This window comes from Narcine bancroftii, chromosome 3 (assembly GCF_036971445.1).
Source record: "Narcine bancroftii isolate sNarBan1 chromosome 3, sNarBan1.hap1, whole genome shotgun sequence".
NCBI classification, from domain to species: Eukaryota; Metazoa; Chordata; class Chondrichthyes; order Torpediniformes; family Narcinidae; genus Narcine; species Narcine bancroftii.
In genome coordinates this window covers 120676340-120748428 of record NC_091471.1, presented here as the reverse complement: position 1 = coordinate 120748428, position 72089 = coordinate 120676340, and the positions used below count along the sequence as shown (strand labels likewise).

Here is a 72089-nt window from a genome sequence, read left to right as displayed (position 1 = left end):
TATAAAAAAATCCAAGGAAAACCTCAAGAAAGAAATAAAGAGGCAAGAGAAGACATCAGGTTGTTTTGGCAGAAAATGTGAAGGAAAATCCTAAGGGTTTCTACAGGCAAATTAACAGCAAAATTGGTCCCCTTGAATATCAGAATGGTCTTTTTGTATGGAGCCAAAAGAGATGGAGAAGATCTTAAATGTTTTTTTGTCATATACACTCAGGAAATGAGCATTGAATTATGAGAAGTAAGGAAAATAAGCAGTGAGGCCATGAAACCTATACAGATTAAAGAGGAGGCAGTGCTTGCTATCTTAAAGCAAATAAAGCTGGATAAATCCCCATGGCCCGACAAGATATTCCCTTCAACCTTGATGGAAGCTAGAATAGACATTGCATAGGCTTTGGAAATAAATATTTAAAATTCCCTTAGCCATTAGTGTAGTGCCAGAGGATTGGAGAGTAGCTCACATTTTTCCATTGTTGAAATAAGGTTCCAAAAATAACCTTGGAAATTATACACCAATGAATTTGACATCATTAGTAGGTAACTTATTGGAAGGTGTTCTAAGAAATTGGATAAACAATTTTTGGATAGTCAGAAATTGATAGTCAACATACCTTTGTGCATGTTAGGTCATGTTTAACCAATCTTATAGAGTTTTTCGAGGAAGTTTCCAGCAATGTTGATGGAGGAAAAGCTATGGATGTTGTCTACATGGACTTTAGGAAGGCCTTTGACAAGGTCCTACAAGGTAGGTCAGTCAGGAAAATTCAGACACTAGGTATTCATGGTGAAATAGTGAACTGGATTCACATTGGCTGGATGGGTGAAGCCAGAGTGTGGTGGTGGCTGATTGCTTCTCAGACTGAATGCCTATGCCTCGTGGTGAGCCTTAGGGATCGGTGCTGGGACCATTGTTGTTTGTCATCTATATCAATGATTTGGTTGTTAATGTGGTAAATTGAATCAGCGAGTTTGCACATGACATTAAGATTGGAGGCATTGTGGAGAGTGAAGGAGGTTTTCAAAACTTGCAGAGGGATCTGGACCAGTTGGAAAAATGAGGTGAAATTTAATGCAGACAATTGTGAGATGTTACATTTTGGAAGGACAAACCAAGAAATTACATACATGGTAAATGGTAGGGCACTAAGGAGTTTGGTAGAACAAAGGGATTGGGGAATCATAATTCCCTGAAAGTGGTGTTACAGGTGGATATGGTTATAAAGAGAACCTTTGGTATATTGGGCTTCATAAATTAAAGTACTGAGTAGAGGAGTTGGGACATTATGGTAAAATTGTATAAGACATCGATGAGGCCAAATTTGGAGTATTGTGTGCAGTTTTGGTTACCTAACTGCAGGAAAGATATCAATAAGATAGAAAGTATTCAGAAGAGATTTACTAGGATGTTGTCCAGACATCAAGAACTGAGTTACAGGGAAAGGTTAAGCAGGTTAAGACTATTCTCTGGAGCGTAGAAGAATGAGGGGAGATGTGATAGACATATTTAAAATTATGAGGGGGATAAACATAATAAATGTAGATATGCTTTTTCCACCGAGGGTAAGTGAGATACAAAGCCGGGAACATGGGTTAAAATTGAAAGGGGAAAAGTTCAGGGGGAACTTAAAGAGGAAATTCTTCACACGCAGAGTGGTGTGAGTGTGGAACAAGCTGTCAGCTGAAGTTGTAAATGTGGGATCAATTTTCACATTGAAGAAGAAATTGGACAGGTACATGGATGGAAGAGGTATGGAGGACTATGGACTGGGTGCAAGTCAGTGAGACTAGGCCAAATAAAAATGGTTCAGCACTGACTAGAAGGGCTGAAGGGCCTGTTTCTGTGCTATAAAGTTCAATGATTCCATGATTCTAAGGCAACCATGCAGGCAGGTAGGATCTCTAAGTTTTGCTCCTGTAAAATGTTATCAGCTTGAGAACCAGTAGCCTTGTCTCCCTCACACTCTTTACGAAGCAGAGCCACTGCATTGTCTTCCCAACTAATGAGGAAGTGCAGTGGTCCATTCTCTAGACATTCACTGGCATACAAAGACCTTTCTGGATGTCTCTTTCATACTTAAATACATTCCTGTCCAAAGGGAATCAATTGAGAACAAAGCTCATCTGGAAGGTCTTGGGACAAAGATGCTGGAGAGTGGCTGGGTTTCATCAGAATGAGTACTGGATCTCATCAAACATACTTGACCCATTTGGCATTGGTGTAATGTAGGAACTAAAGACAAGGGTGTGTGAATGTAAGTTAGGAGCTAGGATTAATAGTTGGAGGGATAGCTTGCTACTTGGGGAAAAAGGTTGGGTGTGTAATCTATGTTTGAGAATTTTAAGTGGTTGCTGATTGGCAAATGTCACCTTGGTTAGGAGATCACTGGATGTTTCAGGTGAGGGTTGTAATTTTGGAGGTGTTGTCGGTCCAGAGTTTCTGAAGGAGGACTAAATAGTCACTCCATTTTAATGGGTTCAAAGTACATTCTGGATCTGCTCAACCAGTTGTACTGTAAATTATGCTGAAGGAGGCCACATGGATAATGTGAAAGAATTCTCCATGAGTATCCTGGTGACAGCATGCACATATGAATAAAATTATGGAAGTGCTGTCCAGCAGGCATTTCACTCTGTGGGATTGTGGGCATTTTGAGTTTGAAAGTTCAGTTTAAATTCATCTGTTGGTTCATAAATGGACTGCACTGCACAATTCAATTTCTCAGAAATTGGCTTTTTAATATCAACCTAAACAATTTTTCATTCACTATTTCCATTTCTGATTTTAAAATAGATGTCCATCACCAATTAGCTTCAATTAAGGTGGAAGAGGAAACCGATGACAGAAACATTGCTGGCTTATTAGTAAAAATAATAATTAGTTTTTGTGAATAATCAAGGTGTTAATACAGTATATCAAATCATTGATTTTACCATTGATTGGATTCAATTAGGATTAATTCTTAACAAACTTTAAATGGAATAATTCAGAACATAATCAATGCTTCAGGATATTCTTAACTTGAATAGTAATAAAGATTCGATCCTGTCAATTAGAGAAACAAGAGTATAAATGAATGAATAAATAGATCCTGTTGGCAAATTGTATGAATGACTGCACATTAGTCTCCATTAAATATTAACTGATGAAGACATTTGTAAATGCCGATCAAGCAGTAATGTTTCCACTCACTTGTTCTCATTTTCAGTGCAATTCATGTAAAATTGGCCTAACCAGCAGAAAAAAAAACTAAGGGATATCAACCTAAAATTCTGGTTTAAACATTTATTGTGTTGGAAACTAGATTTAGACGCAGACCTATTTACATTTCTGGACTGAACTAACAAGTATGACAAATTACAACATTATATAGGAAAGTTTAAAAGTTCTATAATGGAGAAACAAGAGACAACAGATGTTGGAATAGAAAAAATAGAAAATGTACATTAAAGTAACTCATTGTTCTTTTTAATTTCAAAAGTCATACTTAAGTTATATGAGACTGAAAAATTATAATCTTATTTTAGCTGTTTAATTAAAACAAGGAATAAAACTTCATCTGGCATGTCACTTTAGTATATTAAGAAATATTTCTGCAAGAAATAAATAATTATTAATTACCACAATATAGGTTTAGGTCAGTGGTTAGTAAGGGATTACTTAAGGTGGTAAGTGAGTGGGAAAAAAAAAAAGTTGAGAACCATTGATTTAGGTTATATGTTCAAGAGGTAGAATTGAGATGATTTAATTGTCTGGGAGTTAGAACTGCCAAATTTAACCAAATACACTGCCTATTAAGCCAACTGATGAAATTGCCAATGGAAACATTGAACCAGGTCATCCTTCATCCACCAGCAGCCACTGCATTGTCTTTTTTCAAGGCATGGCAAGCTGGTCAAGGTGGATAAACTAATATCTTGCTCTTCACTCTCACCCCACCCTGGCAGGTTTCCATCAAGGTAGAGCAGGCTCCAGTTTGCATGAAGGACTCGGGCAGTGTATTGTGCCAACACTGCAGCAAAAATGGCTGCAATAAGGGCAAGATTGGGCAGCTTTACAGAAAAGATAGTTTGTGCCATTCAAGTCCAGAGTGATCAATAGCACAGTATGCCTCAATGGAACAAAAAAAAACTCTGTGTAATGCATGTTGCAAGAACACAGATAGATAATGTGGTGGAATGCAGTATTGCAGCCATGACCTCGCTGGACTGGGCAGACTGGCCCACCTTCTGTCCCTGTAGCTCCTCCCCATAAGATCCCTAATAAAGGCTGATAGCCCTAATCTCTTCCCTCCATACCTGCCTTGAATGCGAGCCAGTAGCATGTAGCAGCATGTTGAGGTTTTCTGGTTAATTAAACTTTTGACTCCTTGCTTCGTGTCTGTGGGTGGTCATTGATCATGCCACAGAAAGAAAGAGAGAGATATGGTGATATGCTGTTTTTGTTTTTGCTTACCCTGTTATTTTTTTTTGTTGTTCATGAAGATAATATATTCACCACACAGTCATAAAATATTCTCCATGTCTGGAGTACTGCCACAGAACTTCTATCAATATGAATGGTCGAAAATTATTAGCTTGTTGAAAGCGTCGAGAAAGAGCTGAAAGACTTGTTTGTTTATATTAGGAATTTCAGCTTAATATACAATCTGTTCAGCTGAGCAAAATACAGGTACTGAAAAGCTCTTTTTTAAAAAAAATTCTTTCATCTGACATAAATTAATGGTGAACATGCAATTCCACTGAGAAAATGCTTTTCTATGTTCAACAAATTTGAAGATAAGTGACCCCATTATGACAATTGAAATTTTTTGCAACACCTTAATTCTAATTGAGAATATGATTTGGAACGTTAAAAATTGTATCAAACAGCTGATACACTATTGGGGGAATATAGGGGAAAAATGTCTTTGCTCTGTCCAGAAGCGAAAGCAGAATGTAAAATTTGGTATTGTGTCAAAAGAGAAGCTTCAGTTAGAATTGCTTCGAGTCAGAATGAATTTACTTTTGCTTTGCAGTGAGAATTTCTAATCACAAAACGACTACAGTCAGAGAGGGAATCCTGGTCGATCACCAGAGCCAGTGATTCAATGGATCATCAACAGATTCCACCTCGACATTTATGACATCATGCAAGGTTCAGTTCACTGTCGAATGCATGGAGAGAAAGAGAATGTATCCTACTGTCAGCTGCTATATTAAGATTGATACAATTTCTCAGGCTCAAGGTAATTCAATAAAAAGTTCTGTATCTTTGCAATTAACTGAAAATTTACTCTTTCCATTATTTTTATTGTTTTATATATATATAAGAAAACCAACAAGGTCGGGTCAGATACAGCAATGAGCTCTCTGAACCCTTCTCCATTAACAATGGCGTGAAGCAAGACTGTGTTCTCGCACCAACCCTCTTTTCAATCTTCTTCAGCATGATGCTGAACCAAGCCATGAAAGACCCCAACAATGAAGACGCTGTTTACATCCGGTACCGCACGGATGGCAGTCTCTTCAATCTGAGGCGCCTGCAAGCTCACACCAAGACACAAGAGAAACTTGTTCGTGAACTACTCTTTGCAGACGATGCCGCTTTAGTTGCCCATTTAGAGCCAGCTCTTCAGCGCTTGACGTCCTGCTTTGCGGAAACTGCCAAAATGTTTGGCCTGGAAGTCAGCCTGAAGAAAACTGAGGTCCTCCATCAGCCAGCTCCCCACCATGACTACCAGCCCCCCCACATCTCCATCGGGCACACAAAACTCAAAACGGTCAACCAGTTTACCTATCTCGGCTGCACCATTTCATCAGATGCAAGGATCGACAATGAGATAGACAACAGACTCGCCAAGGCAAATAGCGCCTTTGGAAGACTACACAAAAGAGTCTGGAAAAACAACCAACTGAAAAACCTTACAAAGATAAGCGTATACAAAGCCGTTGTCATACCCACACTCCTGTTCGGCTCCGAATCATGGGTCCTCTACCGGCACCACCTACGGCTCCTAGAACGCTTCCACTAGCATTGTCTCCGCTCCATCCTCAACATCCATTGGAGCGCTTTCATCCTTAACGTCAAAGTACTCAAGATGGCAGAGGTCGACAGCATCGAGTCCACGCTGCTGAAGATCCAGCTGCGCTGGATGGGTCACGTCTCCAGAATGGAGGACCATCGCCTTCCCAAGATCGTGTTATATGGCGAGCTCTCCACTGGCCACCGTGACAGAGGTGCACCAAAGAAAAGGTACAAGGACTGCCTAAAGAAATCTCTTGGTGCCTGCCACATTGACCACCGCCAGTGGGCTGATAACGCCTCAAACCGTGCATCTTGGCGCCTCACAGTTTGGCGGGCAGCAACCTCCTTTGAAGAAGATCGCAGAGCCCACCTCACTGACAAAAGGCAAAGGAGGAAAAACCCAACACCCAACCCCAACCCACCAATTTTCCCCTGCAGCCGCTGCAACCGTGTCTGCCTGTCCCGCATCGGACTTGTCAGCCACAAACGAGCCTGCAGCTGACGTGGACTTTTACCCCCTCCATAAATCTTCGTCCGCGAAGCCAAGCGAAAGAGTATATATATATATATGATGTGTGTGTGTGTGTGTGTGTGTGTGTGTGTGTGTGTGTGTGTGTGTGTGGGTGTGTGTGTGTGTGGGTGTGTGTGTGTGTGTGTGTATGTGTGTGTATCTATCCTCATATATAGGTAATAACAACAAGAAAAATCTAACAAAATAAATATATATTTGTAGCGGCTACTACGGTAGAGCTGCTAAAGAAATACAAACACATGCCAGAGTAGTCAATTCAAGACTGGTTTATTAAAGCTTTACAATCGGCTTTTATTCCCTGCTTGTCCTGGGCTCCACAGGAAAAGGTGGGACCTTGTTAAGGGACGGCTGCTGATCCACGGGAGCAGCAGGTTTAAATTGAGACTTGTTAACATCCCGTGCCTTTCAGCAGGAGACCCAGCTGATCAACGTGCCGTCCCTCGGCACTCAGTACCGCTCGCTTGCCAGCCCTTAGGTAAGTCTGTGCACTGCACTTGTGGTGGCAGTTTGCATTACCGTGCCGAGTGCCCGCTCAGCCTGCTACACAGCCATTACATCACCCTCTCCTGAATCGTCACTGTATTTTAGAATGCCAGTCTTTGGCGGATGCCCACGTCATCTGGGCTGAGGGCACTGAATGAGTGTAGTAGGGTCTGTATGGGGAGGCTTAAATCGGTCTATGCTGAATAGTTGTGGATGTCTTCCAATGTCCACGATATACACAACTCTGCCTCTCTTAATGACGCAGAATGGTCCTTCCTATGGTTTTTGTAACGGTGCCCCTGGGACCTGTCTACGAACGAATACAAAGTCAGAGTTCAGGAGTGATGGGGGAACGTTGTCTAGGGTTGCTGTGCCAGTCGGTAGAAGTCGGCTTGCTGTTAGCAATACTATTGCAAAGTTGTTGAAGGACATCCAGGTCAGAGTTGGCTGTGAAATAAACATCTCCTGGAACTGTAAGGGCCACACCATATACCAACTCTGCAGATGATGCAGACAAGTCTTCTTTTGGAGCCATGCATACCCCCAGCAGAACCCAAGGTAGCTCATCAACCCAATTGGGGCTGGTGAGTCAGGCCTTAAGCGTAGATTTAAGCTGACGGTGGAAACACTGCACCAGGCCATTGGACTGTGGATGGTATGCCGTGGTGTAGTGCAGCTGTGTACCACAAAAACTTGCAAGGGTAGACCATAATGCTGAAGTGAACTGTGGCCTGTGGTCCGAAGTTATGTGCGTAGGCACACCGAATCTAGCGATCCAATTCTGGATGAACGCTCTAGCACATGTTTCAGTATCACTGGCTGGTAATGGAATGGCCTCTGGTCAGTGCATGAAGCGTTCTACCACTGTTAGAATACACTTCATGCTCTGTGACACTGGGAATGGTCTGACCAGGTCCACATGTACGTGCTCGAACCTCCTGCAGATTGGCAGGAGATGGACATTCGTGCCCATTAAGTGATGTCTTTCTTCAGTCCATGCTGTATGATCTTGACTGTTGTCCTGATGGATGGATGTGACAAACTGCAAATGTCGTCAAAAAGACGTCACCTTCATGACAATGGGATCAATGGTCTAGGATAATCTAATGATAACCAAAGGAGTTCTGGTCCACCATGCTGCGGTGCCACGTGCTGAATGTCCAATCCAGTAATGGCTGTACTGTATGCCTGCATATCAGGATCCATGGCCTGCACTGTATTGTTGATTCCACCTTGAATATGGTACACACTTGGTCTAGACAACATATCCGTGACTAGATTGCCTTTTCCTTAAATGTGGCATATGTCCTCAGTGAATTCTGAAATGTAGGACAAATGGTGTTGCTGTCATTTTGCTAAAGGCTAAAATGAGTGGATTATGGTCTGTAAATGCAGTGAAATGCCGACCTTCCAAGATATAACTGAAGTGTCATGTGGCTAGATAAAATGCCAACAGTTTCCAATCAAAGGTGCTATATTTCACTTCTGCTGGTCTTAAATGGTGACTGAAGAAGGCAAGGGGCTGATAATGGCCATTGATGTACTGTTCAAGAACTTCACCCACAGCTGTACCTAAGGCATCGGTGTCAAAGTAGCTTCAGGGTTGAGATATGCAAGCATTGCTGCTTTGGCCAATGCTTCTTTGGCGGACATAACGTGACCTCTGCCTCTGAGGTCCAGTTCATGTTCTTGTGTATGGTGGAGACAATGTTAAACAGTGGTTGCAGGATGTCAGCATCTCCAAGAATAAACCTGTGATAAAAGTTTATCATTCCCAAAAACTTCTGTAGACCTTTGATGGTGGTAGGTTTGGAAAATGCACGGACTGCATCTACCTTGTTTGATAATGGGAATATGCCGTCTGCTGTGATTTTGTGCCCTAAGAACTCCATGGTTGATCTGCCAAATTGACATTTGTTGGGGCTGATTGTTAGACCAAAGCCTTGGAGCCGTTGGAAAAGGTGGCGCAAATGCAGGCAGTGATCTTGCTCATTTCGACTTGCTACAAGGATGTCGTCCTAGTAAATTTATGAAAAGTCCAAATCCCTGCCTAGAGCATCCATAAGCCGCTGGAAAGTTTGCGCTGCGTTCTTTAATCCAAACGGCATCCTAAGAAATCCAAAAAGTCCAAACGGGGTAATAATTGCCATTTTGGGAATATCACCCTCATGAATCGATATCTGATGATATTCCTTTACCAGATCAACCTTGGAGAATATGTGGCAATGATGGTAGATGGGTGGTGAAATCTTGTATGTGAGGAATTGGGTACCCGTCCGGTGTAGTGACATCATTAAGCCTACGGTAATCGCCGCAGGGTCTCCATCCACCTGTCTTCTTGGGTACCATGTGCAATGGTGATGCCCAAGGACCGTTGGAGCATCGAATGATACCCAGCTCTTCCATTGCCGTAAACTCTGCCTTTGCTTGCAGCAGTTTATCAGGTGTAAGATGACGAGCCTTCACATGAATAAGTGGGCCTGAAGTGTCTATGTAATGAGACACACCATGGGCTGTTTTTGAGGCATTGAAATTAGGAGTGCGAATACAAGGAAATTTGTTGAGCAGGGCAGCATAGGCAGTCTTGTGCAGTGTATGCACCCTAAGCTGGGAATCTCTCCCTTTGATGCATACCAGTGGGTATGTCTGAAAGGTGGTGACATGAACCAATTTCCTCCATTTCACGTCTATCAGTAAGTCATGGGATCGTAAAAAGTCCACACCCAAAATAGGTTGAGCAACAGCAGCTAAAATGCAATTCCAATGGAACGTAGTCCCTCCTATTCCTATTGAGATCTGTTTCATGCCAAAGCTGGGAATGATAGTTCCATTCGCCACTCAAAGAGCCAGGTGTTGTTGTTTGTGTGTTCTTACAAAATAGGTCGGCAGGAGTAAACTAAGCTCAGCACCTGTGTCTACAAGAAACTCACACTTACCCGCGTCATCTTGAAGATACAATAGGCCCGTATTTGCGTCAGCTGCCGAGGCCACTACTGGCAGCCGGCTCTTTTCATTTCCCACCTTTTTCCTGTAATAGATGCATGGCTGGATGCATTTATGTGGATTTTCCCCCCAACGGTGATGGTAAAATCACCACTCCTGACGTATGTCAGCATGTTCCTCCTTCTTTGGTTGGACAGTAGATACAGGAGGTTTGTAAGATGCGGGAGATGTATCTGCTGAAAAAACAGGCTGTATTTGAGCAGATTCTTGTGTAGGAGTATGATAGAGCCTGTCAGCCTCTCGTGCTATGTCATGGGGACGGCGGAAATCCTTGTTAGCAATGGGTATAGCGACGTGAGCTGGCAGCTTTGATAGGAATAATGTTTCAAAAAGCAGGCAATGAGAATGACATCCAGCATCTTATTCATTAGTTCTGATGGAGTCCTGTCACCCAGGTCTTCTACGTTCAAAAGCCACATGCCGCACTCATGCCTTGTCAATTCCAATGTATCCAGAAGAAACTGACGAACCTGGTGTGCTGGTTCTCCACCAGAGAATTGGCAATAAATTTGCTAACTCAAGATGCAGTAGCATCGTCCAACACACCAACGACATGCCAGAACTTTGTGTCCTCCGCCATTATGCCCCGAAGATGAAACGGGTTCCAGCCTGAATAAGCCAAACCCGAGGATGATGTGTCCAAAAAGGAGGAAAATGAAGTCCAACTGTGTTAACTGCTGCTGTGGCAGCGGCTGCAGCTGCAGCTGTAGCTGCATCCATTATGACTGGAGATTCAAGTTTCAGTTGAATCTTGAAGTAGGGGTCACCAATTGTAGCGGCTACTACGGTAGAGCTACTAAAGAAATACAAACACATGCCAGAGTAGTCAACTCAAGACTGGTTTATTGAAGCTTTACAAGCAACTTTTATTCCCTGCCTATCCTGGGCTCCACAGGAAAAAGTGGGACCTTGTTAAGGGACGGTTGCTGGTCCACGGGAGCTGCAGGTTTAAATTGAGACTTGTTAATGTTCCGTGCCTTTCAGCAAGGGACCCCGCTGATCAATGTGCCGTCCCTCAGCACTCAGTACCACTAGCATGCCAGCTTTTAGGTAAGTCCGTGCACGGCACTGATGGTGGCGGTTCGCATTACTGCACTGAGTGCCCGCTAGGCTCGCTACACAGCCTCTACATATTAATAAATAGCTATAAACAATCTATGAAAGAAACAAAAAATGAATATAAATCAAAAACTATTCTAATAATTTAACCCTTCCCTTGTGAAGTTATGATTAAACATGTATGTTTCATTAATGCATGAAAGAAAGGACACCCAAGTCATAAAATTGGATCCAATAACCTTATAAATTCCAAAAAAAAAATTAAAATGAGAAAATTAAGGTTCATTACATTAGTAGAGCATCTATTTTTTTTTCCAGAGTCAAGCAAGCCATCACATCAGATCACCATTGAGTATGTGTAGGAGGGTCAGCATTCTTCCATCTCTTCTGGCAATAATAAGAGCAAAATCAACTACAAATTTAAATCAGCTGACTTACTAACTTCATTTCGGGCAAGAAAAGGATTAGGAGCCAAATTAATATTAAGAATTAAAGTCAAGATACCCAATATTCCAGTAATTGAAAAGCAAGGAACATTACCAAAACATATAAAATAATGTACCTTCTTCAGTCTTACATCTATCACATTTTGACCAGAAATTAGAATAAAATTTAGCCAATTGAAGTTTGGAAAATTAAGCTCGATGTACTACTTTGAATTGTAATAATGAATGTAGGGTGCATAGAGAAGATGAATTAATTAATTTCAAGATAGAATTCCTATGTAGCATCAGAAAATTCTTGTTTAAAATCTTGGTCCTATCGTTTCTTAGTCTTGTCCAAGGAATTACCACAAGACATCAATATGGAGAACTGATAACAACTTTTTAGTATTCAGTTTAAGATTATAAGTCTTTTCTATCATCTTTAATTCCAATTCTTGAGGGAATTTTAAAACTAAGGAATTTAAAAAGCTCCTAATCTGTAAATACCTAAAACAAATGATGTTAAGTTATTTTAAATTTAAAAGATAATTGTTCAAAAGTGGCCAAATTTTGGTCAATGAAGAGATCTTGAAAAGATTGAATGCAGAAATCTGACCATTGACAAAAGCCAAAATCTTGTACCAAAGGTTAAACAAAAGGGAATTAGCTAAAAGATGACTGATTAGTGAAAATCTATGGCATCCAAAATGTTTTCTACATTGAAACCAAGCCCTCAATGTATATTTGACAACAAAATTATCAACTATCAGTTAACTTAGAAGCAGAAAAGAGCTCTAAATATCGAAACGAGGGAATATTTCTTGGTAGAATCAATTTCCAAATTAATCCAACTAGCCACATCCTGTTGGTTCTTATGAAAAATCCAAAAATTAATATATCTAATATTAGCTGCCCAATAATATAATCCAAAATTAGGCAACACTAATCCGCCTTTCTTTTTAAGATTTTGACGGAAAGTTTTATTAAGACGAGGGTGTTTATTTCTCCAAATGAAAAGATAGTAGAATCGAGTGAATTAAAAAAAGGTTTTGGGAACAGACAGGTACAGCTTGAAAAATATATAGGAAGCGAAGCACAAAATTCATCTTAATAAACATTAATACATCCAATTAGAGAAATTGAAAGAGGAGACCATTGAACTAAGGATTTCTTCTCATAGTTCATTAAAGTAAGAAATTTCTCCTTAAACAAATTGTTGAAATTCTTAGTAATAGTAACAACCAAATAATAATTAACTTGATTCTTAACAATTTTGAAAAGAACAACAAAATCGAGTGAGCTTGAGGATTTTAAGGCAAGCAACTCACTATTTTTGGAGATTTAATTTATATTTAGAAAATTAACCAAATTGAAGAAGAAGTGATAAAATAGCTGGAATCAAATGATCAGGGTCTGATATATATAATAAAAGGTAATATGCATGAAACAAAACCTTATGAACTGTCCCATCCCTTGTAATACCGGTATTAGAAATGTCATAGGATTGCCGAAAGGCCAGTGCTACTTGTTCTAATATGTAATGGGCTTAAAGGGCAAACGTCGAGTTCCATGGTGGAGCTTAAATTATTTGAATTTCATTGAGAAGGTAAAAATTGAAGCAGTAGGAGACAAGTATATTAACTTAATCCAAATAACAAATTTGGGGCCAAAATTAAATTTCTCTAATACATCAAATAAATAATACCACACTCAAAATTCCAGATTGGGGGACTTCTGCGGAGTAATTTAATGTCTGGCCTATAGTGGTCATAGATAAGCAGAAAAGGACTACAACATTATTGCATCTGAGACAATTGTTATTGAAATAAACATGATTAATTTATTAAAAATAGATATTTTAAAGCACAATTTATATAATAATGCATTAAAATACAGGAAAATCATTTAAAACCTCAAAATAAAGTAGACAAATTAAATGTACCACAGAATCGGTGAACCCTTTCAAATGAATGCTGTAGCTTTTCTCACAAGAAAGCCCTTACATAAATCTGACGAAGTGGAACAAGTTCCTAGGACATTGTGGGAAGCTAGGGAAGAAATTGCTGGCAGAGATAGTTGGATCACCTTTAGTCATGGGATTGAAAGACTGGAGGGTGGCTAAGGCTATGCCTTTACTTAAGAAGGTCTGAAGGACAGGCAATGAGCCTGACATTGGGCTGGAAAAGTTACTGGCTGGAGAGGATTCTGAGTGATAGAGTCAACCAACATTTAGATAGGCAAGGACTGATTAGATAGAGACAGTATGACTTTGTACATGGAAGATCACTCTTACAAATTTGACTGAATTTTATGAAGAAGTAACAAAGTAGATTGATAAAAAGGATCAAGTAGAAATTTGTCTACATGGATTTTAGCAAGCTCTTTGAAAAGGGCCATATGTTGGGCTTGTCCAGAAGGTTAGATCACATGGGATCCCGTGTGAGTGAGCAATTTGGATTCAAAATTGAACAGGTGGAAAAAGCCAGAAGGGTTGTTAATAAAATAGTTGGGTGGGGGGAGGTCAGTGGTGCTGCAGGGATTGGTCCGAGGACCATTATTATTTGCCACAATTTGGATGTTATTGGAGTTAACTTGGTCACTAAGTTTGCAGATGAAAATTGGTGTTATAGTGGGCAGTGAGGAAAGCTATTTAGGAATACAACATGATCTAGATAAACTGGGGAATTGGGCCAAGTAATGGCAGATGTAATTTAACTTGATTTTATTCAGTTTATTGCTTGCAAAGTTCTGTACAGTTTGCAATAATCAAGTGCAACATATTCTACCTTGGTTTATTTTCAATTAAGACATTGTCTGTGTTTGGTTTTCCATTCCCAAGATTAACTTTGCCATCAATGAAAATGAACTCAAAAGTAAAGTTGAGTAGATTGCACAACATTGCTATACTGTTTGAATGAAAACAACCACGAAAAAACTCTTATCCCGAAGTGAAAAGAGCGTTTAACAAAGCCAAGTAACCAACATAAATTCAGTACACGTTTTCAATGACTAATTTTTACGAATTATGGATGTAAATCATCGACATTTCTGTTTTATCCCTTTGTTAATAGTAGAATTATTATGTTGAAGGGATTTCCAAAATATTGAATTAAGATGGGCTAAGATTTTAGTTTCAATGCAATTGTTGATTATGTTGCAATCTACATTTAAAATCACTTTTCCTTTTGGATGCTGATCAAACTTAAATGCAATTTAATGAATGTAAAAACCTACTGTTCAGACAGTTCTTTAAACATTTTCTAATATAATTAAACATAGTGGTTTGGTGCATTTGAATTAATGCAGCTGAAATTTTGTTATCACAAAGAAAAAACCAAGTGGGGTTTTAAAAATTTTCTCAATTCAGTACTTGCAAATTAATTTCAAAAGCATACCATGTTATTTGTTGGTTGTGTGGAGTCATTTTGCAGCAATGAGAAATAATTCAAAAGCTTTTAAAGCTTATCCATTAATGACCCTTTCACCAAAAAGAACCAACCATATTTTGGAAGCCGTACTTCATGCAACAAGCACTTGAGCAAGAGTTTTTAATGATGATTCATTTGATCTGAAAGCATTGTTGCTTTTGAATGTGTGTAGTGGCATAAAGTTCAACCATAAGGCTTTCTCAGCCACTTAGAAAGAATTGCATAGGCTTGTTTTGAGAACCACATAAAGTTATCCTTAAAATCTTGTAATCTCCTACATAGGATTTGACAATTCAATCACAGCAGAAAAAAAGGGTAATGTAGCTCAAATAATTCATTTATGAATAATCTTCAACTGAGTTTAACTCAGAATCATTATGGCAGGACCCGACACTGATGTACCAATTAACATTCAATGAATCTTCAACCAGCATTTGTTGATCACCTTCAAATTATTGTGCACAGAAAAGGCAAACCATGGTGTGTTATGCCAGAGAAGCTTTACTGGGTCTGTTTGTGCCGTTTTCATTATTGTATTCCCAACTGTAAATTGATAAATATTAATTTCCTTATTTGACTGGACCTCTGTGAACATTTGCTGTGATGTGCTGAAGTCCAAGAACACAATCAGTGATAATATTGCCAAAAATCTGACCATTTCCCCTCAGCTTGAAACAAAAATAAAAGCCAAGTGATGCTGTGCTACAATCGTACCTTGGTCAGCTTTTCTGCCAAATCACTACAGATTGAACTAACACGCATGAGAAAACTAAACTAAAAGGTTTTCAAGATATACATACATTTTTTACAACTTCTTTAAACTTAGTGTGGGAAAGAGGGAATATGGCTCCACATTTGTTATAGTTAATTTTTAGTGCCGGAGGGGCAGGTTAGGAGCAATTAACACTACGTAAAGAGGAACAAAAATAGACAATGCTGAGCTACCTTCTACTGAAGAAACACAGACAGTTAATGGCATTTTCAAAATCACCTCAAAAACTGGTTGGATATGGTATTTCCATTCAATAACAACGCTGCACTCCACTTACACCTACACCCATCAGTTCCATTTATGTACAATTGCAGGTATGCACCACCATTAGGACAATGTCTGACTGCAACATCCATCATCCACAATCCCATAAGGTTATAATGGAGTTCAGAAATACTGATCAGAGAATGGAACAGGCAGCTCAATGATCCTGGCTTCCATTGCTTTAGATGTATAGAACGGGATGGGGGGTGAGGAGGGATGAAAGGGGGAGGAGTAGCATTGCTCGTCAGGTAAAATATCACAGCTGTGCAGATCAGAGTACTTGTCTACTGTGGCTATATGGGTGAAGCTGAGGAATGGGAATGGTATGGCCACACTCATGGGGTGGTATTATAGACTGCCTGATAGTTCTTGAGAATTTGAGGAGCAGATCTGTAGAGTGACAGCAGATAGTTGAGGGAAATATAAGGACATAAGTGTAGGAGATTTTAAGTTTCCACATATTGACACTGTATGGGAGTTTACTTTACAGTAAAAGGGCTGGTTGGCTTGGAGTTTGTCAAATGTGTTCAGGAAAGTTTTCTAAGCCAATATATAGAGGTAAAACTAGAATGAGTGCAATATTGGATCTCCTATTACGGAATGAGACAGGATAAGTGACAGAAATATGTGTAGGGGAATGTATTAGGTCCAGTGATCATAATGCTATTAGTTTCAAGTTAATGATGAGATTATGAATTGGAGAAGGCTAATTTTGAGGAAATGAGAAAGAATCTAGAATGCGTGGATTGGGATGTTGTTTTCTGGCAAGGATGCACAAGGTAAGTGGAGGACCTTCAAAGGTGACATTTTGAGAGTACAGAGTATGTATGTTCTTTTCGGGATCAAAGGCAAGGTTAGAAGATAGAGGGAACCTTGGTTTTTGAGGGGTATTTTGGATCTGGTTCAAAAGAAGAGGGAGAATATAATAAGTATAGGCAGCAGGGAGAATATGAGGAACTTGAGGAGTATAAAAATGCAAGAAAAATCTCAAGAAAGAAATCAGGAAGGCTAAAAGAAAACATTAGGTTGTTTTGGCAGACAATATGAAGTAAAAAAGCGAGGGATTTCTACAGGTATATTAGGAGCAAAAGGATAGTAAGTGACAAAATTGATCCCCTTGAAGATCAGAGTTGTTGGCTTTGTATGGAGCCAAAGAGATGGGGAAGATCTTAAATGTTTTTTTGTTTCCCTCAGTATTCACTCAGGAAATGAGCATAGAGTTGTGGGAAACAGGAAGACAAGCAGTGTGGACATAGAAGATTTACAGATTAAAGAGGAGAAAGTGCTTGCTATCTTAAAGTGATAAGGGTGGATAAATGCCAAGGTCTTGACAAGATGTCCCCTTGGACCTTGAGGGAGGCTAGTGTAGAAGTCACAGAGGCTCTGACAAAAATATTTAGAATGTCCTTAACTATGGGTGTGTGAAGTGCCAGTTGATGAAGTAGACAAAGACGATGTGGTCAAACAATAATCATGGCTTTTCTTAGCAGAAACTCATGGTACAATAATGAAAGACAATTGGTGCATACACAGTTATACCCAAGGGAAATGTCCTTAACAGTAGAGATAATGCACAGCCAATGTTAGTACAGCCAGAGGGGAGACAGGCAGCTTCGCAGACATTCACCACAGTCTTCCCCGGTAGAAGAAGGGTTAAAATCAAAAGGACAGCTGCTAGGTAAGACTGAAGCAAGCAATACATGGATACCATGTTTGGGATTGAGAATACTCTAACAGCCAATATATGACAGTATCTAGCAAGCAATCGAAATATAATGAGATGTTTTATGAATATGTCAGCCTATCAGGTTGTTTACAAATTTTGGTGCTTCTTCTCAAAACAGGTGGCTCCTTTGCAACCTTGGGAACTGGTACAGGTCCTGGGTCTGTAGTGTGGGAAGGACTGACTGCTGGACCTGCTCCAGAATCGCCAGCGTGAGGCAGTGGAGACTCAGCATGGCCATCTGAAAGCTGGCTAGGGGTCACAGACTGGGTGGGTGAGCCCAACCTCTCAGGCTCACTCTTGAGTAGGGATGTGAGAAAGGGGCGAACCAGGCGAGGCCAGATCTCTTAGAGGTACAGTGTCAGTACTCCCGTCTGGGAATTTAACATGAGCGTAGTTGGGATTGGTATGCAGTAGTTGAACTGGTTGGACTAGGGGGTCTATTTTAGGTGCCCGAGCATGGCTCTTCAGCAGCATGATTCCAGGCTCAGATAAACAGGCTGGCCAGTCCATCACAGTTCCTGATTTCATAGGAAAGGCAAACATATGTTCATGAGGTGTTTGATTTGTTGCAGTACACAATGAAGACCGAATAGAATGTAATGCCTCAGGCAGCACCTCCTGCCACTGGGTAACAGGGTAAACATGTGTTTTTAAAGCAAGATTAACAGTCTTCCAGATCCAGCATTAGCCCTTTCGCCTTGCCCATTGCCCTGCGGGTTGTAGCTAGTGGTATGGCTGGTGGCAATCCTCTTTTGTAGCAGGGCTCACTGCAGTTCAGCGCTTATGAATGCTGAGCCCCTATCGGTATGAATGTAATTGTGAAAACCAAAAATGCGGAAAATTCTGTCGGGCCTTAATGACAGACGCTGACGAGACGTCAGGGCAGGGTATCTCAAAGGGAAACCTGGAATATTCATCAATTACAATAAGGAAATATACATTTTTGTTGTTGGAAGGTAACAGTCCTTTAAAATCTAAGCTAATCCTCACAAAAGGTCGGGTTGCCTTGATGAGAGTGGCATCCGGAGCTTTGAAGTATTGCAGTTTGCATTCTGTGCAAACAGGATAGCTTTTAGTCAGTTTCCTGACTTCTTCCAGAGAGTAAGGAAGGTTGTTAGCCCTTATGTAGTGGAAGAACCTCGTGACTCCTGGGTGGCATAGTCTGTTATGGATCTCTTTTAGCCCCTCCAACTGAGCACCGGCAGCAGATCGTGACAATGTGTCAGAGAGATCATTTAACCTGCCCAGTCTGTACTTGATCTCATAATTATAAGTTGAGTGTTCTATTTGCTAGTGTGCGATCTTATCATTCTTGATTTTACTTTTGTGTTTAATACTGAACATGTATGCTACAGATTTCTGATCAGTGACAAGAGTAAATTTTTTGCCGGCTAGGAAGTGTCTCCAGTGGTGAACAGCTTCAATAATAGGCTGGGCTTCTTTTCAATGGCAGGATGTTTAAGTTCAGGTCCGCGTAACGTGCGGGAGAAAAATGCTACAGGTCTGCCCTTTTGATTAAGGGTTCCTGCCAAGGCACAATCTGAGGCATCAGTTTCCACTTGGAATGGGACATCCTCGTCAATGGACGAGAGTGCAGCTTTGGCAATATTAGCTTTAATTCTCTCGAAAGCCTTCAAGGCCATTGGAGAGAGAGGAAAAGATTTAGTGTCAAACAGAGGGCGTGCCTTCGTGGCATAGTCCCGAACCCATTTGCAGTAGTAGGAAAAGAATCCCATACACCTTTTGAGGGCTTTTGCTGAATCCGGGGATGGTAACTTCCTAAGAGAGGTCATTTTTTCTGGGTCGGGACGGATTTCGCCCTTGCGGACAATGTAGCCCAGAATGGGTAGCTCTGTTGCATTGAACACACATTTGCCCTCATTAAATGTAAGGTTGAGTTCTTTAGCTGTTGCTAATAATTTCTTTAAGTTGTTGTCATGCTCAGCCTGTGTTTTCCCACAGATAGTGACATTATCCAGATAGGGAAGCGTACCCTGTAACTCATACATCCTAACAATCTTACCCATTTCCCTCTGAAACACGGACACACCATTAATGATCCCAAAAGGTACCCTTTTAAACCAGAATAACCCCCATCATTCTCAAAAGCTGTATAGGTCCGTTCCCTTTCCTTTATGGGGATTTGGTGATAAGCTGCTTTGAGGTCGATAGTGGAGTACACTTGGTTTTGCGCAATCTGATTAATCATTTCATTGATGCGCGGCAGTGGGTAGGCATCCAGGTTAGTGTAACAGTTGATTGTCTGGTTGTAGTCAATAGCCAGTCGTCTCTTAGTGTGATTTTTCACGACTACCACTTGGCTCCACCACGAACTCTTACTAGGTTCAATTACTCCCTCTTTAAGCAGTCTCTTGGTCTCTGCTTTGATAAACTCATGATCCTCTTTGCTGTAAGAACGGCTCTTAGTGGCAATTGGCTGAAATTCAGGGGCTAAATCACTGAAAAGGGAAGGAGCTTTGATCTTTAACCTGGACAGACCACAGTAACTAGCGCAGGGGATGGTAAGTGTGGGTAGTGGCAGACCGAAATTTAACACTACACTGTTCATCTGAGATTGAGTATCTAACCCCAGTAATACAGGGACGCAGAGGTCTGGCATAATAAAGAGCCAAACATCAGCAAGGCAGTGTCCCTGCAAATTAAAAGTGACTTTACACTTGTCCCATACAGTTTTTGTAAGTTCACTACAAGCCATTGATATCTTTCGGTTCGCTGGATATATCCGCAAATTTAAGGCTCCGGGAAGTTTTTTGTGGTTGTAGCTATCAGTATTCCCCAAGTCTATTAGACAATCAAGAGTCTCACCATTCACGTCCTCCTTTATAGTCGACTGTTCCAGTCCGTAACATCCCCCAAGCTTTACAGTCAATTGAGCTATCACAGGGGATCTCACCTCGCCATCACTTGTAGTCGATTCAGCCTGCTCGTCTGAAGATTCCCCCTTTTCACAGTTGTCTTCCATTCCTGCAGCTCCAGGACACATTTTCTTGGTGCTTCTCTTATTCTTCTTATCAGTGGGAGTACTTTTTGCCTTACACGCTTTAGCGAAGTGGCTAAGTCTCCCACAATAGCTGCAGGTAGCAAATCGAGCCGGGCACTTCTGTCTGGGGTGCCAGCTCTTATCACAGAAGTAGCATTTTTCAGGCGTTCATCCTTTATTTTCCGTCGGGGTTCCAGCATTCCTGGATGTTTCCTTATCGGTTTCTAGCATTTCACTGGACCGCATGGCATTTCTCAGTGTTTTGGCTAGAGTGACAGCCCGGTCTTAATTTAAGGGCTCCATCTCCAGCAGCCTCTGTCGGATGTAACTGGAGTCAATCCCATTGACAAAAGCATCCAGCTTCAAGGCATTGCAGTGTTGTTGCACATTGACTGCCCTGAGATCACATTCGTTTGCCAGCAAGTCGAGGGCCAATGCATAGGCAGCATCACTTTCCCTGGGTTTCTGGCGTCTAGTCAGCAACAGGTGTCAAGCAAGCACCACGTTCTGTGGCACTGCATAGTAAACAGTCAGACAATCCTGGGCTATAGCCAGAGTGGTAGCTTCTTGCATTACGGCGTAAGGAACCTCACCCAGCAGAGAATTCAGGTGGCCGCACTGTATCGCCTCATTGACCACGTTGTTTCGAGCTATGTAGTAATCGAAACAAGCAATCCAGTGGTTGAAAATTTCTCTGGCCCTCGGGGCAGACTGGTCGATTATCGGCCGCTCTGGCTTGAGTGCTGCATCCATTTCTGCTAATAAAATTGAAGTGCCAGTTGATGAAGTAGACAAAGACGATGTGGTCAAACAATAATCATAGGTTTTATTAGCAGAAACTCATGGGACAATAATGAAAGACAATAGGTCCATATACAGTTATACCCAAGGGGAGTGTCCTTAACAGTAGAGATAATGCACAACCAATGTTAGTACAGTAAGGCTCGCCAGAGGGGAGACAGGCAGCTTGGCAGACATTCACCACAGTATGGTGCCAGACGTTTGGCGGGTAGCTCACGTTGTTCCATTGTTTAAAAAAGGCTCCAAAAGTAACCGTAGAAATTCTAGGCTGGTGAGCCTGACATAAGTAGATTACAAGATCACAAGAAAAAGAAACAGAAGCAGGCCATTTGGCCCATTGAGTCTGCTACGTGAAACTTCCCAGAGCTAACCTGTTTTCGCATCTAGTTCCAATTTTTGGCTTTGTCCCCATATTCCATGATATTCTAACTAATTAGCTACCTATCAATTTCCCCTTTAAATTCCCCCAATGATCCTGCCTCCACAGCTGCATGTGGCGTTAAATCCCACAAATCCACTACCCTCTGGTTAAAGAAATGTTTCCTCATCTCTGTTGTAAATTGGTATTTTTTAATTCTAAGACTGTACCCTCTTGTTCTGGAATCACCCAAAAGGGGAAACATCTTATTTACATATACTCTGTCCAATCCATTCATTATTTGAAATGTTTCTATGCGATCCTCCCTTATTCTTCTACATTCTAAAGAATAGAGTCCAAGAGCCACTAAACGTTCCTCATATGTCTGCCTTCTCTTTCCTGGAATCATTCTGGTAAACCTCCTCTATACCCTCTCCAACCTTGCTAAATCCTTTCTAAGATGTGGGATGCAAAACTGCACACAGTTACTCCAAGGGAGGTTTTACCAGTGCTCCAAATAACCTCATCTGCACCTCTTTATTATATACAATCCCCTTTGAAACGAATGCCAACATAGCATTCACCATCTTTACCATATATCAACCTGGTGGTCAACTTTCAGGTTATGCTGCCTGAAGACCCACAAGTCCCTTTGTACTTCTGAGGTTTGAATTTTCTCCCCATCCAAATAATAATCCAACTATTTATTTCCCCAATCAAAATGCACCACTGTATATTTCTCAACATTATATCTCATCTGCCATTTCTTTGCCCATTCTCCTCAGCTGTCCAAGTCTCACTGCAAGCTTTCAATTTCTTCTACACTTTGTATTCTAGCACTTATGTTGGTGTCATCTGCAAACTTTGCCACAAAACCATTTAATCTACAACCTAAATAATCAATATACATTGTAAAAAGTCCGACCCTCACGGAACACCACTAGTAACAGGCAACCAACCAGAATAGGATCCTTTTATTCCCACCCTTTGCTTCCTGCCTATCAGCCAATGTGCTACCCAATCTATTACTTTTTTGGTAATTCCATGTGCTCCCATCTTAATAAGTAGCCTCTTATGCAGCACCTTATGCCTTTTGAAAAAAACATATACACAACATTCACAATCTCTCTCTTGTCCACCATTCTTGAGATTTCTTCAAAAAATCCCATTAGGTTAGTCAGGCAGGATTTTCCCATCGTGAAACCATGCTGGCTTGGACTTATCATGTCATGAACCTTGAAGGATTCTATAAACTTTTTCTTGAGGATTGATTCAAAGTCAGACTAATAGACCTAGAATTTGCTTTTTTTCTCCCTCCCTCCTTTCTTAAATAGCAGAACTACGTTTGTGACCATCCAATCCTTGGGAACCACGCCTGAGTCTATTGATTTCTGGAAAATCAATTCCAATCCTTCTATAATCTCCAAGGCCACCTCCTTCAGAACCCATGAGTGAACCTCATCCAGTCCCGGAGACTTATCACTATCTCTCTTGTAATTCTGACTGTACTTAATTCTTTTCCCAGAGACCTTTGAATATCACGTATATGGGTAATGTCCTCACTGTGAAGACTGACGCAAAATATCTATTTAGTTCCTCTGCCATCTCTTTGTTACCCATTATAATTTCTCCAGCTTCATTTTCAGTCAGCCCTACATACTCTTGTCTCTCTTCCACTTTTTAGATATTTGAAGAAACTCAGTATGTTTTATTTGCCAATTTTCTTTCATAATTCATCTTTTCTTTCCTAATGGCTTTTTTTATCTCTGAAAGTTTTTAAAAAAATCCCAATCCTCTGATTTTCCAGTATTTTTTGCTATCCTGTATGCCTTCCTTTTTGCTTTTGTTTTAACTTTAACCTCTCTTGTTAGCCACATGAGCATCATTTTACCATTCATAATTTTCCTTGTCCTTGGAATATGTCTATTCTGCGCTTTCTTTATTTCTTGTAGAAATATCAATCAATTCTGTTCTGTCGTTCCCCCCATCTAGCTTACTTTTCCAATCAACGGGCCAATTTTTCTCTTATTGTACTGTAATTCCCTTTGTTCTACTGAAATATTGACACACCTGTTATCATTTTTTCTCTTTCAAATTGGAAGCTGAACTCTATGATGTTGTGATCACAATTTCCTAAGGGCTCCACAACCTGTAAATCCCTAATCACCTTAGATTCATTACACATCACCCAATCCAAAACCGTCGATCTTCTGGTGGGCTGATCGACTAGGTGTTCCAAAAAGCCATTCTTTAGATATCATATAAACTCTTTCTCCTGAGATCCAGTACCTTCTTGATATTCCCAATACCCTTTCATATTAAAATCTCCCAGAATTATCTTGACATCCTCCTTCTGACTCACCTTTTCTATTTCCAGCTGCATCCAGCTGTCCACATCCCGGCTGGTGTTTGGTGTCCTCTATATTACATCCAGTAAGGTCTTTTTAACCCTTGCCATTTTTTATTTCAACCCATAAAGATTCCACAATTTCTGTCCCTATATCCCTTCTTTAAAGTGATTTAATAGCATTGTTTACCATCATGGCCACTCCACTTCCTCTATCAACCTGCCTATCTTTCCTATAAAAGGTGTAACTCTGTACATTCAGTTCCAAATCTCATCCCTCATTCCGCCATGTTTCAGTGATGGTCACAATGTCATACCTTTCCACTTGCATCAACACAACTAGGTCATCTACCTTTTTCCTAATATTGCCTACATTTAAGTACAATACCTTTTGACCTGTATCTGATTTCTCTGTAGATCCATTGTTCACCAAATTATCTTGTCTTTTCCTTTGTTTGTCTTTTTTGCTGCACATCAATTTGGATTTATTTCCACTTTTAATTTTGTCTACCATTACACCCTGGTTTCTTTCTACCCTAATCTCAGCATTAAGGTTCAGCTTCTCACCCCCCTGCCAAACTAGTTTAAACTCTCCCCAACAGATCTAGCAAAGCTGCCTGCCAGGATATTAGTCCCCTTCCAGTTCAGGTGAAGTCCATCTTGTTGGTAGAGGTCAGACCTTCCCCAGAAGAGATTCCAATGATCCACAAATCTGAACACCTTCCCCCTGCACCAAGTCCTGAGCCACACATTGATCTGTCACATCCTCATATTTCTACCTTCTCTAGCACATGACACTGGCAGCAATCCTGAGATCACCACCCTTGAGGTCTTATTTCTTAACTTCCGACATAACTCCCTGTATTCTCTTTTTAAGACCTCATCCCTACTCCCCTCTATGTCATTAGTCCATACGTGGTCCATGACACCTGTCTGCTGCCCCTCCCCTGCCAAAATGTTGTGAACTCGATTAGAGTCTTCCTTGACCCTGGCACCTGGGAGGAAACACACGAGTCTGTACCCTCAAAATTTCTTTTTTGAATATCCTCCATTTTTCATTTACATCCTTCCCTGAAAATAAAGGTGAATTTATTTCACTTTCCAGCTGGGAGAAAAATTAGTCTCAAAATATTAACCATTTAATTTACATCTACGCCCTTTTAGCATTTTTCTATTTTTATTCACATCTCCAGCATACATTCAGACTTTTTTTTAAATTCTCAATCTTGCACAACAGCACACAGGAGGTACAATCACTAAAGCTGGACCTTCATGTGTGTTTGCCAGTGAAACAAAATTTCAAGAGCCTTGCAATGTGGTTCTCACAAGACTCATAGCTAAATGACGTGGTCTCTCCTTCCCAATAAGGAACTAAGCTTAAAGGCATTAATGCTGTGATGCCATTTCATTTACCCTTGTTCCCCCCCCTTCCCCCCCCCCTCCACTTTCTCTTCCTCCTCTTCCACCAGCTTTGGCAGCCAATGTATTATTCAGTGATCCGATACAAATTTGGACAGTTACTACAAATATTGGAGCAGAATTAGTCCATTAGGCCAGTAATACTGACAAATTCCCTGCTAGACTGGGCACCTCAAACCTACTGTGCTCTTCAATATGATCATGACTGATCTACACTGACTCAAATCCTCATCTGTGCCATTTTCCCATAACTGTCAATTCCTTGCTTTCAAATATTTATCTGCATCCCCCACTCTCAGGGGTAGAGAATTTCCAGGGACTTCCTATGTTCTAAGAGAAGGAATTTCTCTATACCTCAGCTTTAAATGATCAACTACTTATTCTGCAACAGTGTCTCCTACTTCATAACTCTTTTGATGATTAGGTGCACCTTGAGCACACAACCTTCTGAACTGGTGTGATGGGTGCTGCCATGTGAGTCATAGCTGATTGCTCACAGGCAAAGCTTTGCAGTCTTCTGCTGACCTGCTGACCTTGATGCCAATACAGTTCTTTTAGCTTGTTCTGTTTTAAGTTGCCAGGCTAATATTTTTGTGTTTTTTCTCCTAGTTCATAATACATTTGCTTTGTTTTCATTATGTTCTTCTCCACCTTATACGTTTATAATGTTTAGTATTTAATTATTTTGTCTGCCAATTCTCTACTTTTTGTTATATCATCCCTTGTTGCTAGTTCTGTTTCTGTACTTACTATCCAACTCTTTTATTTCCCGATCATAGTCCTTTTTCTTCTTAGTTACATAACTCATTATCAGCCCTCTAATGAATGCTTTAATTGCATCCCATAATATAAATTTGTCTTTCACTGATTCCGTATTTATTTCAAAGTACATTTTAATTTGGGGTTCAATAAATTCTCTAAATTCTTGTCTTTTAAGTAGTTACATTCTTGGTGGGATGTTCTCCAGTTCTATTGCTAATAACAGGGGTGAATGATCAGATAGCCATCTAGCTTTATATTCAGTTTTCCTAACTCTCCCTTGAATATGGGCCGACAACAAAAACCTATCAATCCTTGAGTATGTTTTATGCCTACTCGAATGAGTATTCCTTCTCCCTTGGGTGCTGCCTCCTCCATATATTCATAAGTTTCATTTCCTGGTTTGACTTAAACATAAATTGGGGCACTTTATTCTTTTTGCTAGTCTTTTGTCCAGTTTTATCCAACATTGGATCCAAATTAAGGTTAAAATCCCCTCCTATCAATATATTCCCTTGCGTATCTACAGTCTTCAAAAAAAATCTTGCATAAACTTTTGATCCTCTTTATTAGGTGCATATATATTGAGCAAATTCCAAAAGTCTGAATATATCTGACACTTTATCATTACATACCTCCCTGCTGGATCTATTATTTTCTCCTCTATTTTGATTGGTACATTTTTTATTAGCTACACCTCTAGCTTTTGAATTATATGATGCTGCCGCTATGTGCCCTACCCAGCTCTCTTTAATTTATTATGTTCCATTTCAGTTAGTGGCATTTCCTGCACAAATGCTATATCTATTTTTTATTTTTTCAGTAAATTTAATATCCTCTTCCGTTTACTTTGGTTATGTATTCCATTAATATTTATAGTCATATTATTCAACATGGCCATCTCATATCCTGTTTACACCTCATTTCCGCTTCCTCACCACCACCATCCCCCTTTTCCCCATTTTCATCTCTCAGTTTTCCCTTTTTAAACTCAATGTATGACAACACATTTAAAACATGAAATACTTCAGCCACTCCCACATCCAATATTCTCTTAGCCCCAAATGTTTTCCCCTCCTCCCTGAGTTGCCCCTTATCCTTTGCCAGGCAACCACAACTCCCCTCTCCATTTGGATTATGAACCCGCTCACAAGTGTCAACTGATTTCGCAGTGACGGTTATTCTCTCCCACCAACCCCCCAAGAAAATACTTTTTTTTTTACACACATATAACAAAGTTCACCCTCTTTTTTTTTCCCCTTTCTTCCTTTCTCTTTCCCTTCTTTAGTTCTTATATATACAGTATTTTACATCTTTATATATATTTTATCACTGTTCTTCATTCTTGTTACAACTCTTCATCTCTCCTTCTGTCCTGCAGATGTTCTGCAAATTCTCCTGCTTCCTCCGGTTCCGAGAACAGTCTGTTTTGCTCCCCAGGGATAAATATTTTAAGCTCAGCTGGATGTCTTAACATAAATTTATAACCTTTTTTCCATAGGATCAGTTTTGCTGTATTAAACTCCTTCCTCTTCTTTAAGAGTTCAAAACTTATGTCTGGGTTAAAAAATATTTTTTTGACCCTTGTATTCCAATGGTTTATTGTCTTCTCTAATTTTATTCCTTGCCCTCTCCAGTATATTTTCTTTTGTTGTATATCTCAAAAATTTTACTAAAATGGATCTTGCTTTTTTTTTGTGTCTGTGGTTTTGGAGCTAGTGTTCTGTGTGCCCTTTCTATTTCCATTCCTTCCTGAATTTCTGTCATTCCCAGGAACTTTGGGATCCATTCTTTTATAAATTCCTTCATATCTGTGCCTTCTTCATCTTCCTTTAGGCCCACTATTTTTATGTTGTTTCGCCTACTATAATTTTCCAACATATCAATTTTCTGAGCTAACAATTTTTGTGACTCTAACTTTTTTATCACTTTGTTCCAATTTTCTTCTTAAGTCGTTCACTTCCATTTCTATAGCCATTTCTCGTTCTTCCACATTTTCTAATCTTTTCCCTATTTCTGTCATGACCAGCTCTAATTATCTTTATCTTCTGTACTTTACATTTTTCTTTTAATTTCACTAAATTCTAATGTCAACCATTCTTTTAATGCTCTCAGTTGTTCTTGGAAAAAAAAACTTTATCTATATTCTGTCCATCTGTTTTACCTTCTATTTCTCTGTGCAGATCTTAGTCTTCTTCTTCCTCTTCTTCTGTGTCTGTACCTGTGTTTGTGTTTTCTTCTTCTCTTCCTTGTATCTGTGTCTCTTCTGACTTTCCTGATGAGTTGCTTGTCTCACTTTTCTGGGCTTCTTGCTTGGCTTCTTGCTGTTGGTCCTCTTCTTCTGGGCTACTCATCTATTGGGCCTCCTGATGCTGCTCTTCTTTCCTTTCACTTGCTTACTATCTATAGACCAACTATTTTCACATTATTCCTTCAGCTTTGATTTTCCAATCAATCAATCTTCTTCATTAAATCTCTTTTTTGAATCCCCCAAAAAGAAACTTCCACTTTTTCCATTTTTCTCTGTTATGTTCTACTTGATTTTGACACTCAGAAAAGCCTGTTTCAATTTTCTTAAAATTATCTTGCACAGTATCAACTGATTTTATATATCTATTAATATCACTCATAACTACAATCATTTCCTGTTTCACATTTGAAATTTCATCACACAGGTTATTCATTTTTGTTTTCATCTCCATAAATCCTTGATTCACTTGAGTTGATATTTGTTTTGACATATTTTGCATTTGACAAGCAATCCCTTCCAAAACAGTAAACACTGAATCCATTCCAGATTTCACCTTCAATTTTTGAGATCTACCTCCTTTAACTACAGGCTCCTCCTCCTGGACAAATTCCAATAAGGTAAGTTCCACTGCTTCCGCAGTCATTTGGATACCTGATGCCGGCACCCCAACCTCTTAGCGATGCCAGCGATCGGGCTCCCCCACAGCCCATACTTTATGTAGCAATTCTCAGACCTGGGATGCCCCACGCAGGCCAGGCAAAGCCATCAGACTCGCAGGAGCATCCTCCAATGCTACACTGAGTGTCACAGGGCCACCCAGCAAGTTCGCGGGTTCGCGGATCCCCTTGTCAGCCATGCAGCCTGCACGCATGGCTTCACGTGAACGCAGGTCAGCAATGGCTGAGTTCACCAAGGTGTCAGCGCCATCTTGCGGAGGCAGGATCGGTGCTGGAGTCAAACTCGAATGGGCTGGAGTCCTCTGAGGGTTGGAGACTCCCAACGACGACTCCGTGGAGTAAGTAGGCCTCAATTCTTCCGCACTTTTGTATGGTAATTTTTTTCTGAAGTTGAAGTTTAAATTTTTTCGCATTAGATGCCATCATAAATCACTGTTATTTAAACAACTGTAAATATTATTTTTAACCACTTTTATGTTTTTTTAAAAACTGGGTATTTAGTGTTCCAGCTGGGGAAAGGTGGAATACATGTCTTTCTTCTACGCCATCTTGCCACGCCCCACTGCACCAGAATTCTTACTTGCTGTGGTATATCAACAACTATTGAATAAATTCAATTACCACAATGTACCATGCGATGAAGAAAAAGACAATTAACATAAAAGGACAGGTAAATAAATCTTTGCAGTTAGTGCAAAATAAAGTGATTTTTCAATAGATTTTTTGAGTGATCCTGGAGTAGTTATTGTTAAGATAGTGAAGGTTCTCCAGACTTTTATGGTTAGAAGGAACAATTCTTGAATATGAATATGCTGAATTTCAGCCGCCTGAACCTTCTGGCTGCAGATAGAAGTGATATTACATAGATGACCTCACCAACCTCAGCATCCAACACATGCTCTTCTGCCACTTCTACCACCTTCTGCATGATCCCACCTCTTGACACATATTCCCCTCTCCTCCCTTCTGCAGGGACCGCTCTTTCCACGACTCCCTTGTCCACTCCTCTCTGACCACCAATCGTCCACTTGGGACCTACACTGTGACCGCAGGAGATGTTCCATTTTGCCCACACCTCCTCCCTTATCAACCTTCAGGCTCTAAACAGTCCTTACAAGTGAAGCAACATTTCACTTGTGAATCTGCAGTGGCTATCTACTGCATTTGGAGCTGCCTTTGTGGTCTCCTCTACATCTAAGGGATTGCACGCAGACTGGGAGATCATTTTGATGAGCACCTTGGCTTGTTCAACTTCAATAGCGTGGATCTCCCAGTGGCTACCCATTTCAATTCCCCATCCCATTCCCTTACTGACATTCATGGTCTCGTGCATTCACCCCTCCCCACCCATCACACCTTTGGCACCTTCCCCTGTGCCCACAGGAGGTGCAATACTTATACCCATATTTCCTCCCTCCCCAAGGTCTGGATCCCCAAACAGGCCTTTCACATAAAGCAATACTTCACTTGTGCATGCAGTGCACCCTTTGTGGCATTCTCTACATCGGAGAAACCGCTCGCTGACTGGGTGATTGCTTCACTCAGCACTTCCGCTCTGTTTGCAACCATAGCGACCTCCCAGGGCCAACCATTTCAATTCTGTGTTACACTCCCACGCTTATATATCTGTACTGTCCTTATGCACTCTCCCACCCTGATTGGAGGAACAGCACCTTATTTTCTGTCTGGGCACACTCCAGCCACATGGTATGAATATTGACTTTACTGCCTTCCATTAAACCTGCTCGACTTTTCTTCCCCATCTTTCCCTGTCTTTCCAGTTCTTTTACACACATAGCCCTACCATACTTCCTCTCCCTCATTGCTGCTGCCGCCCCCTCCTTTCTCCTCCTATCATCTCCTGGTTTGCCATCCCCCCATCTTTTATTGGGATGCTTGATTATTCTTTCTATTCCTTGCAGAAATGTTCAGGTCTAAAATGTCAGCAATATATCTTTGCCTTTTTGGAACCTGAAAAAAAAGACCTGAGTTCCTCCAGCATTTCTATGACCAAATTGTTAACTCTGGCGAGTTAAACTGAGGGGAAAATATCCTTGTTCACAGCTGAATTGGGGCTAAACAGTAGCTGCAAATGTTCATGTAATTCTCAGAGAAGAATTCCATTGCAGTCAGAATTCAGTTGCTTCAAAGAATAGTTCCACAATCTGCAATTGACCTTTGCTTGTAGATTTTGCCTATTTTTTTTAATAGTACATAAGCTAAATTTATAAGCAGAACCATGGTAAAACATTGTTTATTAATTTTGACAAAGCTTTCTTAATAGCCAGATCAATTTGCAGAAGCACAAATAGGAAACAATGCTATTTTTTTCCTGAGCCTATCACATCTCTCAGCTTTTTTAACCTCGGTTATGTTCAACAACTATGTGATCCTACCCAAACACACAATAAAAATTAATGGATGATTCTCCAGCCGAAGAGATTGACATGTACGTAGAGTCGACGTGGGTGATAAATCATGGTCACTTGTTCTCTGCACAACCATTGCTTTGTACTTCCTGTCAATGACAAAGGAAAATTACTTCCACAGCCATGTAAGATGCTGTCCAAATCTGCCTGAGCAACTTACTGCTGCTTCTCAACTTGGCTATTATAATTATTTTCTGCATCTTCGTCAAAACAAGGTAAACCCCAACTGCTTCTGAAGATATACCAAACAGACCCTAAATACAAATAAATAAATTCTCTAATTTTACAAAATGTTTTTTGCTGACTATTTTCATTTGCTTTTGTTAATCACATTTTTATTTATATTGTGTGCAATTGTGCTATGTTGTTGTATTCAAACTCCAAATGGAAGATCTTCATCAACTTTTTGTATTCAGTCTTCTTTAACCAAAAAATGAACCTTCATAGTCACTTTTCCAATCTATTGAGCAAGCATCTGGGTTAGCAAAATAACTCCCAAGAAACCATAATGAGCAACTTCAGATAAAATAAAAGCTGATGTCAAATATATTAAACAGAAGCATTTCTAATAACATCTCATGATAGTTCTGCAAAAAATGTTTCGTTTTGAATATCTTAGAATGATATACATTTTAAATGGTCATTAACATAATATATTTAGCACAACTTTCAAATTTTTAAATACTTGCATAATACTTTTATTTGTATATTACTCTTTTACTGTAAGATAAATGTATCATTATTGTCCAATTTTCTTAATTCAAAATTAACTTGTGCATAATTTCCAATACATAATTTTTCAAAAAACAATTCCATCTTTTATTTGCAAAGCAGATTATTGGCTGTTTCAAGCAATGAAAGCACATAAAAATCACCAAAAGCTGTGTCATTAAAAAAGGGCCTACTCTTGTCCTACTCTTGCATTAAAGGTTAAAGTATCAAGTGATCCTTTCTTTTCCCACAATATTATGCTGCAAACAGCAATGTAAATTATTTTGTTAAGAAGAAATATTTAGTTGATTAGTTCTGGAATATTAATGGAATATTTTAGGACCATTTTATAAATTAACACGCAGCTTTGAGACAAAAATTCAAGAACTGTCGAGAGGACTAGAATCAAGCTTTTGTTTCACGGGGTGGGGGGGCACTTTTCACAAATTAGGACAGCTGGCATGGGGCAGTGGTGGAGTACATTTTTGGAATTGAGGGATGAAGATTAGAAGCATGAATTAGAATGTGTGTGTGTGTGTGTTGTTCTTTCTTTCTGAAATAATCATATAACCTTGAATTGAATGAAAGACAATTGTATATGGGGTCTGAGATTATGATGCATTATTGTGGGATGTTTCTCTAATTCAAAACTCAGATAGCTTCACTAAGGTAAATTGGTATGGTAAATGGAACATGTCAGAGAAAACCTCGTCAATAGGGTTAAACAGTAGACACTGACAGAATAAAAGTTGTTAGGTTATTTCTTAGTACTGATATCCTTCATTTTGATAAATATGAATTCACTAAGAATATTTTAAAATAACAAATATGCCACATAAAAACATCCCATTGAAAAATAATACATTGTGATAAATTAAATATCTCTGTAGCTGGACTCCATAATTTACAATTGGTGGAGGGTGTGCAAGAAATTGATTGATTCCTTTTCTCTTTGTAAATGAGTTTATTATATAAAAATGCCTGGACAACAATGGTCTCCTTTAATTTATCATTTGTGGAGCTGTTTGCTGACTTGCTGAATCATTTTTTCTCCCCCAAAGATTTGTCGATATGCAGGGTGTTCAATATACAGAGTCAGGAGAATAAACATTCAACAACATTTTAAAAAAGAGAAAATTATCAGCTTTCTCTTTCCAGTTGAACTTCAAATCACCTGCACAATCTTTTTCCTTTGTGTAGAATTATTATAGCAAGCTCAATTAAGCAGAAAATACCTCAAATTATATTTTTAAGCATTAAAAAAAGGTGACCAGGTTGTGAGTAATACTGACTATATCAAAAGATTAGATGTATTTAGGAAAGCCTTAAAATATTAGTTCAGAAAACATTTTCAGATAAATTATCTTCTACTGACTAGCTGCCCTTTGTAAAAGTGGTTAATACGTGAATTATTTCAATCTTAGTTTACTGACCTAGATTTCCTGGTTTAATTATACTGAAACTATTTGCTAACATGGCACAATGATACTGGCCAGATTTGGGATTTCTGTACATATGAAGGTTAACAAAGAAATTCCAAAGTTGCAATTAATGATTTTGCTCTCCTCTACAAGAGTGCATTGATTGAAGCCTCCTCCAGGTTTCCTGTCTGGAAGAATTGTTAATGTAATTGGCTGCTTGAATAAATTGATGTCATTGCTCTTTGGGTTGGTGACTGACAACTGATGCTGAAAAAGAAGAAATTCACTCTTCCAAGGTCACTAATACATTGTGGAGAACTTTCCTCAAGGCCAGCAGAGAGAAACATTTATATTGTGCTCTTGACATTTTCTTCATTCTTTGTTTCAAGTTCTCCATTTAATCTCAATGGGGCTGACACTAAGGTCAGCAATGATCTACCTGTCCTACCCTAACAGACATTCCAGTAGGAACCAATAGATTTCCATCTAATCCCAATATTCTTGAGAGTGATAAGGACTTCTACAAGGGCGGCTAGAAGAAGGTCCACTGCAAAACCAAAGAAATATATTGACTTCTAGCTCTGTATGCAATGGATGGGAGGCTAGAGCCTCTGATGGACCCAGCTACGTTTGCTACCTTCTGCAGCTTTCTGCGATCCTGTGCCCTAGAATGACCAAATCTGGATGTGATGCAATTTCCTCAGTGCACCTGTAAAGGTTTGATAAAGTATTGATGACATGCCAAAGCTCCTCAGATTTCTTAGGAAATGTTTCAGCGTGGACAAGAAGGGCCGTGATGGCCAGTTTCCATGCTGTAATTGTTATATGGTTATGGAAGTAGAGGCATTGGTGTGCATTCTTCACAGGTGCATCAATGTGCCTGTTCCAGCAGAGTACTGGAATGAACTCCCATTAACTTGAAGGTTCTGACTCTCTCCACCTTATTCCTGTTAATGCAGAAAGGTGCATGGTCATTCGGTCTTCTTCCATAAACTCAAGAATAAGCTCCTTGGTAAAAAAAAACAGTGGTGGACCTGCTGTAATGGCAGCACTGCCACTGATAGGAGACCAGGACGAACAGAGAGTATAGACTCAGTGCTGCTCCAAAGGGTTCAACAGCCTAGTGCTATTCAGGCACTAAACAGTCTGTTAAAGGACCCAGTGGTATTTTTAATTAAAATCCTGCAACCACACATCTGTGCCCAAGATGGTGGTGCCTATGCTCAGCAGCAACCACAAGGGGTTGCAGACTCCAGGGGAGTATGATATCTAAAACAGGGAGAACACCTCCTATTGAGAAGGAGAGGCATTAGGAGACAACTCTATAGGACAGTGACCTTCAGCAGTGGACTGAAGGTCCCATAGTGGCTGTAGGCTGTTGGTAACTTGTGATTCAAAGACTCCCACAGGCAGAGAGCTGCTGGTGACTTGCATTCAAAGGACTCACACCAGTCTGTGGGCTACTGGAGACTGGCTCCTGGGAAGCAAGCATCGGAACTGGGATTCAAGAAGAGGCTGAGATTAAGAAGAGCTTACGAAGGGGCTTTGGAAGCTGAAGGTTTCCTGATCCTCTTAGAGGTTTGGATCTGAGGTTGAGTTGCTGATGGATTGAACAAGAGTCTGTGCAACTGCAGAGGCTGTAGGAGTGCAAGAGATGAATCTGCAGAGATTCAGTTACTCTTTTGATTCTTTTTTATGAATATTTTATTTTGAGTATTTTCAATCAACATGCAGTCAAAATAAAGAAGAATTAAAAAAATAAGAATCAATAATATTAACAAAATAATATGAATATCGATCTGCATATTGATATTAAAAAAAGTGAGAAAAAAGTCAACATGTGAATCAATTATTATAAAGAAAAAAATTACAATAATACTACAAAAAATGCAAATTCAATGTCCATGTTGAGAGAGAGAAAAAAAATAAAAACATAATAAAAAGAAAAAAGAACAAAATAAGAGGAACCCTCCCATCTCTCTCCCCCCCCCCCCCACAAGAAATGAGACAATGCTCATGGTGACTTTCTGTTTGTCGATGACAGACAAAAGTTGAAACATGTTATGTATATTAAATTTTAATGCATTTTTAGTTGACAATAAAAGGAACAATTGAACCTTTGAAATGTTGTTCAGAGCAAGATTGCTGTTCTGGCACTACCCAATTAAGTCATCTTTCCATCCTGTATTCTGACTCATTTTTTCAGTTCTTCAGCCAACAACGGTGATATCACCATGAAATTTGTGGATTGAGTTGGAGCTGAACTTGGCTACTCAGTCATACAAGAACTAAAGTGTGAGACCATGCATGCAGCCCTAGAGGAGAGAAAATTATGATAATTTTTCCTAAAATTTCCCTAAAAATTCTGGGGCAGTAATTCTTAATGAGGGGCTCACCTGAAATTATTTTTTTGTATTTATTCATGTGAAAACCAAATGCTCTTTGCATTTTTGTGTACAAGTTTTGGAGGCTCTTTGAAGTTGAGAAGTATCTCCTTCTTCAAATATGGAATTGTGTTTTTTCATTACATTTCATGTAACAGATTTTTTTGTCATGTACACTATATCCCAAGTAGCTGAATGACTTCTGAAATTAAATAAATATGCAGAGATAACAGAGAAGAGTCCGCGCATACATTCTGAAGCTTTGTACAGTCGATGTGAATATTAGGAATTCAATGCAGAGGCCAGTGGATTCTACAGGATTTTCATACATTAATTTTAATAGATTGTTTTGACCAAAAATAGACTTTGTTCACAATAAATTATTTACATTAAATCATTCAAACTCTCTTCCCATCTTTAGTTTCATATGCATGTATTTCCATCGCTGTGCATTGTTGCATTCATTTATATTTACACTGTTGCTACCTCTGTGGCACCTTATTGTTACTCACCCTTTGTTGTTTGAGGGGCTTCCCCTTGGTCTCAGTCCCAAAATGTCCAGTAACAGAAGGACCCTAGAGCAGCCATTCTCAATCATTTTTAGCTATGGTCCCCTTAGGACTCTGCTCAAAGTTCATAGCTTCCCCTTCCATGTGAGGCAGTCAAGTTTAGTTGGTTTCTTCTGTACTTCTCTCCTACTGACTACATAATAAAAAGAAAATATTTGTTACATGAGATGAAAAGAAAACAAGACTTTTACTCTGAGCATCACAACTGTGGCTTGTAAATCCAGAACAAACCGGTAAATAGGAAATCATTCTTACTGAATATGTAGGAAAGAAGAAAACATGAACATACATATTAAAGAAAAATCAAAATAGATTTATATCGACCAATGAGTCATCAGGGGACCTTAAGCATAAAATTGAGAATGCAAAAACTTAATAAAAAAAGTTTTCTAAAATGAAAATGTTAGTGAGATCATTGAGCTTGATATTCCTGTGAAAGTTATTTGATGTTAGACTCCAAATTGGATAGAGATAGTTTAAGGTCATCTCTTGTGATATCAAGCCTGTTCCTAGATTTATGCTAAGGAAACTACATTTCTGAATCCACATTCAGAGAAAAAGGCAATGAAAAATATTTTGGTCTTTCCCCATTGTTTTGAAAATTGGGTGGCAAGGCATTCGGTTTTAGGCTGGACAGTCTGGCATTTTAACACTTTGTCCTCAAGTGCCACTTCAAGTTGTATGTTAATTTGTCCTCCATCTGGGGGTGTAGGAGCAGAAAGGGCAAGGCAGGGAGCACTCACTTTGTTAAATGTGGTGTCCTAGCTTTTGTACACCATGCATGGCTATGTTTTCTCTTGTACGAGTGCCAGCTGGTGCATGCACAATTGATTGGAGTACCGGGGCCAGCCGACGCATGCACAGTGGTTTAGTTTACTGGGGCCGTTTGGTGTATGAGCAGCAGGCCCATAGACAGAGAAACATTTAGTGCAGACACATAGTTCTAGTGCAATTGGCAGCACTTCAGTTAGCCCAACGACGTCAAGTGGATTAGTAGCGAGTTTTGAAGGAGGATGAGTGAGGTTTCACATTAATTTATTTCAATTCTTTATTTATACTGTATGAATGTATGCATTGTTTGTAATATGCAGAATTATAAATCATTGAATAGGAAAAAGGGCTCCAGCAGAAAAAAATCACTGATTTATGTTGAAATAGCTAGGATTTTGCTGGATTTATTTAGGCAAAAAAAGTTTCATATTAGAATTTTTAAATAATAAAATAACTAAGGTGATTATCTGTTTGCATTTGCTGTTTTTGCAATTCAGTATAAATTTTATATAAAAATATTTTCAAACCACACTGTATATAATTACATTTCTTTTCTTTGGCTTGGCTTCGTAGACGAAGATTTATGGAGGGGTAAATTTCCACGTCAGCTGCAGGCCTGTTTGTGGCTGACAAGTCCGATGCAGGACAGGCAGACACGGTTGCAGCGGTTGCAGGGGAAAATTGGTTGGTTGGGGTTGGGTGTTGGGTTTTTCCTCCTTTGTCTTTTGTCAGTGAGGTGGGCTCTGCGGATATATGACCATGTCCTCAGGGCGAGGGCTAAGGGGGGAATTTGCGGGCAACCCCCTGCTGAGAGAGTTTTTGAACATCAGTTTGAGCCCTCCCCCCACACCGCAGTTTCCTTAATGCCCCCCACCATTAGACTTGTTCTGATGCTGACTCTCCTTCTTGGAAATTTGGAAATGGTCACCCTATTGAAATCTATTAGTCAGATCACTCTTAACTCAAAAATCTTTTTTTTAATTGATCAAACTTACTGCGAGCAATGATATTATTCAGGGGATCAATCAACCTCTCTTTTATTTCTGCATTAACGTTGGTGAGTTGTTCCTCAAATGGACCAAATATCAATACAGGATATTGAGGTTTAACAGGTTATTAAATCTTTCCTTCTGAATTTGTATATATTTGATTTAGGTGCTTCCCATACACAATAATTGACCTTCAGTAGCTCTGCGTTCATGTTCAGCTTTGGAAATTTAAAAGATTTCCAATTTCTGACATTGCTCCAATAGACTTTAAGCTTTTAAGAGAAAGAAAGAATGGCTTCTTTACTATCAATGAGGTCATTATGTTTGTCTTGTAAGGGCTTTTTCAGTAAAATAAGTTTGTCAAAGAAATTTGCCAGAAAAAAAATTCTTCTTTTGCACCAATGAGCTTTTTCCATGCTCATTTTGAGAAAGAAGTGAAACAATCAGTCCTAGAGTGACAAAGACAATTTCCTTCAGACAGCCACCTCACCTCAATATGCAGCAGAACTCTCTGGAAAAGTTCATCATTTTCTTCACACAGCTGGCAGAATAGATGGTTTTTAAGGGGATGTGATTTTATAAATTTCCCAGTTTTTATGACAATTGAAAGCAAAGCATTTAGACATCCTCCTAATTTCTTAGCCACTAAGTGCTCCCTATGAATGATGCAATGAACAGTGAAGACTGAAGTAATAACATTTGTCAGGCATGTGATGATATCTGGGTCATTCTAAGTGGTTTCCCAATTCATCTAACCTTAAAAAAAAAACTTGCATTGTTTGGCAACTATGCAGCGAAGCCTAGCAGTACAGTCCTTTCCTGCTCCAAAATATGTTCAATCCCTTCAATTTCGGTGCTCCCTGATATACCTTGCTCCCATTCTCCCTTCTTCAGGATTAGAGTCCGTGGCCCTCCCTTAAATGTGCTACGGGTCCTTGGGTGGGCAGTATGGCTCCCCATTGAGGATGGCTGCTCCAGACTGTGGTCCTTTCCACAGTGCCCTCACATTTGCTGCATCAAGCTGCAATCCATCTAGCAGCACATACTCCTGAAGCCTGGCATAATTCCAGCACTGACATCTCTGTGTGCTGAAAGACCAACAGATTTCAGCAGTCCAAATTTAATCTTTCACGAAGTTCTTGATCTTCCAGCAATTCTGGATGTCTGGCTCTGGGTCCATCCCCAAGACCACCCATAAATAAGAGTGTTCTCTGTCACACTGCTATAGTGGATGAACTGTGACAAGGATTCTTAGCAAATCTCCATTCTGCAAAGAGTTAGGCAACTGTCTCCACTGCAATCATCTTGAGGACAAATTATGTTGTAGGTGATGTTCCAGTTGTGCAGGAAGGATCTGACTGGGAAGACTCCCCTTGTTGTCAGCTAGCCCAAGACCTGGTGCATGTTTGTGAGCACCAGCATTGAGGCATATCACCAAATGATCTGGACAGTCTGCTCTGGGAACCACCCATTGAGTCCTTATTTCTCAGTGTCTGCAGGGCATCCCATGCTGACAACTGCCTGATGGCCTTGGGGTCAAACATGTTTGTCTGGAAAAGCTTTTCCACAAACTGTGTGTGAAGGTACAGCAAAGTTCAGCTGCTTGGGACATTGTGTGGCAACAGGTCTAGGCCCAGCCTTTGCAACACTTGGGGAGGTCGAACTTCAGCACATAGTGGCACGTGGTACTCTTGTACTTTGTTTCCATGCACAGCCTGATGCAGATGCACACGAAGGTGATTGTCAAGATGAGGGCCACATTGGGCATGTCCTTGTCCCATTTTCTGGCATACATGACAACCCTTCAGACCCTTTCATTCTTGGATCCCCATATGAACTGGAAAACTGTTGTAGTGATAGTCAGGGTGGAGGCGTAGGGGATGGGCCACACCAGCACTGAGAGCACCTTGAACCTGATGACCAGGTTTTCACTGTTATTGAGAAAGAGCATTGTGCTCACAGACCCAATTTCTCATGGACCTTTGTGATGCCCTCTGACCAATTCTTGTTTCATGCCTCATCCCCTACAAACCAGATTCCCAATACCTTCAGGTAGTTAGAACTGACTGTGAAGGGGATGGTGGACTGGTCATATGAGTTACTGTAGAGCAGTGCCTTGCTGTTCTTCTAGTTTACTTTGGCACATGATGCAGTCCCAAAATGGCCACAGATGTTAATCAGTCTGTGAGTCGAATGTGTGTCCAAATAGAAGATAGCGACATCATCCATGTACAAGTAGGCTTGACTTGAGTGTTTCCACTGCTTGGGGATATCAGTCCTCTTATAGCCTTATCTTTCCTGATGGATTCAGCAAATGACTCTGTAACACACAAGTAAGACTGGAGAGAAAAGGAAACCCTGCCTGACTCCAGATTAATGGGGAAGCAATCGCTTTCCCACTTATTAGTTTAGGCTGCATTACAAATATCCATGTTAAGCAGTTTAATTGAACTTTGAATTCCTTCTCTGAGGTACATTTTGGAGAGCACGTCCATCACATACATAATGTGCAGTATCCAGTGGAAATCCTTCTCCTGGGCGAAGCTGAACAAGCAGGTGTCCCATCCTCTATCCTACACATCAGTGATTGTATCTCTAAGCACCAGAAGGTCATTAGAGATTTTCCTGCCTAGAAAGTGCAGTTTTGATCACCTGCCACAGGGCAGACTTGTCTCGATTGTCAATGGTTTTGGACAGGATTTTGTAGTTAACTTTTAACAATGATATTTTTCTCCAATTTCTGATATCCTCCTTCTCCCCCTTTTGTTTGATAAAGGTGATGATGCCCTTCCTCATGGACTCTGAGATTGAGCCTACTAGGAGCAAGGCATTGTCTACTTCCAGCAGGTCAAGGCCCACCCAGTCTCACAGAGCAATGTGCAACTCAGCCGGTAAGCCATCACTTCTGCGAGTCTTACTTGACACAAAGGAATATATGGAGTCCATCAGCACCCCCAGGGTAATTGGCCAGTCCAGAATTTCCCACTTGCTGTCAACTAACACCTCTGTGACAGAGGACAGGAAGTTCTGGGAAGACATTCAGTCTGTCACTTTCGTGTCATAGAGATTGACATGAAAGTATCTTAAGATCATCTGTATGCCCATCTGTGAGGATGTGACTGAGCTGGCGTCTTCCTTAAGGCTGTGTATCATAGAGGTCCCTGTGAACCTTTTTGAAGAAGGAGTGTGAGCTGGAAAATGCTCTGTGAATCACTGATCTCTTCACTCAAATTTGTACAATGAGCTCTTGGCATGCAAAGCTTTGTGCCAATAACATTTAAGTCATGGAGATAAAATTCTCTGGAGTACTCTCTGCCTTCAAAAGCACTTCACTTGGATCAAACTTCTGCTGGGAAGTGGAGCAGACTCAAACAAGAAAGAAGAAAAATCCAAAGAAAAATGGATGAATATACTGCATGGGCTGGGAATCAAAAGTTAAAATCAATTCATCTTCAGCAAAAGAATTAAGAGGTTTTGACCAAGAATTTTTGGCAGTTTCAAAAGCAACCACTGCCTGTTCCTATGGCAGGAAATACAAGACATCCACTCATATGTAGTCAATTGTGGAAGTTACAAGACGATCAAATGAAAATAGTTGTCAGGGCATCCCCCGTTGCCCTTATCATGTACTGCACTAGAGGAGCTCGCAATTGCTTAGGTTCCCCAGGAATTAGGAATCCGAGTTTCTGCTCCAGGTTAGCTCTGACAGGGGAATCTGCAACTCCATCAATTTTGGTGAGGATTGTTGGTCAACAGAACACCAAACAAATGGGTGGATGAAGTTTTATTTTAAAACATTAATTTGGTTCTGTTTCATTTATTATATATTCAGGTAAATGTAACTTTTTAAATAAAATCAGTATTTTTCTTATTGAGTGATTTCATCCTTCAACAGTTATTAAACTTTTCCAAACAGCTTTGACAACTTTTAAAGGAATCAAAGCTGGTTGAGAGACTTGGAAAACTTTCAAAACTTGCAGAGTAATTTCAAAGGCATTGATTCTTCTATGTGTTATTGGATTATGTCACATTTCAGGCTGCCAGCAGGGGGCTGACACACAGTTTGAAAGATCTGTAATGGAGGCTTGTAGCCTCATGGCATGCCTCATGTGCTGTTTACAACTACATTAAAGTAAAGAACCTTTTCCTTCATCCATGTGTTATCTAAGAACTCACACATACAAATACAAGATGAAACAGTAGCAAGCTCTAACAAAGTGGTGGAGCCTGGTGACCCCAGGATGGCAGAGGCTGCCATGAAGGGTTTGGAGTCGGTCCAGCAGCATGTTAGTGCATGTCCCTCATGATAGGGCATCAGTAGACTCATTGAGTCTCGTAGTTGTAGGTGGATAGCTTAATTCTCCATCTCAGGATCGTGTAATTCTTAATTTTTCCCCGCTGCTTGTTATTGAACTTAGAAGCGACTGCACATTGGTCAGTCAGTACGATGAATGGTTTCCCGCCCAGGTAATGCCTTCAGTGGTGCACAGTTTCCACTATGGCCTAGGCCTCTTTCTCGATGGCTGAGTTCCAGAGTTCGGGGCTCTGGAGGTTCTGGGAAAAAAATGCTACGGGCCTGCCCGCTTGGTTGAGCGTGGTAGTCAGGCAAAGTCGGACACATAACTCTCCAATTGAAACAGAATAGATGTCGACCTTGATGCGTGTGGACACCACTTAGGCTTCTGCTGACAGGGGAAAGGTGGTTGTTTTCCCCAGGGTGTGGGGTTTATCTGTATAATTAGGTACCCACTGGGGATAATAGGAAAAGCACCTTTTCAGAGCCTTGAAGTTGTGGGGTAGTTGGAGCTCCAGCAGGGACCACATACTGTCAGGGTCTGGCCTAATGACGCCATTCTCCACCATGCAACCGAGGACAGCCAGACATGAAGTGCTGAATATGCACTTCTTTTGATTGTAAGTGAGGTTGAGACTTTTGGCCGTCTGGATAAATTTTTGTAGGTTAGCGTCCTGATCCTGCTGGTCACAGCCGCAGATGGTCACGTTATCCATATAGGAAAATGTGGTCTTTAGCCCATAATCATACACTATCTGGTCCATCTCCCTCTGGAAGATAGTCACCCCATTGGTGACCCCGAAGGGGAGCCGGAGGAAGAGGTAGAGGCAGCTGTCTGCCTCAAAGGCAGTGTATGGGCTGTCTTCTGGGCAGACGCAGATTGAGAGCTGGTGGTAGGGTGACTTGAGGTCAATGGTTGAGAAGACCCGGAACTGGGTGATCTTATTAACCATGTCGGCGATGCGGGGGAGTGGATAGGCATCCAACTGGGTAAATCAGTTTATGGTCTGATTATAGTCTATGACCATGTAGTGTTTCTCTGTACTCTTAACTACTACCACCTGTGCCCTCCAAAGGTTGGTGCAGGGTTCTTTGACCACTTCAGCTAGAAGTCCTTTAATTTCTGATTTGATGAAGACTCTGTCCTCAGGGCAGCATCGTCTGCTCTTGGTGGTGAAAGGCTTGCAGTTGGGGGTGAGGTTTGCGATTAGGGACGGCGGTGGGTCCCGGAGGGAGGACAAGCCGCAGGTCATATTCAGAGGGGACGATGGGTGGTTTGAAAATTGATAGTTGTGAACCATGAGGGGGTAGAGGTGGGGCGTGTCAAATTGCATTTGGATGCTCTTGAGCTGGCACTGGAAGTCAAGTCCCAGTATGACTGGCACGCAGAACTGTGGCATGACAAGTAGCATAAAATTCTTGTACTCAGTGGCACGCACAGGCAAAATCACAGTGCAGTTGCCATGGACCTCAGCCAAGAAGTATTTGGAGGCCAGGGAGAATTTACAATTTCCAGGGTTACCTCAAAGGAGTAGTACTGCACCGTGCTCAGTGGATGAAGCACTTTGTGCTCCCTGTATTAAATAAGCAGTTTGTGATGCGACCCTTAACCTCAATGTTCATCATGGCCCTGGCTATTTCATGTGGGCTGTCCTTATCCAGGGTAATGGAGGCCAATGTCTAGTCATTGTCTGAGTTGCTGTTGTAGTACTGGTTCGGGGGCTCCCTCCAAGATGGCAGCCCCCATGCCACACAAGCGGTGCTGCTCCTCACACCAGAAATGGTGCTGTTCCAGTTTTCTATCCCCATAGTCCTGTCGAGCCATTTCCTGAACTGGAAGTGGTGCCAGTAGTGACGCAGTCCAAGATGGCAGTGGCTGCCAGCCACACGTGACAATACTGGAGGAAGGTTGGGTCCTACACATCTTCCCTTAGTGTTCCCTCTTCCCACAGGAATGTTTACCATGGCCACAGAAGTAACACTTCAGGTACTTTTTGGTGGTGGCAGTGACCTGAGACCCCTACATCCCAAGATAGTGGTGCTCATGCTCCCCACGTGGTAGCTGTGTTTCCAGAGTAGAAAACCTCCGCATTTAGCTGTGTTGTCATGAGCTTTTGCCAGGTCAAAGGCTTCCTGCAGGCTTTGATTGCCTTTTTCAGGACTCTCTGACTGATGTGATCAGACTTGAATGCTGCCACACATGCATTGCGTATCAGATCCTCTAAGTGGACAGCAGCAGAGACATCTCTGCAGCCGCAGGCTCGCCCCACCACCCTCAGGACCTGCATCGGCTCACCAGGTGCTTGTGTATGACTGCCCTGAAAGTACCTGCCAAAGATGACATTCATCATGATCCAATACAGTTTCTGTAAGAGCTCCATTGTAACTGAACAAATATTGCAGTCCCTTATCATCTGAAAACGCGGTGGTCAACCTGTGCAAAGAGTAGGTCCCATTTATCTTCCTTACTCTGCACATTGTTGATATCATAAAAGCATTGATTTCCAGCCATTTATCAAATTTGATGGAGGCTTCCAGATCTTTAGGGTCAGTGTCCAGTTTATCAGTGCATATTGCCTTGCCCATGTCACAAAAAATTATGGTGATTAAATTGTAGCACTATCGATTAACCATATTAGACTGAGAGTTGTGATTAATAGATTTTAATCACCATAAAACCATTAGCACATCTTACATGCTGATGACCCACTTCCAAGGCAAGTACTGGGCACAACAGGCTTTATGGGGATTCTGAGGGGAGGAGTCACAGGCCAGCCCATACAGTAGCTATACAGTGGTTCCATTGCACCTTCTTCAAGGTATGAGTAAAAAGCAGGTAGGTACCTGGATTAAAAGGATGAGAGAAGGAAAGAAAGGGCAGTGTAAGGAGTACAAACCAACAAGCAAAAAGCGTAAATTGGACATGGGTAGGACAGGGGAGAAGAAAGGTGAGAATTGATTCGGGGAGGGTAGGGTCTGGGAATGCAGAGCTGGGGTAAGGAAACAAAGAAAAGGAAAGAGAAGTAGAAAGACAAAGCTCCAGGAGAGGGGACGCAGGGTTAGATGGAAGGTGGTGTGGCCGGGTGTGGTTGTTAACAGAAATCAGAGAAGCTTATATTAATGCCATCCAATTGGAGGCTGCCAGATAAAATACGAGGTGTTGTACCTCCAATTTGTGGGTGGGTCTCAGTCTGACATTGCATGAGACCATGGAGAGATATGTTGGAATCGAATGGGGCAGGGAATTAAAACTGATGGGATCTATTAATGTGGATAGGCACATTTTATTACTTTCTCAATTTTTTCCTCTCCATTTTGTATATATTTGCTTGTACACAATTAATTCATTATGTAATCAACATTTATTATGTATGCTTATTATATGTTAAGCTCAATAAAAAATATATTAAAATAAAGAAAGAAAATTGGTGGCTGTTGTGGTGATAGAGTGAAGGTGCTCAATCAAGAAGATTTTTCAGTCTCTCTGATGTAGGGAAAGCCATAACAGCAACACTGGATGCAGTGGATGACCCCTGCAGATTCAAAAGTGAAGTGTCCCTTCTCTTGGAATGAGTGGGCCCCAAATGATGATGAGGAAGGATGTGCAAGTGCAACACTTCCTGCAGTCAAAGGGGTAGGTGCCAAGGGGACGATTGGTCAGAAGGGATGAGTGACAAGGGAGTCATAGAAGGAGCAGTCCCAGCGGAAGAGGAAGGGAAGGGAGATATGTCTGGTGGTAGCATCACGCAGTACCAGTGGCCACCCATTTCAATTTCTCACCCCATTCCCTTGTTGACACGTTTCTGCATGGTCTCATGCCTCATGCACTGCCAGACTGAGACTACATACCAATTAGAGGTCCACACCTCATATTCCAAATGGGCACCTCGCAAATCGATGGCATGAACCCTGACTTGTCCAGTTTCCAGTGGTGCCACCACCCTCATCTATTCCTATGTCTCCTTTCCTGTAGCTGTCTCTCTTTCCTTTTTTCCTCTGTCTCCTTTCCCTTATCCCTCATCACAGAGCCAACATCTCCCCCATCAACTCTTCACCTTTCTTCTCTCTTGTCCTCCTATCTGTATTAAATGAACACTTTTTGTCTGTTGGTCAGTGTTCCCCTGCCCGTTCTTTCCTTCTCCCGAGCTTTTTTAGTTCAGGTATATGCCTGTTTTTTACTCATACCTTGAAGAAGTGTTCAGGCTTGTACCATCAGTTCTATATTTTTACCTCCTATGGGCGCTGCGAGACCTGCTGAGTTCATTCAACATTTCTGTGTTTCTATTACAATGACAGTGTATGAATATTTTTTTTGTTTCACCTCACAAAATAATGTATTTGATGGCATTCAAGAACACCCCCCCACACCCCCTCCCTCATTTCAACAGGGAATATTAAGAATTTCTTTTGGTGTATTTGCAGGTAAGCATTTAATTTTATGGAAATGTGTAGCTACGGTATAGCAGAAAAAACCTCGACAAAACATGCAACTAGGAAAACAGGAAAAATCTTTTTTCATATTAATAATGGAATAATTTACCTTTTTTTAGCAGTCTGTAGCTGTTGTTCTGGCTTTCTCCATTCTTGTGTCATTTTTGCTGTGGGCAGTGGCCCCAAAATCTCTTGCTGTCTCTATTACCATGCTTCTTAGCATACTTTACCACTTTAATTTGTGTCCAATAGTATTATGACAGATTATGTTATATTTTATATTGTATATAGATATGTTTTAAAGGAACTAAATTGCATGTGTTTTTTAGAGTAGGTCACATTCAAACACTTCAAAACAGATCTCATTTAAAATACAAGAGCTTTGTTCAAGCCAGACAGTCCAGGCTCCAGGTGCCTTTGCAAAAACTTTGAAGAATGCCTATTGATAATTTACAAGTAGGTTTTAATTGGACATGCTGTGGAGTAATGGAATATTGTTTTGGAAAGCAACAGATGAACAAACTCAGATGATTGGGTCTGGTGCCACAGTCTGAGTGCAGTTTGCTGTTCTAAGAGAGTTATGTGGTTTTGTCAGAGAGGGTGCAAAAGAGAGCAAGAATTCAGTTCTACAATTCAGCAGCAGCACCTGGGTCTGGAACAGGACAAGCTATATTCAGAATGGAAAAAACCCATTTTGAAGATGGGTTGTGAGTTCTTAGATCATCTTGGTCAAAGCCCTTGTGGTCCATACAAGAGGAGATGGCTGGCTGTATAATGTTTTACTCAAAATAAAGGAAACAGAAAAGGAACTCTGTAGTGACCTGAAAGAAAGAGGTTATCATCTGGAAAACCCTGATGTGGCAAGTTTCATCGGTAAGACACTGAAATGGCTGATCAGAAGGAATCAGTTGTGGGTGTCCAACGAGCAACAAATCTCTACCTGAAAACCAACAAGAGCCTTCCTGAGTGGTAACCATTTACCTTTCAAGCACCAAAGCCCAGTGAAGATTCAGAAATGTTAAATTCTGTGCACAGTATAAGAATTAACTGATACCAGTGAACTTGGAGGAGTGAGAAGTGAGATTGGACTGTGAATCAAAAAGCTTTTCTGAACTTTTATACACACACACACACACACACACACACACACACACGCACACACACATGTGCACTTAGAATTAGAAGGGGGTTAAGTTCTGTTAAGTTAATAGTAATAAGTTAGAATTTGATCCTGTTTTCATGTTTAAAGATAATTAAAAGCAGCTTTTGTTTAAGTAACCATTTTTCTTGGCCAATTTCTATTGCTGGTGAGTTTTGGGGTCCTCTGGGCCATAAGAGTATAGCTTAAGTTCTTTCCTCCTGTAGCCATCTTGAGGGTAAAATCTTCCACTACTATCACCATGTGTTTGTATTTCTTGTTGCTATGATAATACTCATTGAACTAAGCTACCAGTGTTGTGATGAACACCAAATACACAAAATAGCGATCGCTCGTGAGCCTGACTAGGAGTTTGTGGTGTGCAATAATAGATGGCGGTGATGCCAAACAAAGATATTTGGCTCAGAACATCCAGCTTTAATTTTTACGATAATTCCTTTTTTAATTAAAGTAGCTTCAATTATAATAATACCTGTAGTAGTAATAATAATGATGATATTTGAGTAAACAATATTACAGTATTATGGAATTAGACTTGGTACAGGTACTGGTAGTCCACAGTGTCTGGTACTGGTACAGGTAGTCCACAGTGTCTGGTTAAATATTACCCTACTAGATACCTCAACTTCTCACATAAGACCCGCGGGATATTTTTGGAGCTACTTGTTGGGAAAAAAAAGGTCTTATATGCCATCAAATACGGATCGAATCTTTCTCACATCCACATTGTTCTGCTGTTCATCAGATTCAGTGTTTATGGGCACCTCAAAGTAGGCACGTCAGACAACTTTACAGGGCATACCAGCCAAGGTTTTCCCTTTTACAGAATGATGTCCAAGATATATTTGTGGTGATAAAAATAACTTAACAAAATGGGAACACAATGCGGTGTGATGATTCACAAGTAAACGTTAATTCAAAGACAGAATCAGTAGCCAATATAAAAGCAACTCTTGTGATAATTTGCCACGCCCTAGGTAATTATCCAAACATATTCAAGGCCCAAAGATATTCAAAATACAAGGCCTAAGCTTTTTAAAAATCTGTTGGCAGATGGAATTCCCTGAAACAAGCCTGAACTTTTAAAATGATTGTCTTCACACAATATTAACTGATATCGGAGAATCAGCAACAAGAAATGCAATACTTATTCAGCTTCTGAATGCACAAACCCATGATTCTTGTGGAAAGTCATGGATATGCTCCCAACTGTTGTTAAATATTCTAAACTATTCTGTCAGTGCAAAGTCTCTATTGCAGTTGAGCACAAATAAATTAGGTGTACCACTGGCTATTCAGCAATCTCCTTTTATCAAAAGCCACACCCCACTGTCCAGCAACCATCCAATCAAGTGCGTGCCTGCCCACAAGCCTGAACACACACTGTCATTGGCTGGCCCCAGTTATTGGCCCCTCCTCAGCACAGTGGGATATATTAAAGTTTGAGCATGCCATCGCTCTCTCTTTCCTCCTCGTGGCAATGTTCCTGCTCTCTGCCCGGATCATGGTAACTGGACATTGTGGTCCCTAAGGCTAGCTAGGATACCCAGTGTTTGGAGATACTGGAGTAGAGCCACAGTCCTTTATATCACCTGGGGTAGGAGGCTGTGAAATCCCCATGGGTAGCCCTGACACAAGGGCACATTTTACCTCAGGGTCTAATGCTCAGGGAAACCTCCCCTCATGCCTCCCCCTGCAATGAGCACCTTCCTTCCCTGACGGGTCCCACAGTTGGATGTGAATTAGTGCGAGTGTGTGGATACGTGAATGGGAGAATCGTTGCACTGTTTCATTGTTTAACCACTTATCTAATAAAGATCATCGGTGACTGTGAATCAAGTCTTGGAGCTTGCTTTCTGCTGCATCCCACGAACCCTTCAACACAATACATTAGGTTGCATCCAACATTACATGTCATCATTTATAGTTACCAAATCTTCCAGAAGCTTGCACAATACAGTTCAGGATATAGTAATTGCAGGCAATTTGCTGGCAATTTCTACCATCTTGTTGGGATAATAGATTTACACTGCTAGTATGGCCAAGCCAAGTCAGCAGGCTTCCTTCATAGAAATAAATTGGTAAATCATTTATTTATACAACAAAATGATGCATTTAATAATGCTATTCAATTTTTTTCAAAAAATAGAATTTAAATCACAACTTTGGAGGTGAAAGATGAACCCATTTGACATGAATTACTTGTCCATCTCTTTGAATTAGTCATCCGGTCATAATGACCATAATGCTTGCTTACCTTTTCCCTCAGGAACAAAGTTGCCAATCAACATTGTGGCAGAATTTATTTCCCTATTATTCTAGAGATAACCTTTACTTCTCAAAATCTAATTAAATAATAGCATAACCTGTGGAGTCATCATCGAGCACCATGGCTTCATTTACTGAATTCTGAAAATATCACATGTATCACCATGCAATACTTAAATGTGCTGGAGATAACATTTCTCCTGCATCTTCATGTATTGCACTCAACACTGGCATCTGCAGACTTACTCATTTAACAACATGTATCACCGTGAATATTATCCTTCCATTAGAGAGGATGGACTAAGAACATTAAGGAGTTGAGGCATAACTCAAAACTAATTCTATTGCATAAAAAGACAATAAAACATTCAAATTGAAAACAGAAAACAGTTTATTTCTGTGACACAAGCAATTAGACCTGCCACGGACCTCTTCTTAATTCATCCTCCACCAGATCCACATGTCCATGAAGCAACAGATTCTCATCTCCCTAGAGACTGCTGCCACTGTAACTTTTAACATGAGTTTTCAACCCAACTCTGTGGTGAAACACTATTGGCGGGACGTCGAATGGGCCAATGATGTCATGGGGCAGGACTTCTGTATCCGTGGGAGAGAGGCATCTGGCAGGCTCGGGACCAGCAGGGAAAGACTGCATGTGTTGATGTTCACTGAGAGTATAGTAAAATAAAGCAAGCTATGAATGTTGCTCCAGGCATAAGGTAGTTTTTATTACGTGTGTTTGAACCCAACACGACATTGTGTCAGAAGTGGAGCTTTGAGCCACAGAGAGCAGGACAGGCTGTGAAAGAAGAAACATAAAAGAGATGAGCTAAGAGGGAGGATGGGCCTGAACGTGTGGCGGAACCCCCCCCCCCCCCCGATTGGGAGTGGCAGCTCCTCCAATGGTGGCTTTCACGATAATACCTCCAGAACTCTTCGACTTCTCAAAGCCACAGGAGTGGGAAAAGTGGATAAAAAGATTTGAAAACTTAAGACTGGCAAGTAATTTAAATATTCCTCTGAAGCTAACCAGGTGAATATGCTGGGAAACTGCAAGGGGGATGAGGCTGATGATGCGCTATGAGGCTTAGACTTAACGGGCGTGCAGCGGTAGCAGTATGATGCAGTACGGAGAGGGATTGATTATTATTTTGTGCCTAAGAAGAATGTAATTTATGAATGGGTGAAATTTGACAAGAGAGTGCAGCAGGCCTGCAGAAACAGTAATCACATTCATTACAGCCTTGTTCGCACTGGCAGGGAGCTGTGAATATGGGGATCTGCATACAAACTTTTGCACAACAGACTAGTGGGGGGGGGGGGGGGCGGGTCTAAGACATTCATCAATGTCAGAGAGGATGCATCTGGACAAAGACCTCACCCTCCTGAAAGCAGTCACAATGACTAGACAGTCAGAGGCCATAAAGCAACAAACTGATTTGCGAGAAAGGTGTGCAAGCAAGCTGGCAGTAGACTCAGTGCAACTTAAAAGAGGAAGACAGATGTTTAGATGCAAATGGCAGCAAAAAGTTAATACAATGACACAGAGCAAAGAAGAGTGCAAGACATGCCCCAAGTGTGGAAAACTACCATTCCACCCAGCATTTCAATGCCCAGCTAAGAGTGTAGAAGGCCACAACTGCGGCAAAAGAGGACACTACAGAAAAGTCTGTAGGTCAACCCACATGGTGAATGAGGTATTGGAGGATGTGGATAGATTGTTCCTGAGAGAAATAGCATCAGGTGAGGAGCCCTGGATGGTTGACATTAACGTAGGAGGCAGTAAAGTGACTTTCAAAATCGACACAGGGGCCGACGTTACAGCCATTCCTGACCAGGTGTTGAAAAGAATTGTACCTGGAGACAGAAAACTAGGAAAAGCACAGAAACCACTCTATGGTCCAGGGAGAGTGATATTGATGGTTCTGAGATCATACATAGAGAGGAGCACCACAGAAGAAGTGTTCGTGGTGAGAGACTTACAAGCGGCACTGTTGAGCAGACCAGCTTCAGTGAGACTCTAGCTAGTGGCCAGATTGGACACCCTAGACCAAGAGACGGACAGGAAGGCCTACCCCAAACTTTGCGATGGACGCGGGCTAGTACAGAAGCAGTATGTCATTAAACTCAAGCCTGATGTGAAACCAATTTCACTGAAAGTACCTCAAAGGGTACAATTGCCAGTCATGGGCAAAATGAAGAGAGAACTTGAAGGAATAGAGAAGCTTGGAGTTATCAGCCGTGTAGAGGAGCCTACAGAATTGTGTTGCAGCATGGTGGTAGCACCAAAAAAGAATAAAGAAGTTGTTCACATTTGTGTGGACTTGACACCCTTGATCAGTGGGCCGAGAAAAGTTTAAACTTCCTTCGGTGGATCAATCCCTTGGCATACTCACTGGGGCACAATATTTTACCTAGTTGGATGCAAACATGGGATTTTGGCAAATTCCTTTTTTCCAAAGGATCAGCTCTCTACACGACATTTATGACACCATTCGGGTGTTACTATTTCAACTACCTACCCTTTGGTATCTCCTCTGCTCCTGAACACTTCCAGAACAGAATGGTGACGAGGTTACCGCAAGCCTGGAAGGAGTTGTATGCCACATGAATGATATCCTCATCTGGGGGATCTTGAAGGACCAACACAATGCAAGGGTCCATGTAGTCTAGAAAGAGCAGAAAAGGCAAGGGTAACTCTCATCATAATGAAGTGTGAGTTTGGAAGAAGGCAGATGGCATAAGACCAGATCCAGACAAGACAAGAGCTGTGCAGGACATGAAGGAGCCACAAACATTAGTAAACTCAGAGGTTTCCTCAGTATGGTGAAACAACTAGTGAAGTTCATACCAAACCTGGCTGAAAAGGACAAACCACTGAGAGACCTGTTGTCCAAGAAAAACCAGTGGAGCTGGGGACATGAGCAACAGAGGACATTAAGTAACCTCAAGCGAGAGCTATCATCCACACCAGTACTTCAGTTGTATAATCCAAATAGGCAACTGAGAATATCAACTGACGCTTCATCATATTGTCTGGGAACAGTGTTACTGCAGAAGGATGGAGACAATTGGTCACCAGTCACTTAGGCTTCCAGACCACTAACAGAAATAGAGCAACAGTACGCACGGCTGGAAAAAGAGGCATTGGAGACTTGGGCTTGCGAGAGAGTCAACAATTTTACTTTGGGACTACATTTCATGTTGGAGATGGACTACAAACCACTTGTGAGTCTGCTAGGTGGGGAAGCACTGTATTCGCTGCTATACAGATACAGAGGTTCAGGGGGGCGTGGCAAGATGGCATAGAGGCCACACGTGCAATCCTAGTCCTCCCCAACCAGTTTTTTTCAGTATCCATTTTTGAAATTTAGTTAAGTGAATAAAAGTTCTATTTTTATTCTTGAGAACACTACTGGCTCACAATGATGACTAAGATTTTAAAAAATGAAAAGATGTCTAGTTTGAAATTTGAAACTTTTAATGTTCATGGGTTGAATAATCCGATTAAACGAAAGCGAATTTTAACTTATATTAAGAAAATGAAAATTAATATTGCTTTTTTACAAGAAACACACTTGATGGAAAAAGAACATTTGAAATTGAAGAGAGATTGGGTTGGGCATGTGCTATTTTCTTCACAACTCAAAGGCAAAGGGTGTGGCAATTTTAATTCATAAGAATTTGTCTTTTGAGTTGCATATTATGGAAGGGAATGCTGGCAGGGTTTTAAAGGTGAATTGTAAATTTTTTTATGAAATTTGGACTTTGCTTAATATTTATGCACCTAATGTGGATGATGAGTGTTTTATTTCAGATGCTTTTTTGTTATTAAGTCAAGCTAATGAAATACTTTATTTGGGTGGAGATTTTAATTGTGTATTGGATCCTTTGTTTGATAGATCCCCAAAAATTATAAGAAAATCAAAGATGGCGATACACATTGGGGCCTTGATGAAGGATTTAAATTTAGTAGATATTTGGAGAAGCGTTAATCCTATAGAGAAGGATTTTTCTTTTTATTCATCTTGACATGATTCTTTTTCTAGAATATATTTTTTTTTAGTATCGGCACATTTACAAGGAAGGGTATTACAGGCAGAATATAAAAGTAGGGTTATATCAGATGCAAGTTCAGAAGTAGTACGTTCATCTTATAGATGGAGATTCAATACCATGTTGTTGAAAACACCTGAGTTTGTTAATTTTGTTAAAGAACAGATTATTTTCTTCTTGTCTGAAAATGCTAATTCAGTAAAAAGTTGTTTTGTGTTATGGGATGCATTAAAAGCTTATTTAAGAGGACAGATTATTAGTTATATCACTAAAGTTAAGAAGCAGTATATGGCAGAAAGTTTAGAATTAGAAAAGGAAATTGATGAATTGGAGAAGGTATTTCAGAAGGAAGTGACAGAAGATAAAAAAAAGTGGCTTTGACTAAATTGAAACTGCGTTATAATACGTTGCAGACTTATCAATTTGAATGTTTATTCAATCGATCTAAGCAGCGATATTATGAATTGGGTGAGAGGGCACATAAAGTACTTGCATGGCAGTTAAAGAAGGAACAGGTTTCCCGAGTTATTAATGCTGTAAAAAAGAATTAATCAGTTACCTATAAACCTCAGGAAATTAACAACCAGTTCTATTCATTTTATAAAAAAATATATACTTCTGAGGGGAAACAGGATAATGGTTCTATTGATTCCTTTTTATCTAAGTTAACATTACCAGCATTGGAAGAGGAAGATGTTATGGATTTGGAAGCACCATTTACAGAAATAGAGATTAAGGCGGCTATGTTGGAAATGCCCAATGGAAAGTCATCAGGAGATGATGGGTTTTCAGTGGAATTTTATAAATTTTTAATGAAGATTTATCTTTGGTGCTTGGGGAGGTATTACAACAAGTGACTGAACATTATGAGTTACCAGAATCTTGTTCTAGTGCTTTAATTACTCTAATTCTGGAAAAAAAAGATAGAGACCCATTGAAAGTGTCTTTGTTTCAATCTATTTATTTACTGAATGTAGATTATAAAATAATAGCAAAAATGCTAGCAAATCATCTTGCTAAGTATTTACCTAAATTGATACATGTTAATCAAACATGTTTTATTAAGAATAGAAATGCTTCAGATAATATTCTTTGATTGATTAGTTTAGACAATGCATATCGACAGTAGCCCAACCACTTGATTGCACTTGATGCTGAAAAAGCTTTTGCTAGGGTCGAATGGGATTTTTTATTTAAAGTACCGGAGAAGTATAAATTTGTCCCTTTTTTTAATTGGTGGATTAAAGCTTTATATACAAACCCAACTGCTAGGGTGGTGACAAATTGTCAAGTTTCATCATCGTTTAAATTGACATGTTCAACTAGACAAGGTTGTCCATTGTCACCAGCCCTGTTTGCATTGGGTATTGAACACTTAGCTCAAACAATAAGACAGAATGAACAGAAAAGAGGGATGAGAGTCATGGATGAAGAGTATAAAATTAATTTGTTTGCAGATGATGTTTTGATATATTTAGCATACCCAGAACAATCATTGCCACATTTATGGGAACGTTTATTGCATTATGGAACATTATTTGGATATAAAGTTAATTGGGACAAAAGTGAAATTTTACCAGTTGGTGAAGGAGATTATTCAGTGTATAAAAATATTATAAAATTGAAATGGTCTGATAAAATTAAATATTTAGGAATAATTGTAAATACTGAGTATCAATCTTTATACAAGTTAAATTATGTTCCATTATTGAAAAAGATTAAAGCAGATTTAATTAAGTGGAAAGATCTTCTGCTAACTTTAATTGGTCAAGTCAATTGTATTAAGATGAATATTTTTCCTCATATTCAATATTTATTTCAATCATACCATGTTCCATGACAACAATTCTTCCATGACCACAAAGAGTTTCTTTCAGGATTTAAATAAAATTATGAGAGAATTTTTATGGAAAGTTAAATTACCATGGGTAGTATTAAATAAACCTACTTGGAAGTATGCATTAGGTTGGCTTCAATTACCTCATTTTCAGAATTATTCTGAAGCAGCCTAGTTGAAATTTATTAGTCGATTGATGGATTTGGACCAGTCTCCAAGTTGGGCTAAAGTTGAGATTGCTTGTATTTCTGAAGTTGAGGTACATCAATTTATATTTTGATGGAATGTAAATTTATTGAAGGAATATAATATGCCGATATTAAAACATTTATTGAAGTTATTGACTAAAAAATAAGATTTTATGATCAAAAGGTAAACTGTCAATTTTAACTCCATTATATAATAATCAGCTTATTTCTTTTTCAAAGTTTAATAGTCATTTAAAGAGTTGGGATTTTAAGGGTATAAAAACATTACAGAATTATTTTGTAGACAGTCAGTTTCTTTCTTTTATTCAAGTGAAAGAGCGTTTTGGTATTACTGAAAACTATTTATTTATTTATTAACAACTTTGATCTTTGGTGAAAAATATGTATGGTAAAAACATGATTTTAGCTGCATTGACGGAATTTGAGTCTTTGATTTCTTCTATACCAAAAAGTGGTTATATTTCTGTTATATATCAAGTATTACAAAATAATATGGATAAGCTGGAATGGGAAAAATCTAAGCTTAAATGGAAAAATGATTTAGCTTTTGTTTTTCCTGAAGATTATTGGGCAGATATGTGGCATGATAGTGTTACTAAATTGACGAATGTACGGTATGTAAAGGTTAATTATAATTTTTTGCATCAATTGTATTTAACACCTGAGAAATTAAAAAAATATGATTTTAGTAATTCAGATTCTTGTTTTAGATGTGTTGTATGTATTGATACTTTTTGTACATGCTGTTTGGTCTTGTGTTTATGTACAACCATTTTGGCAAGAAATTAGGTAAATTTTGGAAAAATTATATGACATTAAGTTATTTTTTTAATGGGTTATATGATTCCTTTAAAGGGATTAGGATTGGATAAATTTCAAATTACATTTGTACGCTTGTACACTGTAGCTCGAAAATGTGTAGTACATGGAAAGATAATATAGTGATTAATATAATGTGATGGCATAATGAATTGAAATCTTGTGTTGTTATGGAAAAATTACATATAATTTGCATGATAATTATTCTTTATTTTGTTAATAAGTGGTAACCATATTTGGAATATATGCATTTAGATATACTTTGATTTATTATATATTCTTAGTTTCTGTTTATACATATTTTTTGGCTCTCCTTAAGCGAGATGGGTGACGAGGTGGGAGGGTGGGTGGGGAATTTTTTTTTCATTTCTGTTTTCTTTTAATTTAAAAAAAAATATATACTTATATAAAATTGTTTTCATTGAATGTACATTGTATTAATGATTTCTCAAATAAATAAAGTTTTTTAAAAAAGAAGGATACAGAGGTTCAGGATGAGGCTGATGAGATACTGTACCCACGATCACACGCACACTTGGGAAGAACCTCTCAACTGTCACTACAAGATGGAACCACGAGTGTTGACAAAGACCTCATGGAGGACACCAATATTTATCTCAAAATGGTGTTGGAAAACCTCCCAACAAGCAACAGATACCAGACAGAGCTCTGAGAGCAACTATGCACTGACGGTGTATGCACCCATGTCATGAAATACTGCATTCGAGGCTGACCAGACAGAAACCAGTTATGAGGATCAGTCAACCACTACTGACAAGAGAGGGCCATCTGAGTGTCCACTATGGACTACACTTGCACGGTACCAGATTAGTTATTCCAGCTAACTTGTGGAACAAGGTGCTCGAGAAAATACACAAGGTCCACCAGTGCTGGTAACGTGCCAGTCAAACAATGTGGTGGCCAGGTCTGAGTAAGTGAGATTATCTTGAGGTGCAGAAAGTGCATCCAGGAAAGGACAAATATAAGAGAACCGCTGATGCTGAGTAAATGCTCTGAAAGGCCATGGTAAAAACTTGGTATGGACTTATTCACTTTCGGAGAGAACACATTTATTAGTGGTGGACTATTTCTCGAGATTGGTAGAAATAGCACAACTCAACGTGACACAAGATAACAATGTAAATCTTCAATTAAAATCGATGTTGGCGTGGCATGGCATTCCAGAGATGTTAGTAAGCGACACCAGTCCACAATTCTCTGGACAAAACATGAAACCCTTCAGAGCAGATTATGGGTTTGAGCATGTGATCAGCAGCCCTAAGTATCCACAAAGGTATGGCGAGGCAGAGAGTGCAATGCAAAAAACCTGCTCAACGCAAAAGACCTTTAGCGTGCACTATTGACATAGAGCCACACCACTGAACAGCGGCTAGAGCCCAGCCAGGTTGCTAATGGGAAGTCGCCTTTGCACGACTCTACCGACCCTTCCAGAGAAGTTGTAGCTGGAACTTCAAAACCTGCTACAACTCCAAAACAAGGAGAGGGAGAAGAGGTATACAAATGTGAAGTGGTATAATGAGAGACAGAATAAGTGACCTGAAAAAGCTGGCACCAGGAGATGATGTGTGGATCTCCAGTGCAAGGCAGCAAGGTACAGTAACTTCCATGCACCACAGCCCATGGTCCTAGATGGTTAACGGATCACAAGAGACACTGAGATGGAATTACCAACATCTCATTCCCATACCAGAGTCTCAAGGTGAAAAGCAACAAGAGCACTAGCTGGAAATGGACACTCCTGCAAAGGTAGGTCCAGAGATTCTGCTGACTGTAACACAGAGTTCACCTGGCATAATAAGAATGAGGTCAGGCCAAGAAGAGACCACAGAGAATGAATCTGTAGAGAGTGTAAAACACCCACCATCAAGAAGAACTTGTGCATTGTAAATGTTTTATGTGTATTTGTACCTGAATGTGTAAAGGTAATTGTAGCGGGTGAAGCAACAGAAAAGGGGACTTTGAACGAAAAGTAAGGGGGATGTGGTGTAACACTATTGGGAGGTAGTCAAACAGGCCTATGACATCACGGGGTAGATCTTCCTCATCCGAGGGAGAGAAGCATCTGGCAGGCTAGGGACCAGCAAGGAAATACTGCACATGTAGATGTTGACTAAGTGTATAGTGAAATAAAGCAAGCTATGAATGTGATTCCAGGCTCAAGGTAGTTTTTGTTATGAGCAGGTTTGAACCCAACACAACAAACCCCAGTCACTCAAGTATTGGAACCTCCATCACAAACTCTCACCCTGGTCTCAGCGACACCTTTGATACCAACACCAACCGCCCATGGGCCGGAGCCACCGATGCTTCAGTCACTAACCCTGGCCATAGTCACCTACAGACTAGAAACCCCAATGCCTGCATTGATGCCAGTATTTACCCCAATCCTGACCGCCCTCATTCAGGTATCCACATTGACTCCTTCGCCATTTGCCACACCAAACTCTTCTTAAGGCTAACACCTTAGATAGCTCTGCTGCTGGACCCACTGCCTCATCCCCCCCAACACCACTCCTTACTCTTCTTCATCCCATTAAATCTTTACCTACATATCCCCTTCCCTCCCACTGCCTAGCCCTCTGACCCTCTCATCTTCCTCAACTCCCCTCTGACCTCCTTATCCTCCACTTCCCCTCTCTGACTTCCACAACCTTCCACTGCCTCTCCCCCAGATCACCCAAATCATCTACCTACCCACCCTCAGATTCCCCTCACACTCCTCTCAACCTCACTGAATCCCAATCTTACCCCTGCCTGTTCTTTTTCTATCCCCTCTAACCATCCCCTCACTGGAACAGAACACTCTGTCCTAAGAAGAGGCCCTAACTTCCTCCTCACACCAAGTATCACACAAGTCACAATGCTGAACTCTTCTTCCATTGTCTCAGTCTTCATACCCATTTCTTCCACCAAGATTCTCTATCTCCTACTGATGACCCTTTCTCCCATCTTAAGCCTTTATCCTCCTTAGATACCTTATCCTGGCCTTGTGCCTGCTCTGGATCTTTACAATTCCAACTGTCACAAGGCATCAGCCATCTCATCAAGACAACTCCACCCACTTATTCTAATTTCACCCCCTTTATTACCAACTCTCATCTCATTATAAAACCCACGGGCAACTGTGGTGCAGTTATGATCGGGTGCCCAGGCCAAATGACAGTTGCCAGATACCTGCTCTTAATACCCCTTGAGCAGGACCCCACTGAAAAATTTAAGCCACCATCTTCAACCTCATCAATTTTGCTCATATCCCACCCATGGCCTGCAACCTCATCGTTTCCCAAACCCATACTGCCTATTTCTACCTCTGAACCAGATCCACAAACTCAATTAGCCCAGAAGACCCATTATTTCCACATGCTCCTGCCTCAACAATTAATGTAATCTTACCTCAACTTGATTTTCTCCTCCCCATCTAATCCCTCCCTCATGTCTTCCTGTAGTGTTGACAGTGGAGAGTCATGTGACCCCTCCAGAAAACCTGAAAACAGAAGTGACCCCACCTGCCAACTTGAAGCTGATGTGTGATTGGTCCTCTGGGTGTCAATCAATTGTTAGATCTGTCCATAGGTGAGGCTGACGTGTGATTGGTCTGAGCAAGTCACATGAATGGGACCTGCATTGAAAAGCCTTGCATGGCACTTATTTAAGCCTTTTTTTTAATGCTGCTGTCTCAGGACCAGCTCTGAGGTCCAGGCTGCCCGTCATGTGCAGGCATCAGCAGACTGGCTGTAATGGGCCAGTCTCAGATCCCATGTCACAGTTGATGCTGGAAACCAGGATCATTTGATATGTTTGTTAGTTGAAATTAATTTAATGTTTATTAGTGCCTACTAAAGAGAGATAGAGTTTATTAGTACCTGATAGAGTTTATTTTGTGCCACCTAGAGATAGAGTTGGCTGTGTGTTTAACCCTTGTGCTCCCAATTCAGAGTTGAGAATGCTTAGTAGTAATTTATTTGCACCTGATGTGTAGTTTTTTTTTGTATTGCAAGCAGTCCCTGGATTATGAATGTCAAAGTTGCAAACAACTTGTACTTACAAATGGGCTGTACCCCCAATTTGTGCACGTGCATAATGTTGCCTCATGAATACTAAATAAGAACTGTAAGTACTTCCACCTTGCGTACAAATTTGGCTTAAGGACAGATACAGGTAACAAAACTTGTTTGTAACCTGGGTACTGCCAGTATTCTGTGTATGTGTGCTCTTTTGTGAATCATTTTTTAATGTAAATACAACCTACTTTTTTTTTTGATAACCCATCCAGCCTTGTTTATCTTTGAACTCATTGAACCTATTATTGAACACAACACATCCATAACCTCAACGACTTCCCTGAACTTGATTACTTGATTTTCACTATGGATATCTAATCTTTATGCACCTTAATATACCATTCCAAACATCTTAAAACATTTTGTTGCTTTCTCAAGCACAGAGCGAACAAGTCTCTTCCACCACCATTGTCCACTGCCTAGCAAAATTTGTTCTCACCTTTAGTAACTTCTGCCTTGATTTATCCCTCTTCAAGTCAAAGAGGTAGTTGTGGGTACTCACATGGGTTCCAGCTATGTCTGCCTTTTTGTTGGCTCTGTGAATCAAACCATGCTGCGGACCTACACAGACATGGCTCCTCAACTCTTCCTCTACTATGCAGATGACTATATTGATGCTGCCTCACTCACTTTGCTGTCAACTTCCAACCCAACCTCAAATTCATTTGTTCTACCTCTAGCCACACTCTCTTGATCTGTCTCCATTGATCAAACTTTCTACAGACATCTTCCACAAACCCACCAAGTCCCACAGTTACCAAGTCCATACCTTTTCACACCCTGACCCATGTATAGATTCTATTCTCTTTTCACAATTCCTGTTTCCATTACATTTGCTCCCAGGATGAGCTCTTCCATTTCAGAACATGAGATGTCCATCTTCAAAAAAATTCTTCCCCCCTACCACAATCAAATCAGCTGTTATATGCATCTCCTCTTTCCCATATATTCACCCTAGACCCATCCACCCCAAGATGCAACAAGGACAGGATTTCCCTTGCTACAACCTACCACCCTAACGGCCTCCAGATTCAACATATTATCCTCTGCATTTTTGCCACATACAATATGATTCCACCACCAGATGCATCTTTCCCTCTCCTCCCCTCTCTGCCTTCCATTCTGACTGCTCCCTCCTTCATTCCCTCATCCACTTATCCCTTGCCACTAATCACCCCCTTGGTACCTAGGTCTATGACTGCAGAAAATGCTACACTTGTGCTCACACCTCCACCCTCACAACTATTTGGAGCTCCAAACTGTCCTTCCAAGTGATGCAACACTTCACTTTTGAATATGCACGATCATCTACTGCATGCTCTCCAGTTGTCTATGTCAGAGACACTGGACACAGATTGGGATATAATTTTGTTGAGCACCTTTGCACTATTCACTGCTTTAGTCTGGACCTCCCAGTGTACAACTATTTTAATTCCACACCCTCCTCTCACATCAACATGTCTGTTCACATCCTTGTGTACTGCCACACTGAGTCCATCTGCAAATTGGAAGAGCAACACCTAATATTCCACTTGGGCACTCAAACCAGATGGGATTGACATCAATTTCTCTGGTTTCCATAAGGACCCTTGTTATGGACTCCGGAGGACCCCAAAAACCTGCAGCAATAGATATTCACCACAACACAAAGGCGTATTTAAACAAAAATAGATTTTAATTATATTTGAACAAGAAAGCAGAATTAGACTTAAACATTACTTTACCTACCTAACCTAATCCTACCTAATCCTCCCTCTAATACTAAGTGCAGGTGTGTGTAATATGCATTTAAGATTAGAAAAGTTCTTTGGATCACAGACCAATCTCACTGGTTGCAGGCAATTCTTGTACTGTGCACAAGTTAGCATTAACAAAGTTCACCTGCCTTTGGTGTCTTGGTGCTTACCACTCAGCTCAGAGGGGTTCTTGTTGGCCTTCAGAAAGAGATGCTTTTTTGTTCCAGGACATCTGCACCTGATTCCTGTTTAATTAGTCTTGCTGGCAAAACTTGCCCCTTGAGGGTTCTCCAGATGATCCTCCTTATTTCAGGTCACCTTTCAGACAGCCATTCTTCTCCTTTGACCAGACAGTCTTCCAAAAGTTTGCCAGCTTTGTCCTTCTGGAACTGATTTCTGTTTCATACTCTCCCTATCTGAGAGCAAAACTGTCCTGTTTTCCTGAAAAAAATCATATGCTCTCCCAGGCAAGCTGTAAGTTAATACTTCTTTGCTCTTCTGCAAAGAGCACTCTGCAAAATCTGAGTTTTAAAATGTGTGTGCAACCTGTTCTAGCAATTCCTCCCAAACCAATTCATAATACTCTCACACCCTCCCCAATCTCACTCTCCCTATCCCCCCAGTCTCCTTTTCCTCCACTCCTTCTCCATTCACAGAACTATCCCCTCCACCATCACCACAACTTTTTATTCTCTTCAGCCCTTCCTCTAATATCCAACTATTACCTCTTGGGTGTGGTCCTGTGCTCTTCCCCCTGTCCCTCCCCTTACCATTTTATTTGTGTGCCTGCCTCCTTTTTGCTCATACCTAGATGAAGAGCTCAGGCCTAAACTTTGGTTATATTTCATTGCTTTAAAGAATGCTGTGTGACTTGCTGAATTTCTCCAGCACTTTTGTGTATGAGATAAACTCACTAATCTTATCTGCAGCCTCACCAACAGAATTGCTGCTCACTGTCCCAGATGTGCACATTTTTTCTGCACATTTGAACTATTGGATATTTTCTGTCGTTTTGTTTTGAGGCTGATCCCCACAGTATCTGACAGTGGGAGTGAACCTGTAACTCTTCCACCACAATTGCCTTATGAAAGCTGATCTAGGAATACAAAGATTGGAGAGATATGTGGTTTAGATGAAATAGGACAATTGGAAATAGACTTCATACTCCAATCCTGCTGGTAATATTACATTACAGATTCAGCCAAGCTCAGTGTTCCTTGTTTGAATCACCTACTTGGAACCCAACTGCAAGTGTGAGACTCAATGTGTGGGGGAATCTCCTTGAAATAGAGAAAAGCAGATGTTTGAAAGCTACAGACTGTTTTAATAATGCAGTCAATCACAGGACTAACAGTAGTGAAGCTGACAGCAGATAGACTGTAGTAGCAGGGAATATCCACTTTAGATGAGAACCATAACCTCAGCGTCATGAGCCTCTGAATGATGTTGTAGGAGGCTGTCCAGCTTTGCTGAAAGTGAATTCCCAACCAGCTCCCCATCTCTGATTTGACTATACCCACAGTTTTCAATTGGTACAAGGATCATGGGAGTGACCAGGTTGTTTAGCTATTTCCTAACTCAAATGTATTAATGTTGGGGGCTCTTTACCTCATCAGTGAAGCTACAGATATGTACTTCAAGAGCTGGCATCTTAAACATTTTCTCAAGGCTAAAACCTGAAATTATTTCAATGACTAAATGATGAAATGGAAAGTTGAAAAAACTGTTTCAAATTTGTACTCCTGGCACAGAGCTTCACTTACCAGGACCATTAAATGGGGAATTCAGGCACATATTCCAGATGATTTTCCTTTATGCACAGGAGAGGAGCATATTCTCTGATATCTTGATTTGTGCTCTTCATAGCTGATGCTTCATGTCTGGAGTATAGATCCATATCTATTCCCTAGTTAGTATCCAAAGCATGATCAGACCAAAGCACTTTTAAGTATTCTTTATCAGAATATTTAGCCATTTTGTGATGAAGGTTATTGTTTCACAACTTAGTACATTATTGCATTTATGGCATCCTACTATTAGCAGAATGTACATGCGTGGCTGGTGGAATGGTTAATTTCCAATAATCTTGGTGGGAATGTTAAATGTCTTTAAAGAATTGTAAGGTAAGATATTTGCTTTATCACTTGGCAAAGTTAGGGAAGAGTTTGTGCACAGCTTGATTAAAATGTTTGAAGTGTCTCCCAGTTGACTGTGAGGGAGAAAACTCCAACAGTTAGCTTGATGAAAAAAGACCAGCAATGAGATGTATTACATCTTGCCATAAACTTAATGTATACAGAATGTAAATCTCAACAGACTACTACTCAGTTGTACTATACAAGGGGTGGAACTGCAATTAAACTTGGTTATTTAAGGAATTTACCACTTGAGACCATGATTAAATAATACTGATTTTTACGGGTATGCAAATAGGATTCTTAACTACATTAATAAACTATACCAGGATGCATGTCATGTATAAAAAGAAGTCCATAATATAAATGGCAATTTAAGTTACTTTCTTTAAAATTATTTAAATTATCTTGCCTCAAATAATACGCAGATATAATTAGAATATAAAACAGGGAATATGACCTTTTGACCCAAGTTATCTTGGCCAGTATTTGTGTTCCATTTCTGCCTTTACCTCAACTCATTCAATTTAACCAATTAGCAAGGAATTAGAGGCTGATATCGCCTCAAACCGTGCATCTTGGCGCCTCACAGTTTGGCGGGCAGCAACCTCCTTTGAAGAAGACCGCAGAGCCCACCTCACTGACAAAAGGCAAAGGAGGAAAAACCCAACCCCAACCAACCAATTTTCCCCTGCAGCCGCTGCAACCGTGTCTGCCTGTCCCGCATCGGACTTGTCATCCACAAACGAGCCTGCAGCTGACGTGGACTTTTACCCCCTCCATAAATCTTCGTCCGCGAAGCCAAGCCAAAGAAGAAGAGAAAAGAAAAACATCTATGTTGATGGCTCAGTTCAGTAGGACTACAAGCAGTACTGCTCTTTTATAGCTCCAGCAATAAAATAGCTTTGATCCTGATCTCCTATGCTATATTTGTTGAGTTTGGGTATTGTCCCTACAACTGTACGTCTTGGGTAAACTTGTACCTCTCACTTTGTTCGTTTTAGATTGGTCACATTCTTCAAACTACCGAAAGAAAATAGACACACTCACTGAGAGCAGTTCAGTTTATACAAGTCTTTATTACTAAATCTAAAGCTGAATTCTCACTGCAATATGCAAGCCCTTCCCAATTATTCTTATCAACGCCTGGACTGGTCCCAACTGCCGAAGTGAGGCAATGACTGCACACTTGTAGTAGGTTGTTGGTGTACCAGCTTCTCTACCTCCCTCGACCGGGACATTAGCTGGACTCTTGAAGTTCTTCTTCTTGCTGAGAGATGTTGCCACCTCTTGGAGAGTCTCTCTTCAGCAGTGGGACCATGGCTCGTATCGCCCCAAAAGTTGTTTACCTCAAATCCTATCTCTTTGAACAAATGGTTTAATTATCTTCAAGGTCTCCTGACAGTCTGCGACCAACAAATGTAAACTGCTCTGGGCCTCATAAGTGTAAATTAGATAATGTCTTCCTATTGGACTGCATCCTGGACCCCATGGTGGGTGTTTACTAAATATGCATCATGGGCTCATGGTGGAATTTAGATTATGTCTGCTGATTCCAAACAGGTTCTCAGCCTTACAGCTGCAGAAGTAAAAACACAGTTTAAATCTTTCATTACATTCCACCCCTTGATCACAGGCTGTCAGACACGAGACTTAACAAGCATAAGAAAACAGAAGGAGCGAAAAAGAGAAACTAAAACTATGATAATCACAACAATAAACAATAATGCGAGCAAGCAACAGAGAATAGTGTGGTCCAATCCTCAAATATACAATTTAACCATGAAAAAGGATTCAAACTATCCTTGTGGGCCACAATACCCAGACACTGAAGCTCACAAACAGATTTTGAAACATGCTGAACAATATCAGATATATTAGCAGATACATCGGGCCGTGTCCCCCACGGGCAACTCTCTCGGAACGTCCTCGACATTACAAATTCAATTGCTGGCACCAAAGCAGCTGTTAAGCCAGATCACCAGGAGCGTGAAACGGAGAACCTGGAACAAAGAAGCCTGACATATGTCACTCACGATGCCATAAGCGTTCAGTATTTAAACAAACTAAATCATCCTGTCCCTCAAAAGCTACCCACCGAGTATTACCCTTTTACAGGAGGGCCACTACCTGATGGTGCCACCCATACCTTTTGTCCGGCATTCTCTGGCTCGGGAATGGGGGGCAATGACCGTTTTTCCTCTGGAATAGGCTGTAGTTCAGAAACGTGAAGAAGTCGGTGGAAAGGTGTACCTCCCTTCAAAGGGTGATGATTCAAATTGTCAACTGCCTGCTGCAGCACATGGTCCCCAGTGGTGTTAACAAATGAATTTGTTCCTTCAGTAAGACATTCATTCGTTCATCTAACCCAGCAGCCTGTGGGTAATAAGGAATATGGTGGACCCATAAAATACTGTTGTCAGCTGCCGAATCACAGATTGCCTTCCCGGAGAAATGCGAGCCATTATCAGACTGAATTTCTTCTGGTACATCATAACGAGAAATTAAATGGTTTAGTCCTTGGATAGTGCTAGCTTGGTCAGCTGTCTTGGTAGGAAAAGCAAAAACCAGGTCGGAAAAGGTGTCAACCATTACTAGGATGTAATGTTTACCCATAGTCTGGCATGGGGACTATGTAATCAATTTGCCAGACTGCAGCTGAGCGAGCTCCCCGTCTTATTCGGCCATGTGGACCAGGAGGAACGATGCGGGACTTCACAAGCTGACATGCTGGGCATGTTCGCACGACCATGTGGACATCATCCTGATGGACGGGAAAGGCATGTGTACGGGCCCACATAGCTGATCCCTTCTCCCCTAAGTGGCCACGCTGTTCATGTGCCCATCGAGCCAGGGGGACGGTATCGGCACGGCAGATAGTGGCAAGCTGATCTGCTATTGCATTATGTTGTGCCATGTTCGTCATTGCATTGGTATGGGCGTCAATGTGATATACGGTTATCTCACGATGATGGGAAGCATCCCACAACAGCTGCCACAACTGTTTGCCCCATATTGTGCGGTCATGTATCAGCCAGTCGTTCTTTTGCCAATCAGGCATCCATATCACTAGTCCATTAGCCAGAGACCAGGAATCAGTAAACAAGCGAAAAGGCTGATCATGGGGGTCTAGTGGTAATGTGATCACCTTCAACTCAGCATACTGACTGGAACCACCATCCCCCTCCTCCAATAAGTAAGTTCCTGACCTGGGATGGTAAGCCACTGCCTTCCACTTCTGCTTTCCTTGCACCCACCGGCTGCTACCATCAGTAAACCAGGCATCCTCTTGTTCTGCTGGAGTGAGCGAATCATATGGTTTACCCCACTGAACCGGTGAAGGGGGTAGGGGAGGGGGAAAGGCGGGTTCAACATCCTCATGATTAGACGGAAGATCAGCCATCTGTTCATGTATGTGGCCCACCCCTTCAGGCCCTCTGATTGCACGACTCTGAATATACCACTTCCATTTAACAATAGAAGACTGTTGAGCCCGCCCGATATTTAGATTAGCGTCATTAGCCAGGACCCAGTTCATTATTGGAAGTGCAGGTCGTAATTGAACATCTGCATCGTCTGTCATTCTTTCAGTCTCCAGCATGGCCCAGTAACAGTCCATGTTGTTCCAAAGCAGAATAACGAGTGGCAGCCTCGTGCATGGTACGTGACCAAAATCCCAGTGGGACTCGGCGGCCCTCTTGTTTCTGCAAGAGGCTCTAGGATGCCACTTCATCAGTAACGGAGACCTGTAGTTCGTAGGGGGTATCTGGGATAAGGGGAGCAATGGGCAGCGCCTGAAGAATAGCCTGCTTGGCGGACTGGAATGCCCTTTCCTGATCGTCACCCCATACAAAGTCTGTTTTCTTTCGGGATACCTTATATAGAGGATGTAAAAGCAATGCCAAGTATGGAATATGGTGTCGCCAGTATCCCAATAACCCTAGGAAACTCTGGGTCTCTTTTTGTTAGTAGGAATGGCCAAGACTGTGATCTTATTGAGAACTTTATCGGGAACCACCTGTTCTCCAGCATGCCACTGAATTCCAAGGAAGATAACTGTCTGGGACGGGCCCTGTACCTTGGCAGGGTTAATGGCCCACCCTCTTTGCATCAGGGTATCTTGGACACTCTCCATACCTTCCTGTACCATCTCTTCCATGGCCCCTTGGATCATCACATCATTAATATAATGGTGAATTGAGAGGGAAGGCGATACTGACACAGTCTCCAAATTGTGAGCAATTAGGCTATGGCAAATAGTGGGAGAGTGTACATAGCCCTGAGGGAGGCGGGTGAAGGTATACTGGTGCCCCTTCCAGGTAAAGGTGAACTGATCCTGTGAGACCTTGTCTATAAGAATACTGAAGAAGGCATTAGCGAGATCAATGACAGCATACCATGTTCCTGAGTTCCCAGTAGCAATGTTTTCAATAATGGTAACAATGTCTGGAACTGCTGAAGCCAGTGGTGGGGGATGTTTGTTCAAAAAACGATAGTCATCTGTCATTCTCCAGGAGCCATCTGGCTTCTGGACCGGCCAAACAGGGCTATTAAAGGGCAACGTTGCGAGCCTCACTACCTCTTCTTGCAGACCATCGATGGTGGCAGTAATCTCTTCCTTCCCCCCAGGGAGGTGATAATGTGGAATGCATATTGGTTTTTGGGGGGGAGGCACGATCATAGGATCCCACTTAGCCCGACCCACCACTAGTCTTTTAGTAATAGTCCGAATTCCAAATGCAAATCCCCCTTGGCTAGTATTAAGGGCCATACTGGCCAACATATTAATACCCAGGATACACTCATCAGTGGTAGCCACCAGGGCATGTAACCATATAGGGGAAGGGCCATCACCCACTGTTGCACGGACATTTATTTCCTTCACCAGGGTGATCGCTCCTCCCATCCCCTCTATTCGAAATGTTGGCCCAGTCCAGAGGTCAGGGTTACCCGGAATCACCGAGTGCTCCACATCAGTATCGACCAAGGCCAAATATTGGCAGTCATTACCCCCACCCCAATGGACTGTTAATGGTATGTAGGGCTGTGGGTCCCTGTGTATCCGTCGTATCTCAATGGAGTAGACACAGGGGCCCTGCCCATACCTTAATGCTTTAGTACTATTATCCATATGCCACTATTATCCATAAGAGCCTTTTTAACCATTTGTTGTATCTCATCACGGGTAACTGGAGCAAGAGAAGCTGGCTCAGTGGGAGCAGCAGTGGGAGCAGAAGGCACAGCTAGGCCAGGAGGACTCAGCAGCTGGGGATGATGTTCCCCTGCTTTCCTCTTATAAAGGGCATCAAGGACTGCAGTAGGTTTCCCATCAATATCACTTTTAGGTACGCCTAACTTTAACAAGGTTAGAAAAAGGTCCTTCCTTGTTGGTCCGTTATTAACTGCAGCCCTTCTCCTTTCATCCTGCTTGTCTGATTTAACCTGGATTGTACGTGAGTGGATTTTACCTCCCACCTCTAATTCTCTAAGCCCAGATAAGGCATGCACCACCTCAGACACAGGGTGCCCAATTAGTGGGCTAGTTACAGACAGAACCAGTCCCAGTGCAGTGGGTTGGGCGGAACGAACCAATCTGGTATGCATTCCAGCTGTGAACATCTCTTCATCAGGGCCTCCCCCCATGTACCCACAGCCTCAAACCCCCTGCATACAAGGCAGAGGCCAGGGCCTGCTGATGAATTACTGCTATACCCTCCTCTGGGGTTCCCCAATTGTTCTGTAAATGTAAATCCCAATCTACTCGTGGTGGGTATACTCGTAGGAGGGCATCCCCTAGAGTGGCAAGTAAGTAATCCATCTCTCTTCTTCTACCCCGCAGCTCAGTAGTGACCCGGATATCAGTAGTCAATGTTCCTAATCCCAACAATTCCTTAGGGGTTAAATATACATTACCCTCTCCTTGCTCCCAAACACGCAGGAGCCAGGCTGCCAGAGTTTCTCCCGCCTTTTGCCTATATCGATCTCCAATGGCAGCCAGCTCTTTTATAGAGAAGTCACGTATCATTGATTGCTCTTGACCTCTGCCCCCACTTTGGCCCACAGGGTCCTTTGCCCAGTGGACGGGACGAGACCTAGGCCATCCCATAGAGGGGGTGGGCCATTGAGCATAAGCAGGGTTTTGGGTATTTTCCCCTGGGTCCTCTTGGGAGATTGGGGTATATATCCCTTCAATCTCTACCCTTACTTCATCCCCCCTTCTGTCTGTTTGGAAAATATGCTGCCTTACAGGGCGGGCATGAACAGCGAGTGGAGAGGGTAGTATGTTAAGCACATGCTGAGGGGCATCTGCATTATTACCATTGTCATTCCAGATATTCCCATCCCAATCATCAATTACATCAGGATCATCACCATTCCTTATCATGGCACAAATACGTTGTGGATCGGGTTCTACTCCATGCCTTTCATTTTCTGCACAGAGCTGCTGCCGGAGTTTAATATTACAGCAGATCGATTG

General features: G+C 41.0%; 1 long non-coding RNA gene across 1 annotated transcript; it reads right to left on the bottom strand.

Annotated features, from left to right (window-relative positions):
• Positions 1–31742: 31742 nt before the first annotated feature.
• Positions 31743–61133, bottom strand: LOC138756210 (uncharacterized). Its single transcript, XR_011352863.1, has 3 exons — positions 61073–61133; positions 36766–36955; positions 31743–31826 (listed from the first exon to the last, which is right to left on the bottom strand). It is a non-coding gene; the product is annotated as an uncharacterized lncRNA (long non-coding RNA).
• Positions 61134–72089: the final 10956 nt, after the last annotated feature.